Genomic DNA, 72089 nt, shown 5'->3' on the forward strand with positions numbered 1-72089 from the left:
CCTAAAAGGATCCCAACGGACTCCCCTGCTGCTAGCTCTGTCTTTTCCATGACGAAAAAGTTGGCTGGATACACGAACTTGTTCACCTTGACGATTTCGTCTTTCAGGATTCCCTTTGGATGAATGCAAGACCCGTTTGCTAGTTGTAACGTCATCTTAGTCTTGACAAGCTCGGGTTCTCCTAACTTCTCGTACACCGAATATGGCATGATATTGACGGAAGCTCCTAGGTCACATATCGCATGCTTCACCTGAATGTTTCTGATGGAGATTGGTAGTGTGAACGCCCCCGGGTCGGCTTCCTTTGATTGGAGATCACCCTTCTGGATTTCCACAGGTACATTTCTTGCCTTGACCTTCCTCTCCTCCTCGGCAACCTGCTCAAGGATATCAGCCTCTTTTTTTTCAACTTGATCAAGGGCTCTGAATCCAGCACCTTCTCAGAAGTGGCTCCTGTTATAGGTGCTGGAGAACTTGCAGAGGGGCTTTAATCAATCTCTTCTGATTTTAGAGAAACTGCGTTGACATTCTCTCGCCCAGCAGGCTGTTGTACTGTAGCTGGAATCTTCCATTCATTACCCCTCAGTTCGCCTAGTGATGTGGCAACTTGAGATAGCTGCTTTGTGAGCACTTCTAGTGCAGCCCTCTGCTCCCTCTGGGCTTCCTGGACTTCCCGCTTGAGGGCACTCATTTTTTACGCTGGGAAGAAACGATCCAAAAATATCATTCGGAATTCCGCCCAGGTTCTGATTGAGTTTTCTGGAAGTCTTGACAGCCACACTCCAGCATCTCCCTTCAAGACGAAGGGAATAGCCTTCAGCCTATAATCTTCCGACTCCCTTCAAGACGAAGGGAATAGCCTTCAGCCTATAATCTTCCGACGTGGATCCAGTCAGAACAGGTTGGATATCACAATATCGGCAGAATTCCTCCAGGAAGGCGTACGAACATTCCTTCGGGAGGTCGTAAAAGTGGGAAAAGACGGCCAGCACTCCTGATTTGATCGCGATAGAACGCATCGCAGGAGTAAAAGCGATGGCATGGGTGGGCTCCCTCTCGTCATGGGCGTGCAGAGATCCAATTCCAGAATCATTGTCGATGTGGGCCATCTCCTCTTCTGCTTGCTTAAGTGGTGGCTTTGGTGGTGTATTCTGCTCTACTTCTTCTCCGCCGATTTGTTGCTCAGCAGCTGCTGCTAAGGCGACTCTGTAACGGGTTGTTACAACAGCGTCCTCCTGAACTCTCCACTGAGCGTTCGTGTTTTTGAGCGTGAACGGGTTGGTCCAGTGTTTACCACGATAGTACCTGTTCATAAACGGAAGGAGAAACCAATTAAAAAGAAACAAAACTATTTATACCTATACGCTAAACACATCTGTGAAACAACACCATTTTTCCCCGGCAACGGCGCCATTTTTGTTGAGACTCGGAATGACGGATCGGATTAATCAAGGTTATATGGAAGATAACCGAACCCGGTGGATAAGTTAGCAAATTGTCGTTGCCACTTGATCAAGTCAATCCATAAACCGACTCACGCAAAGAAAATATTTATAACTCCCAAAGACTCACACTACTTTAACAGTAAAGTGGCAAGAATCGGAGTCGATCCCACAGAGAAAAATGTGCTGTGAGTGTGTGTTTAGTGAACAGGGGGTTTGGCTGCGGCCATGCTTTAACTTGGGAGTTTGTTTTAACTACTGGATTTATGCTAGGCAGAATTTAAACTAACTACTTGATTAAACCACGGAACAGTAAATCATTTAACATTCATTATAACTAGGCACATGGAACAATATTTAATAGCGAGAAATTAAACTGCGACAGTGAACTTGAAGATCTGAAAACAAAAGAACTTTGATTCCAGAATAGATCTCGTCCAAAACGAAAACTAGCTACGAAATTGAAAGAACATAAAGCGAGTAAAGGCCGAGCGATTCTCGGTTGGAAACTGGAAACAGCGCCGGACAGAACTGAAGCCTCTGTCGCACTGAATCACTTACGCTTCACTAACAGAAATTCTAAACTAAGCTAGCTAAGAACTGGAACGAAAGTTAACTAAACTAAGCTAAAACTAAGAACTAACTAGAAAGCGGATAAAGGATTCTCTATTGTGGTGTCGCAGCCTCTATTTATAGGCACGCCGCAGCGATCCTCCAGTAGGGATAACAACCTTGTCGGCGAATATTCGCTTTCTGCCAGGACCGCGCGTCTCTTTGGTCGACACGTATTCCTCCTTCTAGAAGACATTGGTCCCTTCATAGCAGTATGGTGTCCTTTGTATCGGCACGTATCGGCACGTGATCACTCCCCTTGATCAATCTCCCTGATTTCTTGGCCTTTTGCGTCCTTTGTGCCGACTTGATCAGTTTAGCCTTGATGCCTTGGTCAAGCTGCATTCCTGCACTTAACACTTGTTTTGCGCAATAAATAGATCAAGTGGCGTACTTTTTACCCTTTAAACCGATGCATGAAATGAGCCTTATCAGAGTTTCAAGACAATCACAACATTTTAATTAACTTGCTCAACACCGCCAACCGTTGGTCGCCGCTCAACCTGCACATAGGGAAAACACATACAAGACTGAGTTAGTACTCAGTGGACTTATGCCGAAAATAGTTTATCAAAGTATTATTTATCATGCCATTTTCAAGTGTCAATCGGGGTTTTATCTTTAGAAAGGGCCGATGCATCAAAATATTTCCTTCGTTCAAAAGTCACGGTCGCGCAACCATTTTTCTCATCGATGTTTACCGTATCCTCATTCTACATGACAAGGAATGCGGCCGCAAACCAGGTCACTAGACCGGCCAACCCGTACGCTGACACACGGTCTAACATTGGTGTACACTAATCCAAGTAGGGTTTGCTTCCCTACGAGGATCCGAATTCGATTTAATAATAGTGGCAAGGCCACAACGGATAGGCACGACAAAACAAATCACGGCATGATAAACACAGATTTCATTCTCAACGATAAAGATTTAGGACGTTGTCCTTATTTTAAAAGAAAGCCCACCTCGACTGCTTAGATCTCAAGTACTTTCTTCCCTTTGCTATCACGCTTTGAGCGCGAGTTATCACCTTTAAATAATATGTATCACAAATCAGTCTCGATTAACGACTCAAAATCATGCATGTCCCCAAACGTTTCCCTTTTCCCATTGATTTGTTTTATATTAATAATCACAATCAAGACATGTGCTTCATATCAATTTATTCATACTACAACACCAGATCTATCATCAAAACATGGTCACGCATGAGTGTTCTTCACACAACACACATCACACGCACACACACGCACACACGCGCGGTACATACACACGCACAACACTTCTAATTCACCAATTGTTTCCCCTTTTCGCTCGATCTATATGCATGAAGGTTCAAGAACACCAATTAATCGGTTAGATGAAAAAAGATAGGTCAAAAATATCTTTTCTTGATAGAAACGAACGGTAGAACAATGTATTAGCCTTGATTCTTCAACAATTCTTGAGTTTCAACTTCAATTCTTTGCAAAGAATGAAGAATTCTTGGAGAAAAGTAGAAGAAAAATTGAGAGTGAGAGGGAGAGTGGAGAGTGGAGTGAGGGAGAGAAGTAGGCGTGTATTTAGTGGGGGCTAGGGTTAGGTTTTCTCTCTTATTTATAGAGTGCAAGAATATATTCCCACAATTAATTAAATAAAGATTTGGGAAGATATGGGAGAGAGAAAGTGGCGTTAATTCTGGTAGAGAAATAAGGGATTTCGAATTCTACGTTGTTTAATCAGCATATGAATTAATTTCGAATTTACTTGGAATATCACAAAGTAGAATAAAATATCACGGAGCAGAATAAAAATAAAAATTTCCACTATTAAAATAGAGTAGTAGGCGATTTTTATTCCTCTCCCAAAAGGAATTAAATTCAAATCCTAATTTAAATAGGATATGACAAGATCTCCTTAGATATGGTAAGATTTGCTAGGATATTTATATTTATTCATGCAAGGGAATAAATAAGGGATCAAATAATATAATAAAATAATTCCTTCTCCCATAAATAGGAGATTTTCAAAATCTCCATAATATAAGCATAGGGGTCGAAAGTTTCATGGAGTAAATGGAGAATAATCGGACTTTGGTTTAATTTGGATGAATATCCCAAGCAAATAATTAAATCCAAGAAAATAGAATTCCTTTCCCATAAATCATAGTGGTCGAAAATTCCAAGAAAAATATGTATGATATTTATTGATGAACGAATTTAATCTCACTCGCCCTTAGGAAATAATTCACCACAATATATTTCACCCTGCATCATAATTCACACGGTCACGTCACATATTCAACGATATTGACCATTCAACGGCCACGTCATTTCTTCAATAGTATTGACTATTCAACTGCCACGTCATATACTAAACGGATTTGACTATTCAAACCAAATCTCAACTCCAAATCGCAATTAGGTCACAAAGAATTAATGCAATTACTTCACTCATCATTTAATCCACATACTTCACGGCATTAAAAGTATTTAATGCAAAAATTTTATGGTTCGAAAATTAGGGTTCAGAGAGTGGGGCGTTACAAGATCTCACTTGCATATGTTCCGACGACGTTCGGATGATGAAATTTGATGATTTTTTATCAACAAATACATAATAAAATCTCAATATAATGCATATAAAATATCAATATATTGCATGTAAAATTTCAATATAATACATGTGAAATATCAATAAAACTGTGTTGATATTTTGTCTACTATTTATTGAGAATCGTAAGATTTAATCTCATCCACTCATTTTAAAATCTAAGGGTGGAGATTTGGTCTTGATTTTGGATTATGATGCTATAAGCAATAGAAGAGGACCACATCCCTATAATAAATATATGTATGTATGTGAATGTAAATACAAAATATGGGGTGTTACAACAATTGATCTATGTCAGTAGGTGAAATAATTCCGCGACACGTTCTACCATCACACTAATAAAAATATGAAACATCTATGTCAAAAATAATTCCGTTGGTGGATAACTTCGACCTGAGCTCGATTAGGATGGTTCTGTCTGGGGCGGTGCCGCTGGGGAAGAAGCTGGAAGTCGCAGACGGTTTTGGACAGGTGAAAAGTGAAAAATAACTTATATTCCTCACTTCATTTTTCATGTCCTTTAAATGATCATTTAATACCGGAAACACTAAATTCAATTTAATTAGTCCCTATATTTGTGTAGAGATTATAAGAATTATACTACTAATTGATTTACTTTATTTTACTCTAAATTCAGTGTTAGGAAAATTAGTTGGGTAGGTGGAGGAATGTGAAGTTAAGTCGGATTAACTTGTCATTACTCCCTATTGATGTATTGCATATATAACTAATCGATTTGAATCCTTATTATGGTACCACTTGCATCTAATACTTTGTCAATTTTGATTTATAATATAACTAAATGCACAGTTCGTAGAGAGAGATATTGCACCGAATTTTTAACAAATTCAACATTTATTTATTGAACAATAGAATGGCATACTTAATTTAATTTCATTTTATTTAACCCTTTTTTTTATAGTGATGCTCCCATCTTAGTCTGATAATTTCAATAAATTGTTTAATTAATTATAGAATGGCTGCCAATATCTGCAGTTGCTACCACGTAACATGCATGTTAAAAATTTGTACAAGAAGTTATGTACTTAGCCATGTATGATAATAATAATAATAATATTATCATAATTTATATCCTTTTTTATTCTAGGTGGGTTAGATAGACCATGCGGAATTCAAAGATATTGGACAAAAATAATAAATTCATGGGCCGACAAGTAAACATAAATTTCCTAGCCCGTTTGTCCATTATTCTAGGTGGGTTAGGTAGAACACAAGGAATTCATGATATTGGACATAAATAATATATTCATGGGCTGACTAATAAACATAAATTTCCTAGCCTATTTGTCCATACTATATTTTTTCGTAAGTTAATTTAGTTATATTATAATTCAATATTGTCAAAGTATTAGATGCAAGTGGTACCATGATAAAGATTCGAATCGATTAGATATATATACATCACATCAATGAGGAGTAATGACAAATTAATCCGACCTAACTTCGCATTCCTCCACCTACCCGACTAATTTTCCTAACACTGAATTTAGAGTAAAACAAAGTAAATCAATTAGTAGTACAATTCTTATAATCTCAACACAAATATAGGGAGTAATTGAATTGAATTTAGTGTTTCTGGTATTAAATGATCATTTGAAGGACATGAAAAATGAAGTTAGGTATATCAGTTATTTTTCACTTTTCACCTGTCCAAAAACCGCATGCGACACGCGGCTCAGCATAGCCGCTTCCAGCTCCTTCCCCAGCGGCGCCGCCCCCGGCATAACCATCCTAATCGAGCTCAGGTCGAAGTTATCCACCAGATTATTAGTGACATAGATGTTTCATATTTTTATTAGTGTGATGGTTGAATTTGTCGCATAATTATTTCACCTTTGAAAATATATCAATTATGTCTTGAACTAGTTTTTTCAAGTGATGTTTAAAAGCTAATAAAGATGATTTTTATATTTCTACGGCCGAGGGCTATATTTGTAAATTCTATGTAATTTAAGATTGAAATAGTGTTGCACATATTATTATCACTGAATTTTTCATGTTAATAAAACAGTCATTTTCAGCCTTAATTCAACGGGCCCTTATTTTATAAATAATAACCCTCTCAATCTAAACTCCACTTTGTAGTGCATAGACATCACATCCGCCACAACCGGAAATCAGAGATGTACGGGACAATGTCCGCTGAGATGACGGTTGATGTACCGGCAACTGAAGCGTGGAAGCTCTACGGCACTCTACAGCTCCCCAAAGTGGCGGAGGAAGCCAACTCCGACTTTATCAGCCGGGTCGACGTCGTCCAAGGGGACGGCGGCGCCGGAACCATTCTCGAGGTCGCTTTCCGTCCAGGTACCATCCACATTCAGTTCAATCAACTTCCGCTATATTTATGTAATTATCCTAATTAATTTAATTGATTAATTGAGCAGGGATGGGAGGGGGAATGAAGTCGTTCAAGGAGAAATTCATGGTGGTGGATAACGAGAAGCATGTGAAGGAGGCAGAGGTTGTGGAAGGTGGATTTCTGGATCTAGGGTTCACGCTGTATCGTATGAGATTCAATGTGATAGAGGTGGAGGGAAACGAGAAGCAGTGTATAACTCGATCTACGATCGAGTACGAGCTCAAAGAAGAAGCTGCAGCTAATGTTGAAATCGCTTCCATTAAACCATTCACTGGCCCCATGCTACTTTGTGCTAAGTATTTGCTCCGCAACAATGACAATTGATCAACTATAGCCGCAACAATGACAATTGATCTACTATTAACTTGAGACTACGTGTTTTACTTTCATGTTTGCTAAAATAAATTTCTATCCTCCTACTATATATCTCTGTATTTCATTTTCTCTTTTTCCATGCTTTTAATAACAACAATCAATATGAATCTACATATTTTATCAACTCATAACTATGAAATCTTGAAAAAGCTGCCACAAGAAAATCCTACTCCCTACGTTAGCTATTAAAAGTCACACTTTATCCGCCACGAATTTTAAAAAATGTTAATAGAAAGTGAATTGAAAATATTAATGAAATGGGAGTCATACTCTTTGATACGCTCGGTTTTTGCACTATTTTAGGGCCTTTATTTGGTCCATTTTGAGTATCAATGTTGCATTACATGTCCAATAATTGCATATTTTATCTATTTTGGTATTTTGACGTGTTTTGTGAGAAATGTGCAAATTTGAGCCTAAAAAGATAGCTAAAACTCGAAGATGAAAATCTGGAGCATTCGACCCGCCCAGCGGACCGCTGGCGGCCAACGATTGTTAAACAAATAGCAGTCCGCTTTGAAAAAGTTGTGCTGAAAAGACTAGTTCAAGACATAATTGTAACACACCAAATGAGGGTTTAGTTGGAAAATTCCTTTCTACACAAATTTGTCAATTTAGGCTGAAATTCTTATAATTTGTGCACAACACTGAATGTTATTTTATATAGAATTGGGGTTACACAAGTATCACGTCAGTAAGATTGAGCAAGAAAATAGAAATAAATCAGAAATTATATAGCGTATTCAATAGAAGGGAGAAATGGACATTTTGCATAAAAGATGCTATGTATATTTTCATCGCCAAAACTCTTCGAGAGGCACGATTTTTTTAGGTTTGTAAAATTTTTTTTACTACAATCAAGACAATTATACATGGAATCATCTAGAAAAAATATGCATGATCAAAATAGTGCCATTTGTCATTTACTATTCATAATTAATTAAATAATGTGGCTCTTGCTATAAAATCAAATATAGCTACTAGCCTACTATTCACGCCACTTTAGAGAATCAACCGATTAGTAATCAAAGGAGGAAGAAGAAGTTGCAATCTATGAAAGTTTCACTTAATTTGTGTTGACGCTTTGAACCAGTCGAACCAACGTATGGTTATCAAGGTAGAGCTCTCTTTTATCCTATTTTTCTTTTATTTGAAACTAATGATAGGTTATGAGGTAAAAATTTTCTGACCTCGTTGGTTGTCAAATAAGGTGAACTAAATTGAGTTGAACTTATGTATGATTTTTCCGTAGACGTCGGAAACATAAGTTTTTCCATTGAACTAAATTGAGTTGAACCTATGTATGATTTTGTGTATGAACTGACTATCTTAGTGCATTAATCCATGAATCTTAATTGGTCAAATTGTTGTTGAAAATGAATAATATATCTTATTTAGTGACTAAAATAAATTTATTAGAATTTATAATGGTTATTTGATATATTTTGGAAAATTGATTGGAATATTGAAGTGAAAGATCATTTTTTGAGTAAGGAATTGAATATGGTAATGACTAATAACTAAGTGTGATTATGTGAGTGGATTAACCATAGAAATGAGACTAGAATTGATGATTGAAGCATATTCTAACGATTGCAAATAATTGAGATTAAAGAAATTTAGTTGATAAGGTTAATGAGTTTTATTTATAAGATTTGGTAAAAGAAATATGATTTAGAATGACTATGGATGTTAAACTAAATTTGAGGATTTACTAAGTAAGATTCGTAATTACGGAGTATAAAGTACCTAGTGGAAATAGTAACTTAGAATTTGATTAAGGGAATAAAAGACATGAAACAAACATGGAATGGATAGATAAAATGAGTAGTATATGGAATGCATTTAATTGATCTTGAAATTTATCTGTGATTATTAATATTTTTAAATTAGTATTAAATTGACGAACATAAAATTGTGAATAGTAATAGAATATTTGGAAGATTTAATTAGGAGTAATTACTGCAATCTATATATATATATTGTTAGGGTTTGTATGCTAGAAATCACCTTTCGAGTGATTGAATACTGTAAAACTCTAATTATTCTTTTCCAAGTAATGCAACAGATTATTTTTGTCATAATGTTGTTATGTTTTACATTTAATGGATGTTTATTGCATATTTAAATGTATAAGCGAACATAATAAAGTCTAAGTCTTTGTTTTAGTAGACCGGTTGTTGGCTGCGCACAATTTAAGGTACGCGGTCAGTTCTGAACAAAGAAAAATAATAATTTCACAACCTAGATAGGCCTAGACTACCTATCGTGAAAGGTTGCAATGTCAGTCCTATCATTTCTAAGCCTTATTGAAATAAGATGACGTTGGTGTGGTATAGCACTGAATGGATCTAACAGCAAGACGAGTCTTTATGCTATCTACTGAAAGACGAGGTCTTGATAAATAATTTCTTAATCAATGTACGTTGGCATTGAGCATACGATATTGAGTATCTACTACTTTGACTTACCAAAGGTGTGGGTTTTTCGTCACCCAATGATCCAGGTATATTGGGTAGTGGTGATCATTATCTAGCGGTGGTAGAATTGCTATTATGTTGAATCATGCGCGAGGAGAGTGTCGTTTGATAACATCCACAAGAGGAGCTCGAAACGAGGTTTTATTATTCGGAACCTAGCTAGTTGGAGTTTAATTACTATATGAATAATAAATAAGAGTTTCTTGCTAAGTCCACTCTTGGAGATTAAAAATATGTTAATTAATTAATCCCATAGCAGACATTAATTAATTAATGGATGTTTCTATTTTAAGCGCGGGAAATGAATTAAACAAATTAAGGGAAACCCGGAATACTTGTAATTCCGGATTGGGAAAGGCAGTGCAATATTACTTCTGTAGTGGCTGCTCGTAATATTCCAATATAAGCTTGTTTTAAATTGTGGGTTCAATTTAATTAGTAAAAAGCTAATTGGATGAGGTCACGTCCAAATTCTTCCTTAGATCCCTGACTGGGCCCAATATGCGACTTAATATAAATAAGAGAATAAAGGAGACAGAAGACAACTTTTTCATTATTGTTTTTACTCAAATTTTCGTCCCCCCTTATCCTAGAGGGAGTCGAAATTTTGCTCTCCTTCCATGAGCAGCATTCTGTCTGTCTTCTTTATTTAAGTCCTAGTATTCTGGTGAGATTTGCCCACACAAATATCAGTTTACAGTCCGGGACACCAGTCAGAAGATCCGAGGTCGAGTACTCAAGATCTTTACGTGGAGAAGACGCAAGCCATCTTCGACTCTCAAAAGAATCAACGAGGTAATTTGGCTAACTCCGTAGTAAGCATGTTTTAGGAATTATTTGTGCTAAAGCATGTTTAAATTCAAGTTATGAGCATGATACATGTGATAATTACGCAAATAGAATTTATCTAAATAATCTGCTAAATAGATCAGTTTATGTGATCCGGCACCACCCGACGGAAAGCCTAGCCGAGAGCGTCGCGCTTGTGCGCAAGACGCTGGCTTGGGCAGAGGGAGGAGATGGAGCGAGATGGACCGAGACGGGCGGTCGGAGCTGGCCGAGAGCAGGTGCGCCACCGCGCGCGCTGCTGGCCGAGAGCTCGCGCCGCCTGACGGATCATCAGACCGAGACGGGCGCTCGCTGCAGGCCGAGAGGAGCCGCGCCACCGCGCACGCTCCTGGCTGAGATGCCTGCGACACCCGACGAGCTATTGGCCGAGACGCTGGCGGGCCACCTGCACGCCGGTTGCTGTGACGCCGCGTGCGTCGTGGTCCGATGAAGAACTCGTCAGATCTTCATCGTTCATCGTTCATGCACATCTTTTTGGAAGATTATTTTAATGATTATTTAATTCATTAATTAAAAGATATCATTAAAATATTATTATTTAATGGAAATAAAATCTTTTTGGAAGATTTACCTAGATTTTAGGAATATTTTTATTATTATATATATCTATGGAAATAAATAATAATATTTTATTCCTAGATGATATGGATGAGAATAATTTAATAGTTTCCTAATATTTTCCTAATATTTATATATCTAGAATCCTAATTAGGATAGATATGTATGAATACATTAAATAATATAATTTCTCTTCCTAATCTTGAACATGGAAATAATTTGTATTTAATATTTCATGTCTAATTAAGAATTAAATATTTTGTTTATTTTAGATATATCTTATAGAAGACATGAACAAGAATAAAATTCTAGAATAATTATTTTCCTAAGATGAGATAATAAAATACATTATAAGATTTAATTATCCAGTCAATTAAATACTAATAGAATTTATTTAAGCCTTTTTCCTCCTTAAGGCTAAGGATAATTGAATAAAAACCATAACCCAAAATATCTATGCTATAATTACGAACTCAACGTTTGGATATGATCTCCATCAATTGGTCTGCAATTTATAAAGCTTTTTTCTAATATTATCGTCACCTGCTCTGTGGGGACAATAATCCTAAGAAAATAGCGAGTTCGTAAGGGCGGACTTCTCAAATATAAATAGTATGAACTAGAATGTGGTTTCTAATATTATCGCCACCTGCTTTGTGAGGACAATAATCCTAAGAAACTACGAGATTCAGAAGTTCACACAAAATTTATGAGATAGCTTGATCTTGTTAGCAGCACATAAGCATTGTTATGTGAGTGTGTTGTAGGAATGAGATTCTGTAATGCTAAATTCGGTGGTCTTGTTTAGGCAACATTAGGCGGCCATGCCACTCTGTGTCTCTGAACTATTCGTCGATGATTGTGATCAGTAAAATTGTAAGATTTTAATGCGTATTGACCTCCTCTGGAGGGTACAAAATTTTAATTTTGCAGTTGTAAGATTTTGAAAAGTTTTATGGTTAATCTAATCAAACTTCTTACATAAGTTTATGACAACTAAGTTAAAACTCTGTTTTGCAATGCAAATCAAATCGTCAAAATGTCATTCTATCCTCTTTCTGCAATTCTTAAAGAAAGTAACTCGAGGACCAAAATTACATAGAATGGAAACAAAATTTGGACATCGTTCTTACAGCTTAAGAGTACAACTTTGTGCTCACAACCCCGCGACCTCCAGTGCCGGCGGCTAACGCTGCGGCAGGAGTCAGAGATGCACACAAACGGTGGCATAAGGTGAATGAGATGGCTAAGTGCTACATGTTCGCTTCTATGTCTTCAGTACTCAAGCATCCGCATTCGGCCATAGAAACTGCCGCCGAGATCATGCAGAATCTCAAGAATCTTTTTGGTACTCAGAATCGAACGACCAAGTCTCAAGCCTTTCGGGGTATCATGTCGAAGACAATGAAGGAAGGCTCCTCTGTGAGGGACCATGTCCTCGAGATGATGGGCAACCTCAACCAAATTGAGGTTTTGGGAGGGACGATCGATCCCTAGTCCCAGGTAACAATTATCCTTCAAAGTCTTCCCCCTAGCTTCCAGCAGTTCAAACTCAATTTCGAGATGAACAAAAGGAATTACACCTTGGCACAACTATTGACTGAACTTCAGTCGGCAGAGGACCTTATGGTTCAGGCTAAGGCTGCCATGATGACTTCGGCGCCTCGTTCCTCTGGCTTCAAGCCTAGCAAAGGAAAAAGGCAGGCACCGAACTCAGAATCGGGCAAAGTGGCTAAGGGAAAGAAGAATAAGAGGGCTAACAAGAAGCCCACGGGGAAGTGTTTCAAGTGTGGAGAGAAGGGGCATTGGAAGCCAGACTGTCCTAAAAAGGGCAAGGCTACAGGTATGCACCAAGCTCTAGTAGTCGAGTCATGTTTGGCTTCGACATCTACATGCACTTGGGTTATTGACACAGGAGCAACTGATCATATTTGTTTTGATCCTGACTTAATGCAGGTGACAAGACGACTACATGATCGTGAGATCGAAGTCCAGCTGGGCGACGCTACAAAAGTGGCGGCCGTTGCAGTGGGAGACATTTATTTGCATTTTAGTAGTGATAGATTTTTTATTTTGAAGAATGTTTTGTTGATATCTACTTTTAGAAGATAGATATTCGATTTCTTTTAATGACAATTGCGTTATTAAGAAAGATGGTTCTTATATCTGTCGTGGTATCATGGAAAACGATCTGTACACAATCACATCTACACAATTTAATAATCGCAAATTAGAACTCAATACAACATCAAAAATTTCAAAGAAACGAAAAGAACCTTCAAGTTCAATGAACGAAACGTACTTATGGCACTTTAGACTTGGTCATGCCAATGAAAGGAGGATCCATTCTCTTGTTCAACAAGATCTTATTAAAGGTCTAGAGGAGGAACCCTTTCATAAGTGTGAGTCATGCTTAGAAGGCAAGATGACCAAGAGGCCTTTTCAGGCTAAGGGCAATAGGGCCAAGGAAGTACTTGAGCTCGTTCATTCCGATGTATGTGGACCAATGTCTACTGAAGCAAGAGGTGGTTTTCGATACTTCATCACATTCATTGATGACTTCTCGAAAATTGGATATGTAATTGATGACCCACAAGTCAGAGTCTTTTGACAAGTTCAAGGACTTTAAGGCTCAAGTGGAGAAGTATCATGGTAAGAGTATGAAATGCCTGCGATCTGATCGTGGAGGCGAATACCTCAGTGCTGAGTTTTTGGACTACTTATCGGAGTCGGGAATTCAATCCCAATTGACTGTGCCGGGCACGTCCCAGCAGAATGGCGTGACTGAAAGAAGGAACATGACCTTGTTAAACATGGTCCGATCGATGATGAGTTATGCACGGCTACCTACTTCATTTTGGGGACAAGTCTTGCTTTCTGCAAGCCATATATTAGACAACTTACCGTTAAAATCCGTACCTACTACTCCTTATGAGTTGTGGACTGGGCGCAAGCCCAATCTAGCACATCTCAAGATTTGGGGTTGCCCGGCTCATGTATTGGAAAAGGATCCAACTAAGCTATGATCAAGGACAGAGGTATGTTTGTTTATAGGATACCCCAAAGGAACGAAAGGTTATGAATTCTTTAGTCTCCGATATAAGAAAGTTATTGTGAGTACTCACGCAACATTCTTAGAGGAAGACTGTAATGAATCATAAACCCAGCTGTGAAGTGGCTCTTGAAGAGCTAACTTCTGTCACAAATTCCATTAACCAAGAACAAGTACCAAGTGTACAAACAATTCCCGAAACTTCAACTTCTACTCCAAGTATTGTAGTGCCGCGTCGCAGTGGGAGGGTCTCTAATGAGCCCGATAGATATATTGGTTTGGGGGAATCTATGGATCACTCCTCGGACAGCAATGTATTAGATCCTTGGAATTTTGCAGAGGCGCTGGAGGATATCGATCATTGCGAATGGGTGAAAGCAATGGATTCGGAACTACAATCTATGATAGACAAAGTCGTCTACGATTTATCCGTCCTACCCGAAGGTTGTACTGCCATTGGGAGTAAATGGATATATAAACGTAAACGTGGAACCGATGGACGAGTTAAAGTCTTTAAGGCAAGACTAGTGGCTAAGGGGTATACCCAAAAGGAAGGTGTCGATTACGATGAGACCTTCTCCCCGGTGGCCATGCTCAAATCGATCCGTATACTATTGTCTATAGCAGCTTATATAGATTGGGATGTATGGCAGATGGACGTTAAGATTGCGTTCTTGAACGGTAGTCTTGAGGAGACCATCTACATGGAACAACCCGAAGGATATGCCATAAAGGGCAAGTAACACGTGGTTTGGAAGCTTAAGAAGGCTATTTATGGCCTTAAGCAAGCATCTAGATCGTGGAACCAGTGTTTCGATCAAACTATTCAAAAGTTTAGATTCGAAAAGTGCCCAAATGAAAGCTTCGTTTATAAGAAGATTGAAAAGGGGAATGTGGTGTTCTTAGTTTTATATGTAGATGACATTCTTCTTATTAGACACAATAAAAAGATGTTGTCATCAGTACGAACTTGGTTATCAAACCAGTTCGAGATGAAGGATATGGGAGATGCGGGACACATCCTCGGGATCAAGGTTCTTCGGAATCGAGAAAAGAAGATGTTGTGCTTATTTCAAGAACCTTACATCAACACAGTATTTAGTCGTTTTAGCATGCAGGACGCCAAGAAAGGTTTCTTACCTTTGAGACATGGCATCCATTTATCTCAAGAGATGTGCCCTAAAACGCCGTCTGAGATAGAAGCAATGAGAAGGATTCCATATGCTTCGGCGGTTGGAAGTCTCATGTATGCTATGCTTTGTACAAGACCCGATATTTGCCTTGCCGTTGGCATGGTAGCAAGATATCAGTCCAATCCGGGCCAAGGACATTGGACTGCCGTAAAGAACATACTCAAGTACCTTAAACGGACTAAAGACTATGCTCTAGTTTACAATGCAGTCAAGCTCTGTCCTTTGGGATATACTGACTCAGATTTTCAAGCTGATTAGGACTCGAAAAAATCTACTTCAGGATTTGTGTTCACCTTATGAGATGGAGCCGTAATTTGGAAGAGTGTGAAGTAGAAATGCATCGTGGACTCAACCATGGAAGCCGAGTATGTGGCCTCTTCGGAGGCTGCAAAAGAGGCAGTATGGTTCAAGAACTTCCTTATGGATTTAGGTGTGGTTTCGAATCTGCCCAAGAGCATCACTATTTATTGTGACAACTCTGGTGCTGTGGCAAACTCGAAAGAACCAAGAGATCACAAAGCGAGCAAACACATGTTCTTGCATCCATTGGAGTTGGAATTTTCAAGAGTTCCCGACGAATCGCATCAATCCTTGCTTCTACCGTTTGATTTTTTATTCAAGAAGGTATAACTAAAATCTCTTCCTCATCTTCTCCATTGAAACCTTGTTCTTGATTCTCTCATGCATATAGTGAGTGTAGGAATCTTAGATCGCATAATTAATCGGTGGGAATTTGTATTTGTATGAGAACAATTGTGAATATGCGATTTTGAATGAATACGTGTGAAGTTTGAATGAATCATTGATGAATGATGTGTGATTATATGAGAACATGGTTGTGAGAACCTTTTTAAGAATGATTGTGTGTGGGAAACATAAAAAAATTGTGTTGGGATGAATGAGGAAGAAACCCTAATTTCGAAATTGTGAAGCCTGAAAACTGTGGTGTTCAGACGGTGGATTCCGACGTGTGTTTGACCAAGAAACCGATCGATTTTTGACACAAAATTTTAAATGAGTAAACTTCAAGGTGTTTTATGTGTTGTGTGTGAATTTCAGCCACTTTTGACGAAAGATGAATTTTTAATAAATATTTGAAGTTGACTGCGCAATTCTGCCAGAAACTTGTATTCTTTCCCAGAAAGTTTCGTTTTCTATTTGACCGACCAAATGGCCTCATTTTGATGTGAATTTTGAACTAGATGAAATTTAAAGTGTCTTCTGAGTTGTGTGAAAATTTCAGCCTCATTGGACATCGGATGAATTTTTGGTGAATTTTTCAATCGAACTGCACAGTGCTGCCAGAATTTTTGTGTTCCGACCAGAGAGTTGAATTATTGTTCTGACTGACCAAATGACGTGATTTTGGTGTGAAATTTTAACTGGATGAACTTGAATGTGTCTACTGTGTTGTGACTAAATTTTAGCTTCATATGAGGTTGGATGGATTTTTGGTGATTTTTACAAACCAACCGCGCAGTTCTGCCAGATTTGTTGTTATGTGGAAATATCACTTGTTGCCAAGTTTGAGTGAATTATATGATGCATGTATGATTTAGGAATGTATCCTATGACGTGATTATGTGTGACACGTTGAGAAATATTATGGCATGTTTTCCTTATGTTGATGAATGTTGGGATGGGTAATTTAAGAGAATGATAAAAGGAACGATAGGACATGCATGATAATGTGAATTGATGGAAGGCTGATTTGTATGGTGGTTTGGCAAGGGTTTTTGTGTGTACGTGAGCTCAAGGAACGAGGGTTGCCTTAAGTGGATATTGAATTGTTTAAGCAAACGAGGTGGGCTTTCTTTTTCAAATCTCTTTATTTTCCGAAAATATGTTGTGGTGTTATAAGGGTGGTTTAACTGTTATATCATGCCATGATGTTTTGTTTATGAGATTGTTGCATGATGCCTAGTTCGTCTGAGTTTGCTCATTTAGGCTATATGACTGTGTTGTGAAACGAATTCGGGTCTGAGTAGGGCCACAAACCCTATCAGGCTGTGTACACTGGTGGGATCGTGAGCCGTCCTTGCTAGTCGGCCGGTCTCATGGGCGAATAGTGTGGCCACACTTTCGTCGCACTGTGATATGATGATTGTGATTGATGGATCGATGAGAAAGTGGGGAGAATAATTGTCTAGCCAGACTTTGAAATATTTTTGTGTTCTCGTGATATTTCTTAACTACACATAGGCGTCATCCTTGACTATCATTGAAACCTTATTTCCGCTACTATATTTTTTAACTATGCCTCAAGACCTTACTTTATTTCGTACTGTTTTGAGTATGTCAATTTCTGTTAGACTTTAATCCGTTGTTTACTTCATTACTCTAAAATGGTTTTTCGTAAACTAAAACAAATGTTTTCTTTTAGAAGTTAATTGGATTTTTGATGTTTATTTTCCCCGCTGCTTCTTTGGAAAAATCGTTTGCTAAGTCTTTGCTAATTAATAATGAATTTTTGACATTAAGTTTCTTTAAACTAAAAACTTGCTGTTTAACAGTTGATGAGCTAATTTTTTTTTCTTTTAAGCTAATTGAGTCTTTCTTATGAACTGTTATCCTTATATGCTGCCCTTAATGTTTGTCCCTTGGTCACGATCGTCTCGTTTGTAGTACACCTAGTATGGGCGGTCGTGACATATATATATATATATATGTGTGTGTGTGTGTGTATGATAATGTAAATACAAAATATGGGGTGTTACAACAATTGATCTATGTCAGTAGGTGAAATAATTCTGCGACACGTTCTACCATCACACTAATAAAAATGTGAAACATCTATGTCAATAATAATTCTGTTGGTGGATAACTTCGACCTGAGCTAGATTAGGATGGTTCTGTCAGGGGCGGCGCCGCTAGAGAACGAGCAGGAAGTCGCAGACGGTTTTGGATAGGTGAAAAGTGAAAAATAACTTATATTCCTTACTTCATTTTTCATGTCCTTTAAATGATCATTTAATAGCGGAAACACTAAATTCAATCTAATTAGTCCCTATATTTGTGTAGAGATTATAAGAATTATACTACTAATTGATTTACTTTATTTTACTCTAAATTCAGTGTTAGGAAAATTAGTTGGGTAGGTGGAGGAATGTGAAGTTAAGTCGGGTTAACTTGTCGTTACTCCCTATTGATGTATTGCATATATAACTAATCGATTTAAATCCTTATTATGGTACCACTTGCATCTAATACTTTGTCAATTTTGATTTATAATATAACTAAATGCACGGTTCCTAGAGAAAGATATTGCACCGAATTTTCAACAAATTGAACATTTATTTATTGAACAATAGAATGGCATACTTAATTTGATTTCATTTTTTTAACCCTTTTTTTATAGTGATGCTTCCGTCTTTGTCGGGTAATTTCAATAAATTGTTTAATTAATTATAGAATGACTGCCAATCTCTGCAGTTGCTACCACGTAACATGCATGTTAAAAATTTGAACATGAAGTTATGTACTTAGCCATGTATGATAATAATAATATTATCATAATTTATATCCTTTTTTATTCTAGGTGGGATAGATAGACCACGAGGAATTCATGTAATTGGAAAAAAATAATAAATTCATGGGCTGACTAATAAACATAAATTTCCTAGCCTGTTTGTCCATACTATATTTTTTCGTAAGTAATATTTAGTTATATAATAATCCAAAATTGTCAAAGTATTAGATGCAAGTGGTACCATGATAAAGATTCGAATCGATTAGATATATATGCATCACATCAATGAGGAGTAATGACAAATTAATCCGACCTAACTTCATATTCCTCCACCTACCCAACTAATTTTCCTAACATTGAATTTAGAGTAAAACAAAGTAAATCAATTAGTAGTACAATTCTTATAATCTCAATACAAATATAGGGAGTAATTAAATTGAATTTAGTGTTTCTAGTATTAAATGATCACTTGAAGGACATGAAAAATAAAGTTAGGTATATCAGTTATTTTTCACTTTTCACCTGTCCAAAAACCGCATGCGGCTGAGCATAGCCGCTTCCAGCTCCTTCCCCAGTGGCGCCGCCCCCGGCATAACCTTCCTAATCGAGCTCAGGTCGAAGTTATCCACCAGATTATTAGTGACATAGATGTTTCATATTTTTATTAGTGTGATGGTTGAATTTGTCGCAGAATTATTTCACCTATGAAACATATATCAATTATGTCTTGAACTAGTCTTTTCAAGTGATGTTTCAAAGCTAATAGATATGATTTTTATATTTCTACGGCCGAGGGCTATATTTGTAAATTTTATGTAATTTAAGATTGAAATAGTGTTGCATATATTATTATCACTGAATTTTTCATGATAATAAAACAATCATTTTCAGCCTTAATTCAATGGGCCGTTGCCCATTAAACGAGTCACACAGAAAATTTAACCAACAAATCAAACACTATATTGGGCAATTAAATGCACTATGAATGCCCCTATTTACCAATTCAACCACGCCCTTATTTTATAAATAATAACCCTCTCAATCTCAACTCCTCTTTGTAGTGCATAGACATCACATCCGCCGCAACCGGAAATCAAAGATGTACGGAACAATGTCCGTTGAGATGACGGTTGATGTACCGGCAACCGAAGCGTGGAAGCTCTACGGCACTCTACAGCTCCCCAAAGTGGCGGAGGAAGCCAACTCCGACTTTATCAGCCGGGTCGACGTCGTCCAAGGGGACGGCGGCGCCGGAACCATTCTCGAGGTCGTTTTCCGTCCAGGTACCATCCACATTCAGTTCAATCAACTTCCGCTAGATTTATGTAATTATCCTTATTAATTTAATTGATTAATTGAGCAGGGATGGGAGGTGGAATGAAGTCGTTCAAGGAGAAAGTCATGGTGGTGGATAACGAGAAGCGTGTGAAGGAGGCAGAGGTTGTGGAAGGTGGATTTCTGGATCTAGGGTTCACGCTGTATCGTATGAGATTCAATGTGATAGAGGTGGAGGGAAACGAGAAGCAGTGTTTAACTCGATCTACGATCGAGTACGAGCTCAAAGAAGAAGCTGCAGCTAATGTTGAAATCGCTTCCATTAAACCATTCACTGGCCTCATGCTACTCTGTGCTAAGTATTTGCTCCGCAACAATGACAATTGATCAACTATAGCCGCAACAATGACAATTGACCTACTATTAACTTGCGACTGCGTGTTTTACTTTCATGTTTGCTAAAATAAATTTCTATCCTCCTACTATATATCTCTGTATTTCATTTTCTCTTTTCCATGCTTTTAATAACAACAATCAATATGAATCTACATATTTTATCAACTCATAACTATGAAATCTTGAAAAAGCTGCCACAAGAAAATCCTACTCCCTACGTTAGCTATTAAAAGTCACACTTTATCCGCCACGAATTTTAAAAAAGTTAATAGAAAGTGAATTGAAAATATAAACGAAATGGGAGTCATACTCTTTGATACGCTCGGTTTTTGCACTATTTTAGGGCCTTTATTTGGTCCATTTTGAGCATCAATGTTGCATTACATGTCCAATAATTACATATTTTATCTATTTTGGTATTTTGACGTGTTTTGTGAGAAATGTGCAAATTTGAGCCTAAAAAGATAGCTAAAACTCGAAGCTGAAAATCTGGAGCATTCGACCCGCCCAGCGGACCGCTGGCGGCCAACGATTGTTGAACAAATAGCAGTCCGCTTCGAAAAAGTTGTGCTGAAAAGACTAGTTCAAGATATAATTGTAACACCCCAAATCAGAGTTTAGTTGGAAAATTCCTTTCTACACAAATTTGTCAATTTAGGCTGAAATTTTTATAATTTGTGTACAACACTGAATGTTATTTTATATAGAATTGGAGTTACACAAGTATCACGTCAGTAAGATTGAGCAAGAAAATAGAATTAAATCGGAAATTATATAGCGTATACAATAGAAGGGAGAAATGGTCATTTTGCATAAAAGATACTATGTATATTTTTATCTCCAAAACTCTTCGAGAGGCACGAATTTTTTAGGTTTGTAATTTTTTTTTTTACTACAATCAAGACAATTATACATGGAATCATCTAGAAAGAATATGAATGATCAAAATAGTGTCATTTGTCATTTACTATTCATAATTAATTAAATAATGTGGCTCTTGCTATAAAATCAAATATAGCTACTAGCCTACTATTCACCCCACTTTAGAGAATCAACCGATTAGTAATCAATGGAGGAAGAAGAAGTTGCAATCTATGAAAGTTTCACTTAATTTTTGTTGACGCTTTGAACCAGTCGAACCAACGTATGGTTATCAAGGTAGGGCTCTCTTTTATCCTATTTTTCTTTTATTTGAAACTTATGATAGGTTATGAGGTAAAAATTTTCTGACCTCGTTGGTTATCAAATAAGGTGTGTGTTACATTTTGAGTTTATCTATCAATCCTTGTCCGTAGACGTCGGAAACATAAGTTTTTCCATTGAACTAAATTGAGTTGAACCGATGTATGATTTTGGGTATGAACTGACTATCTTAGTGCATTAATCCATGAATCTTAATTGGTCAAATTGTTGTTGAAAATGAATTATATATCTTATTAGTGACTAAAATAAATTTATTAGAATTTATAATGGTCATTTGATATATTTTGGAAAATTGATTGGAATATTGAAGTGAAAGATGTTTTTTTGAGTAAGGAATTGAATATGGTAATGACTAATAACTAAGTGTGATTATGTGAGTGGATTAACCATAGAAATGAGACTAGAATTGATGATTGAAGCATATTCTAACGATTGCAAATAATTGAGATTAAAGAAATTTAGTTGATAAGGTTAATGAGTTTTATTTATAAGATTTGGTAAAAGAAATATGATTTAGAATGACTATGGATGTTAAACTAAATTTGAGGATTTACTAAGTAAGATTAGTAATTACGGAGTATAAAGTAACTAGTGGAAATAGTAACTTAGAATTTGATTAAGGGAATAAAAGACATGAAACACACATGGAATGGATAGATAAAATGAGTAGTATATGGAATGCATTTAATTGATCTTGAAATTTATCTGTGATTATTAATATTTTTAAATTAGTATTAAGTTGACGAACATAAAACTGTGAATAGTAATAGAATATTTGGTGATTTTTTTTATTGGAGGATTTAAATAGGAGTAATTACTGCAATCTATATATATATACCTATATATAATGGGGTGTGCTAGGGTGCTTACAGCATCTTAGTGTAAAACACAACACAAATCACAACCCTTGGATCATTAGATTGGATGATTGTGATTAGTTACATTATCATACTAAAAATCTACATTATTAGCCGAGGTACATTAGACTAGAAATTTACATTATTAGACTAAAACTGTACATTTTTAAACAAAATGCTACATTATTAGCCGAGGTACATTATTAGGCTAAAAATCTACATTATTAGATGACACGTGACATTAATCAAACCGTTAGATCACAAAACCAATGGATTGCATGTGTTTTGTGTTTCACTTATACTTAGCTTTTGGATATGAATACATCCCTATAATATATATATATATATATATATATATATAGGGTTTTGATCTATGCAAAACCATATTTAAATACAGAAACGCAAAATAATATCATGCGTAGGGCATTTTTAGGTCATACTAACCAAGTATGACCTAAAATGATCTTAACATGACATAAACTCAAATCTTATAATATGACCTAAAAATGCTTAATTATGACCTTCCGTGTTTTTGGTTAATTATTGACCATTAGATCATCTAATCCTATGGCTAAGATTTGGAGATAAATGGCCACGATCTGGAATGACTCCTCATTTTTGTTCGGTCATAATAAGACCGATTTATGTCATGTGATGGGTAAATTAGGAATCAAAAAAATTAGGAACCGTCATTATCGTTTTTAGTGGGCGGATTTAATGGTAGTGTTTACTGCACATGCTAAAATCACTCATTTATTGAAATCACCCAAATCAAACGGCTTAAATCCAAAATCAGAAACCCAAAACCTAATCAACTTTATCTCTCGCTTCTCCAATCAATCAAAACACTCCTCGCCGACGATTCTTCAGCAATGGTGGATACATGCTCGGCCGGAGCAGCGAAGGATGACGGAAAAGGTTAGCAAGGGTTTCTAAATCCGTAGTTTTCGAGAATGTGCAATCTGAACTGACGCAGTGTTCTTTAAGTTGGTGAATGGATTTTTATAAATTAATTTAAAAGAGTAATTAAAAGACATTATGTTGTGATCCTGCGCTTCCAACGACATAACACCTAAATAGCTTAGCAAATTGGCCAACAAGCTAACCTACAACTCCTGATGCAGCCGATATAAAGACGAGTTCACCCTTTTTTGGAGAGCAAATCTCATAAAATCCAACATATGCAGTGATACCGGCCATACCTTCACAAAATGATCGTCAAAATATGCAGTGATAGACGCAGAAAATTTCATTTAAAGATAATTACTTAAGTCTAATACTTTTGTTAGCGATGTGTGTATGATGTGGTTATGTGTTATTATTGTTAACATTTTAAAACACGTATTTCACAATTGATTTATTCTGATTTTGCTTCCGATTAAGATTTAGAGTTTAAAATGGTTTTATATAATTCTATAACCATAATCCAACCAATGAATTATTTAACTATAAAATTTAACATTATTTTGGTTGATGTCACATTTAATAGTTAAAATGCAAAATCAAATCGAATCAGTAGTTTGGTTGCAAAATCAGAACAAATTAATAGTTTGATCGTTTACATGTGAATTTAATAGTTTGGTTGCAAAATAGAACAAATTAATAGTTTGATAATTTACATATGAATTGTAAAGTCTGTATGCAAAAACTATATTTTGATGAAAATTTATAAATTTATAGGCAAATTATCTTACAATAATATGCACTGATACGATACATACGGCTGCTAATTTGACAAACAAATTTACCAAGAATTCCAGTGTAATAGGAGAGAGGCACATCCATTGTTACGACCGCATTCTCTAAGGATAGAAAATACGGTTGATCGCGACTAGGGGAGGATGAAAGAAGCGGGGTAAAAAGGGGAAACTGTGGCACAACTGAAGCTTGAACCGAAATAACTCTCATAATATATATCAGAGTGCACGATACAAAGAGTGCAAACTCCACTTTTGCACTGCAGTGGAAGAGTCAAGAGCAGATAACGTCGTGTATGGAGACACGTCGCATCCGAGTACTATTCTAGCGAAGGATCTTCATCGTCTATGCTGAACATCGGCCGCCGTCATCACTGCTCAACCTGCACATTTTTAAAACATATGCAGGGCTGAGTACTTGGTGTACTCAGTGGACATATGCCGAAATATATTTTCATAACAACTGATTTTGACAAGCCACTCTTTGAGTGAACTCGGGGTTTTAGGAAAAGTCCGAGAACACTAAACATTTTTCTTTTCCTTTTTCAAAAGCGATTTTTCGATCTATTTTCCTGGAACATATGCCGTATCTGACAAACCCGATTTCACTATCTCTTGTTCATTCATCAATCCATTCATCATTCATCGTTCCTTTCATCATTCATCATATCCATTCCATTCAAGTGCCGGGGAAGTGGTTACCTCCCACGGTCACCCATCAATCCATTCCATTCAAGTGCCGGGGAAGTGGTTACCTCCCACGGTCACCCATCAATCCATTCCATTTAAGTGCCGGGGAAGTGGTTACCTCCCACGGTCACCCATCAATCCATTCCATTCATCGTTGCAGTCAGATAGGCATAGTTCCAAAACAAAATATGGCTTGACATAACCTTTTCAACTTTATTTTTTTTTCATAACACATTTTTGAAATGTAAATCATTTTTCTGTCATCAAAAGCCGAACACATAACTTTCAAACTCAACAAAAGCTACACTTCATAAGCACTCGTAAAGCAACACCTAACAACATATAATAACACCAAGCAAATAACACTTATCATAATACTTAACATTAAATAGCAAGCTCGCACTTAACATCATATCTTAATTAGAAAGCACATATAAATACTTTTCATAAAAACTGTAAACATACTTTAAAGAGAAAGTCTTAAAAATACTCAGTTCAAAAGCCCACCTCGTTTGCTTAAACAATTCAATATCCACTTAAGGCAAACCCTCGTTCCTTGTGCTCACGTACACACAATAACCCTTGCCAAACCACAATACAAATCAGCCTTCCATCAATTCACATTATCATGCATGTCCTATCGTTCCTTTTATCATTCTCTTAAATTACCCATCCCAACATTCATCAACATAAGGAAAACATGCCATAATATTTCTCAACGTGCCACACATAATCACGTCATAGGATACATTCCTAAAAAATACATGCATCATATAATTCACTCAACTTGGCAACAAGTGATATTTCCACATAACCACGAATCTGGCAGAACTGCGCAGTTGGTTTGTAAAATCACCAAAAATCCATCCGACCTCATATGAAGCTAAAATTTGGTCACAACACAGTAGACACATTCAAGTTCATCCAGTTAAAAGTTCACACCGAAATCATATCATTAGGTCAGTCAAAACAACAATGCAACCCTCTGGTCGGAACATAAAAATTCTGGCAGTACTGCGCGGTTCAATTGAAAAATTTACCAAAACTTCATCTGATGTTCAATGAGGCTGAAATTTTCACAAAACATAGAAGATACTTCAATTACATACAGTAAAAAATTCACGTCAAGATAAGGCCATTTGGTCGATCAAATAGAAAACGAAACTTTCTGGGCGAGATAACAAGTTTCTGGCAGAATTGCGCAGTCAACTTCACAAATTTGTTAAAAATTCATCTTTCGTCAAAAAGGTCTAAAATTCACACCAAAAACAGATAACAACTTGAAGTTTACTCAGTTAAAATTTCGTGTCAAAATTCGATCTTTTGATTGGTCAAACACACGTCGGAATCCACTGTCCGAACACCACAGTTTTCAGGCTTCAAAATTTCGAGATCAAGGTTTCTTCCTCATTCATCCAAACACAATTTTTCATGCTTCCAACACACAATCATGCTTCAAAAGGTTCTCACAATCATGTTCTCATATATTCACACATCATTCACCAAAGATTCATTCAAACTTCACACATATTCATTCAAAATCGCATATTCACAATTGTTCTCATACAAACACAAATTTCCACTGATTAATTATGTGATCTAAGATTCCTACACTCACTATATGCATGAAGGAATCAAGAACAAGGTTTCAATGGAGAAGATGAGGAAAAGATTCAATTATACCTTCTTGAATCGAAAACCAAGCGGTAGAAGCAAAGATTGATGCGATTCGTCGGGAACTCTTGAAAATCAAACTCCAATGGATGCAAGAAAAAGGATTGGAAGAAATTTTGGAGAGGATGAAGAGGGGGCGAAAATCTTGATGGTAGCTCTTTGTTGGTGAAGTAAAAGAATTTGGAGTGGATGAAAGTTATATATAGAGAGACAAAAGAGAAACAAAAGCATGGAATGAAAATTACATTTTTCACAAAAGACAAAAACTCCCATCTTGTCATTTCGAAACGACGACTAAAAAATGCGGCCGTCGTTTGGAAAACGTGAAATTTTGTTTGGAGTTGAACCGTCGTTCGTAGAACGCGAACCGTCATTTGGAAAACGTGAAATTTCGTTTGGAGTTGAACCATCGTTCGTAGAACGCGAACCGTCATTTGGAAAACGTGCTTGATGTGATGCGGTTCTTGTCAAACTTTTCATCTTGATTTGATTTCGAAAGTGGATTTGACACGTGGTCTATCCTTTCGTGTAGGTATCAGGAGTAAAAAAAATGTGGTGATCGAGCAAGACCCGGAGGACGGAAGACGGCTGTCCTGGGGCTGCCCGGCACTCGGCACGGCTGCCTGACGCGAGTCCATCCCGGCATGTTAGAAAATATAATGCGGAAAGTAAAAGACGGGGAGAACTCTAAAGACTACATTGTGAATGACTTTAATTATTTCTCTCAATGGTTACACAACTATTTATAGGCTCTAATTCTAGGTATACATGAAAAATATATTCTAATTCCATAAATATCGTCTTGATTTGACTTTCCATAATCTTCAGTTGATTTCCTTCATTATTCTTGCCATAACTTCATCTCTTTCCTTCTTGTTCTCCAATTAATAAATTTCGTCATTCCAACACTCCCCCTCAAGTTGAGTATCGAGTTTTTCGACACTTAACTTGCACGATCTTTAGTTTGATAAATAGTTTATACTCGTATTTAAGAGTTCTTCTGTTTCCATTGATAGTTTATGCTCGTATCATAGAGCTTCTTCAATTCATCATTGATAGTTTATACTCGTATCAAAGAGTTATTGAAAGTTTAGACTCGTTTCAAGGAGTTCTTCAATTTTCCGTTGACATTTTTAACTCATGTCAACGAGCCATTCTAGACAGTTTTAACTCTTGTCAAGGAGCTTCAATTTTTGGTTGACAGTTTTAACTCGTGTCAAGGATTCAATCTAGACAGTTTTAACTCGTGTCAGGGAGCTTGTTTAAACAGTTTTTACTCATATTTAGGAGTCATCTTAAATAGTTTTTACTCGTATCTAGGAGCCACTTAGATAGTTTTAACTCATATCTAGGAGTCATCTTAGACAGTTTTGACTCTTGTCGATGAGCTACTTCTGACAGTTTTGACTCTTGTCGAGGAGCTCATTTGGACAGTTTTGACTCGTGTCGAGGAGCTAATTCAGACAGTTTTGACTCTTGTCGAGGAGCTAATTCTGACAGTTTTGGCTCATGTCGAGGAGCTAATCTATACAGTTTTTGCTCTTGTCTAGGAGCCAATTCAGACCATTCTCGGTCCATTCCAGCTCAAACTATGAGGCCATTCATTTCTTTTATTTCTTGAGCCTAATAACCATTAGGCCCAAATTTATTTCTCCTTTTTGTAGACCCCATTCATTTCTTTTATTTCTTGAGCCTAATAACCATTAGGCCAAAATTTATTTCTCCTTTTTGGAGACCCTAACAATGAAGACGTGAAACCATCAGCCTCCTTTATGTTTTTTCATGGGTCTTTTCTCGGTGACATACACTCCAAACATGCCACCTCCAACGAGTAATCGCCGAACTATATGGAGTTTCTGCTTCGTATGTCATTCTTTTCTGACAATACTTTTAATCGTCCATCCGAAGTCTGCTCATTTCTCGACGGTGAGAATTCTCCAGTCACTCCTTCAATCCAGTTTCTAATTCTCAACCGCCGACTTCTTGCGTTTGCTGCTGCCTGCCGAAGCGGCTCCGGTCGGCCTTCTCGAGATGTGACGCGACGGCTTCACTGTTGTAGCTTTGGCCTTCTTCTCCAACATAAATTTGGAGAGGGATTGTTCGGTCGAATACTTCCTCTCCCCCTCGGCCGAACAAACCGATGAAGCTTGCGTAGTCTGAACTTGTAAAGTCACCTTTAGACGATCAAGAGGTGTAGTTGCAGTATGAGAAGCTGCTCCGGCAACTCCACCTGCAATTAAATATTTTGTTGCATGAACATGCCTGCTGATGCCTTCAGGAATCGCTGCCTATTCACCAATATCTACAAGATATACCCTTTTCCGATAGATGTTCTCTATGGTGCCTTCATGCGGATACAGAAGCAGAAAATCCCTCCATTCCTCAAATGTTATGATTCCATTGTTGTCTTTATCGACATGCTCAACAAAACTAGCAAGTTCATCATCATCAAGTTCTATCCCTGTTTTGACAAGAGCACCCCAGAGCTCCTTATCATCCATATACTTCCTAAACTCCTGGTAATCAACCCTCCCGTCCTGATTGGCATCGCAGACTAACAAGAGCTCCTTGGCGAACTTGTAATCCGCGGGGATTTGCATCGCAGAAAGCCCCTTCTCAATCACAGCGGAATCCAAATACCCTAGATTATCGGAGTCGAAGAAACTGAACAAACTCCGGATTCTGGAGTCCCACTCCTCCTTAGTGTCGCGCAGAGCGGAGAGCACGTGGTCAACGTGACAGTGCCCGACTTCTTAACCGGGTTGCAGCATCCAGATCAGTCCTTCGCTTCGGGCGCTATTGCAGGAGCTGCTGGTGCTGGGAAATTCGCATGCCTCTCTACTCCCATAGTCATAAATAATTGATCAGGATTGCGGAATTGGGGTATTTGATCTTCACGGCATGATGAGGAAACATGGGAATCTTAGGTTTTTTGTTAGATCCGAATACCAATGTTAATTTTTTTGTGTTTTTTTTTGGTTTTGAACAAACTAACGAAGGATCATTAGTTGCTCTGATACCATGTTAGAAAATATAATGCGGAAAGTAAAAGACGGGGAGAACTCTAAAGACTACATTGTGAATGACTTTAATTATTTCTCTCAATGGTTACACAACTATTTATAGGCTCTAATTCTAGCTATACATGAAAAATATATGATAATTCCATAAATATCTTCTTGATTTGATCTTCCATAATCTTCAGTTGATTTCCTTCATTATTCTTGCCATAACTTCATCTCTTTCCTTCTTGTTCTCCAATTAATAAATTTCCTCATTCCAACATGGCACGACTCTTGTGATGTCCGAAATCATGCTCTTATTTTATTCTAGCATCGAACTCGTTGTAAAAACACTTTTGGACTTTTATTTGTAGAAAGAACCTCTCAACTAGCTATTAGTTCTTCAATGCTAAAAGAACTTCATTCAGCTGACGACATGATACTTACTTTAAACATATCACTCGATCACAATGCGAGGTAAAAGAGATTAGATACGAATAACAACACTAAAGAGTTGATTTTCCACAAGTTAGAAAAAAAAGTGGGTGTTACATTCTATCCCCCTTGAAAACAATTTCGTCCCAAAATTTGCTTACATCCTTCGAATAAAAATATTTCTCCATGAACTTGTAATCCAATTTCCAAGCAACTTCCTCGTATCGCTTAATAATTAATAACTATGGCTGAAATTTTAACACCTCGTGTTCTTGGTTATATCGATGCCTCTAGTTGGTGTATCACTTTTACGCATGTCTGATTATAGAAACTTATTCCCCCGTGTGCATTCGAAATGCTCAACCTCACCCTTTCCTCCAAGTCTAGTATCGAGAACTCAAAAATTAATCAAGCAGTCTTACTTGGATATGAACTGATTTCAAAATTGTAGCAACACTGCTGAAAGTGTCTTAATAAAAAAGGTTGCAGAATTAATCAAGAAAACAGGAACAACATTTCTAGCTCGACTCTTCTTAATCTCATCACCAACTTGAGAAAATTGGTTTGAAAACGAAGCAAGAGCTAAGTTCCATTAGACTCAACATCTCCATTGAGAATTACGTGGTTTAAAAGGTTTTAGGTAAACTCATAGAGCTTGAGAATCACTTCTTGTAAGAGCTTGAAAGAACATGTAATAGGATGACACTGAATTATATCTCAATTTCCATTGTAGGCTGCCAAAAAAAATTTGTTCAATTGTCTGATCAAATTTGAAAGATCCAAATGCCAATAACTTATCATTCAAAATGTCAAAGCCTGAAATGATAAGTCGTAGGAGGATTTAGAAACGTAGGCAATTTCCATTAAGCAACATGGATCATGGTTCAATAATATCACCATATAGAATAATGAATTCACCTAAATGGATTCACGAGTTTGTTAAAGACAACTCAAAGTGAATGAAACTTTTCAGAAAAACAACTAGATCAAACCCGCTACAGAAGAAGAGAACATGATAGCCTTAATTTGGTGTTGCATAAAGAAAATGACTGAGCATGAAACAATATACGTTGTGAAACTGAGCTAAAAATAATTTCACCTCAACAAGAAAGAACTTGCCACAGACAAAGTTACGGAATAAAAAGGTGGACAAAAGTTGCAAGAAGAATATTTCATCCTTTGAAGAAACATGCATGGGAGATGTGATCATACTGAAGGTCATAACTGCAAACAACTTTAGGAATGAAGTTCGATGACGAAAACTCATAAGGTCAAAATTTATCCTTACGAAAGATGGATCAAAGAAGACTACTAATCAATATATCCAAAGTTACGAAGGCAAGCTCCAACGTTCAAGAACTGAAAGTGAGTCATGACTCGATATAGGAAAAGAAATAATGGGCATTACTTGCGAATTGTGAGTCGAACAAGGTCTTAAATAGACAAGGGCTCACAGTTAATTGAAAGGTTCCAAAAAAAAAATTCTTATAATCCAAGTAAGTACTGTTGATTAAAATCATTCATTCTAGCTACGAAGGTCACACTCTCTCGTTCATCCTTCTGAGGCCGAACATGGTAACATCGTTCTAAGAAACCGTGGATTCCAAGTTGACATTCATCCCGTCATCACAACAAAGTAATTGTAGTCAGTCAAAAGCCATATTTTCATAATATTCTTGCATATTATAACAATCATTCTCTTAAAACATTTTAATCATCCATGTGCTTCTCTGCCTCCAATAAAGGTAGTCTCCATCGTGTCGCCACTTTTAACGAAATTACGCGAGATAATGCTATATTGATTTGCCTCGCGAGTATGATCTCTTGTCATTGCATAGCTACATCACTTAGCATCAGTTGTTCTTGTTTCGCTCCTTTTTTTTGTTTTTTTTTGAAGCTTCATTTCATCTTCTCTATCATCATCTTCTTGAAATCTTCCTCGTATTTCTTTTGTCCTTATCATTCACGAAAAACGATAGAAAATAGTAAAATGGTTCACACACTAAGCTTGCTTCAACGTTTCGCGCCATTCCAAAGAATAGAAAAAGTTTCATGATTCACCGGCCTCCATTCGCACTCTCGATCTCCTTGTCTCGTATCTTGGTAATCTAGGAATTTTGCCCCCCTTCCCTTTCTCGTTCGTTTTCATCGCTCGGGAAAGCGATAGATAAATTGTCAACTTACAACTATGGTTCGCGCACATTCCATCTAGCTTAGTCTTAGGCACTCTAAGTTCACAACACATTTCACCACCTCAAAGATCAACAAATATCACATTTAAAGTCATTCATACTTAGAATATCAACTTTCATCTTTCATTGATAAGGCCTATTTCATGCATTGGTTTATGGGCAAAATGTATACTGCTTGATCGGTTTATCGCGCAAAATGAGTGTTAATTGTGCAGAAATGCCGCTTGAACAAGGCAACAAGGCCAAACTGATCAAGCAAGTACAATCGGCGAAAAAGGCCAAAAAATCGGGGGAGTTGAGCAAGGGGAGGACTCAAGCAGTTAGGCGGGGGCCACTGGCTGCCAGAAGAAGGACATATGAGGAATGAGCTGGATGTGGCGCACCATTCTGTTATCAAGGACAACGTTCTAGAAGGGGACACGTGCTAAAATATGAGACGCAAAGACGAAGCTGAGTCACAAAGTTGTTACTGAAAAGCATCGTCATTCTAGAAGAACAGCACGTAGCAATCAATGAGTCGTTCATTCTCTGCATGAGCGATCCCTGTCAAGATCGTTATCCAGCTGGGAGTCGAAGACGAGCCTATAAATAGAGGACATGCCACCACAAGAAAATCATCCGCTCCTTTACTTTCTGTCTAGTTTAGCTTAGTTATCTAGCTTAGTTTAGTTTAGCTCTCTAGTTTAGTTAAGTTCTCTAGCTTAGTTAAAATCTCTAGATAGCTTAGTTAGAAGGGCGACCGAAGGGAGCGCTGCAGAATACTTCATTTCTGTTAGCGTAATCTTAAGTCTCCCGCCGAGATTCTTCTCGGTTTTTACCGCTTTCTTAGTTTTCGAAGTGTTAGTTTAGATTAATTTCCAGTAGTTAGCTTAGTTTAAATTTCACGCTTTGTTGTACTTTCCAAGTTTTAGTTTAATCGAAGTGCTTTCATTTTCATCCTCGCATTTACTATTTCGTTTCGCCTGCAACTCACTTGATCAAGTAGTTAAATTTACCTTGTGCAAGTTAGATAGTTTAAATTCTGCCTAGAGTAAAATCAGTAGTTAAAACTCCCAAGTTAAAGCGTGGTAGCAGCCAAAACCCCCCTGTTCACTACTCACACACTCGACATACCAACTTCTCTGTGGGATCGACCCCGAACTTGCCGCTTTACTGTTAAAGTTGTGCGAAATTGGGAGTTATGTATTACTTTGGTAGGAAAAACGAGCGAAAGCAAAGTCAACTCGATCAAGTGGCAACGACATTTGCTAACTGATCCAACCGGTTCAGTTATCTCTCCATATAACTTGGTCCGAATATTTGCACATTTCGATTCGTTTCAAAACCCTATCAAAATGGCGCCGTTGCCGGGGAAGCATGGTGTTATTTCACATTTGTGCATAGTGCGTAGGAGTAAATAGTTTTATTTCTTTCTTTTCTTATTTGTTTTTACTGCTGTTAATGAGAAGGTACCAACACGGTGGACACTGGAATCATCCCTTTCTATACAAAAACTCTAACGTTCAGTGGAGAGTCCAGGAAGCCGGCGTCGTTACCACTCGTTACAGAGCCGCATTAGAAGCAGCAGCAGCCGCTGATCAACTGACCAGCGAAGAAGAAGGAGAGCAGAATACACAACCACCATCACCTAAACAAGAAGAAGCAGAAATTGCCCTCGCCGACAACGATTCTGGAATCGGCTCTCTGCACGCTTATGATGAGAGGGAGCCCACACATGCCATTGCCGCTACACCCGGGATGCGGACCATCACATTCAAATCAGGAGTACTGGCCGTTTTGTCCCACTTTTACGGTCTCTCAAAAGAATGTTCGTACGCTTTCCTGGAGGAGTTCTGCCGATACTGTGATATTCAGCCCGTTCCGGCTGGATCCACATCCAAATATTATAGGATCAAAGCTATTCCCTTCGTTTTGAAGGGCGACGCGGGTGTCTGGTTGTCTAGACTGCCAGAAGGATCCATCAGAACCTGGGCCGAATTCCGCATGATATTTCTTGATCGCTTCTTTCCAGCATCGAAAACAAGTGCCCTTAAGCGAGAGATTACGGAAGCCAGACAGGAGTACGATGAGCCCCTCGGCCAATAGTGGGATAGATTCCAAGGGCTGCTTCAAGCATGCCGTAATCACAAACTAGGGGAGCGGGAGATCTACTCAATTTTTTATGGCGGACTTACGGTGGACAGCAAGAACGACCTCAACCTCGCAGCTCAAGGGGATTTCTCTAAAACTCCTTTTAGCCAAGCCAAAAATATTCTGGAGAGGCTGATTGAGGCCAAACGGTCGTACGAAACATCTCGAGGGCAGTACAGGAGAGGAGCAGTGCATGCAGCAGAGGTGCGCAACGATGAAAAGCTAGATGCTCGTTTCGAGCAAATGGAGAAAAGGCTGCTGGAAGCAGTGGAGAAAGCCAGGCCGCCTCCACCACCTGCACCGAAAGAACCACAGTTCACGCCGTATCCATCGCCCCAAAAGAACATCATTATTACTACTGTGAATTCCCCCCCTGAAATAGAGCAAGTATATGCCGTAGGTCATTGGAATGCAAATGGCAACTGGATTCAGGGAAAGCAAAGAGACGCTCCCTGGAGGGATCACCCCAACTTCAGATGGACTGATCAGAATCAAAGCCAACCACCCCCACCCTCGACACAGCAGGTGCAACCCTCCGACGGGTAGCCCAACTAGCCTGCTCGAATCCAGGAGAGACCGAACACTGGAGGGAACAGAATGTAGGGAGGTCAGGCAGGATGGTCAAGTGGACCTCAAGGAAATTGGTCAAGTGGAGGACAGCCTAACTGGTCAAGCCGACAACAGGAAGGAGATTGGGGATACCAACACCAGATCCCTCAGTATGGTAACCAAGGAAGGCAGCCAAGCACTCAAATGGTGAATTATGTTCCACCGTATCCAAGAGGAAACCAGCAAGGGAACCAACAGAACTACTTCCCCCAGAACCAGTCAGAGCAGTATGGACCTTCCGGCTACTATCAGCAAGGTCATGGAGGAGGTCGTTTTAATCAAAGATACAACAAGCAGCCAAATGAGGTCCCAGCGATGCGAGGATCCCTCATCAGCCCCAAAATGCAATACGAGAAATTCAAGAAGTTCACAAAGAACAAAGGGCTGCACTCGAAATGCTCACTAAGCAGCTATCTCAGGTTGCCATGTCACTAGGCGAGTTGAGAGGCAACGAAGGTCAATTTCCAGCTACTGTGCAGCAACCTGCTGGGAGAGAGAGTGTCAATACAGTCTCTCTAAAATCAGAAACAGTTTGGCAAACTTCATCCGAAAGTCCTCCAGTGTCCAAACTCACTCATAACAGAGGTATCGAGTCCAGCACCCTTGATCAAGTCGTACAGGCAGAAGAGTCTAACGCTCGTGAACGAGTTGCTAAGAAAGGGAGAATGGTCAAAACAGAAAAGATGGCCGAACTAATTCAACCTAAAGATCTTCCACCATAGAGAACTGACCCTGGGGTGTTTACACTTCCAATCTCCGTCAGAGACGTTCCAATGGAGCGCGCCATGTGTGACCTAGGGGCCTCCATCAACATCATGCCACATACTGTGTAAAAGAAACTGGGAGAACCTACACTTGTTGAAACAGACCTAGAAATACAATTAGCAGATGGGTCTTGTATTTACCCTGAGGGAGTTCTGGAAAATGAAATCGTCAAGGTTAACAAATTTATGTACCTCGCCGATTTTTTTTGTCATAAAGATGACGGAGCCAGAGGCGGAAGAGTCTGTCGGAATTCTTTTGGGAAGACCATTCCTATCCACTACCGGCACAGTCATCGATGTCCGCCATGGGATAATAAACCTAGAGTTTAACGAAGAACGACTCACGGTCGACATCCACAAAGTTGCGATGAAACCTCAGGGCAGAGAGAGCATTCAATCGGCAGAAGCTGTCAGATCTCTGAAGCAAGAGGATCTGGAGAAGAAAATCCCCGTTGATTCCACTAATGACGAAGAGCTTAAGAGAGAAGCAGCTTACTGGTTTGAAGCAACAATGACTGTGGAAATGGACGAACAAGCCATTGAAAGAGCAATTATGGAATTCTGCCAACCATCACGACCAGCCAGGTCAAAAGAGATTATTCAATCGAAGTAGATCGCAAAACCGCTTGACCAAGCTGCCTCATCAAGTATACAGCTGAGGAAGAATCCCTCACCTACAGAGCAATTATTGCCCTTATCTGGGTCACCAGTTACCATCAAGAGCCTGACCAGCCAGACGTATCACGAACACGTCAAACCAAATCTGCTTGGACAAAAAGGGCAATCAAGGAAAAAACTGAGGCCTGGTGAAGAAGGAGTCAAGTGGAAAACAGCAGACCTGATGGAGATAAATCCAAAACTGCACATGCCTCCAGCCACTGTAAAAAAAGGAATGACCAACCCCACTTTGAGAAGGGAAGATTTCATGATGGGCCAGGAGGAACTGCTCTTCCAGTGTCAACTCAAACTGATACCCAAGAAGCGAAATTCAAACTGGGCAGACCTTCGAACAGCCACAGCAAAGCGCACACAGGTGGCAAAACTTCCGTACTCCACCAACCAGGAGGGAATCAGAGCCTTGTTGGGGCGCGTTGGAGTTTATGGAGAATTCTTCAAAGATTTCGCAAAAATAGCCCAGCCGCTGACAAGACTTCTCCAAAATGATGTGGAGTTCAAATTTTCGGATGACTGCAAGGCCGCGTTTCAATTTCTGAAGAACTGATTGATAAGCTCTCCGATAATACGTGCCCCCGACTGGAATCACCCCTTTGAGGTGATGTGTGATGCTAGTGACTACGCTGTAGGGGCGGTATTGGGTCAAAAAATCGAACGAAAAAGTTATGTCATATTCTACGCATCAAAGATGTTGAATCAGGCACAGAAGAATTATGACGTGACCGAAAAAGAGATGCTATCGGTAGTCTTCGCATTAGAGAAGTTCAGACCATACCTGCTGGGGTCTAAGGTGATAGTGTATACACACCATACGGCCATCAAATACCTTTTGGCAAAGAAAGAGTCAAAGCCGCGGTTGATCAGGTGGGTGCTTCTTCTACAGGAGTTTGATTGGGAAGCAGTAGATAAAAAGGGATGCGAGAACAAAGTGGCAGATCACTTAAGTCGAATTCTGCAAAAAGATAACGGCGAAGCCATTCCGGATGCTTTCCCTGAGGAACATCTGAACCTGATCAAGTCAACAGCTGGGTACCAGTGGATCAACCAAGCAGAAGGAATTGATCAAGCCAACCAAGGGAACAAGGGACAGAATGCGAGGAAGGAACCATGGTTTGCGGACATGGCTAACTATTTGGTAACAAGCGAGTTACCCGGAAGCGATGAGATTACAAGGGCACAAAAGCTAAAGCTTAAAAGCGATTCTCGATACTTTTATTGGGACGACCCTTACCTATGGAAAATGGGGGCAGATCAAGTAATCAGACGCTGTATACCAGAATGGGAGCAGGAAGATGTGATGATCCACTGCCATGCACTTGCTTGTGGAGGCCACTTTGGACCAAAGAAAACAGCAAGGAAGATACTTGACAGTGGGTTCTACTGGCCTTCAATCCATAGAGATGCGCACGAATTTTGCAAAAAGGGCCCTCGATGCCAGCTTACTGGGGGGATATCTGCTAAAGACGAGATGCCTCAGATCCACATTATTGTCTGTGAAATATTTGATTTGTGGGGAATGGACTTCATGGGACCCTTTCCCGCATCTGAGGGTAATCTCTACATACTGGTGGCGGTGGACTATGTATCAAAATGGATCGAGGCAAAGGCAACTAAGACGTGTGAGTCCAGAGAAGTGGTGAAGTTCTTGAAATCGAACATATTTACCCGATATGGGGTACCACGGGCTATCATCTCTGACCAAGGAACTCATTTCGTCAACAGAACTATTGAAGCCTTGCTGCGAAAGTATGGGGTCCACCACCGCCTAACCACACCTTACCACCAATGGTCAAGCTGAGGTTTCTAATAGAGAAATCAAGGCAATTTTAGAAAAAACGGTAAATCCTACGAGGAAAGACTGGAGCCATCGTCTGGAGGACGCACTCTGGGCATACAGGACCGCTTTCAAAACTCCTATAGGAATGTCCCCATACCGGCCGATATTTGGAAAGATGTGCCATCTGCCGGTAGGAGTAGAGCATCAAGCTTACTTGGCCATCAAGGAAATGAATATGAATACCGACGCAGGAGCGGCAGAAAGGAGAATGCAGCTACAGGAGCTTGAGGAGCTCCGTCTGGATGCCTATGACTTTGCCATGTGGTACAAAGAAAAGACGAAGATGTGGCATGATAAGAACCTCCGCAAAAAGGAACTCGTGGTAGGCCAGAAAGTGTTACTGTTTCAGTCCAGACTGAAATTGATGCCAGGAAGCTCAAATCAAGGTGGATAGGTCCTTATACCATTGTCGCCATCCGAGCGAATGGAGCAATTGAACTACGAGGAGGTGATCCAGATTCACCCTCCTTCATGGTGAATGGTCATAGGGTGAAGCCATACAGAGAAGGAATGGAGTCATTTGTAGTGGACGACATTCCACTACTCATGCCTAACTCTTCCCAGTAATCAGGTAAAGGGGGTGATCAGGTACTCATGGGTAGTCTGCTTGATCAAGCGAAAAAGTCTTAATCTAAACTGATCAAGTGACATCCTAGGGGAACCAGGTCAAAACCCTTAGTAATTAGTGTAAATAGCTTTTAGTAAGTTTTTATTTTAATTAAAATTAAAAGATGGAAGAAAAGAAAGGAACTGATCAAGTAGGGCTAATTGAGTTTTATCGGAATTTATTGTCCACTTGATCAGTGCAATTTGAATTTAATGGTGGTACAATGATTAAGTTGAGCACGGCAGGGGATGGAAGGACGTGCACAGTCACTTAAAAGGTGTCAGGAAGGGCCAACCGTCACAGTGAAAGGACACCCTGGAGAGAGGGACGAAGCGTATCGGAGAAGCTAAGCCAGTACTTGAAGAGTCGCACAAATCTAAACCGCCGCAGGGATCTCAACAGTAGAAAATCCCAACAGACGCGATATCATTATAAAAGGCAGATTTCAGATCCACAGACCATCTTTACACAAGCTGCCTAATTCTCATTCCTCGTGCTCTCTTCAAAAAAAATCCCAAGATTAAATCTTCTTCCAGAACATCATCTTTTTCACTAATACATACCCACATTCCCAGCGACAATGTTGCTTAAACAACTCTCAACTTCATCTTCATCCTTCGGTTCCCGCGCTGACAGTGATGGCCAAGAAACCTCTTCTCAAGCCCACATAGAAAACCCTAGCCCACCTACACCAACCACCGCTCCACCAAGAGCCGCCGCTCCACTACCAGAAGTAGATGAAGAGGCTCAGCGGTGCCTGAACAGAATTCTCCAGAGTCTCCCATCCGATTTGGATCCCGCAATTGCTTATGTCACCCTGAAAGCTCGATTGGGGGTTTCCTTGTCAAAAGAGAGAGCCACGACCTCCACACCACAAAACCCTCTACCTCCTCAAACACAAGCCCCCTTTCGCATCCCTGAACCTAAACCCTTCATCCCATTGGTACCGTACGGAGGGGACGATTTTGAAGAAGAAGGAAAGGAGCAACCCGCCACCGCACCGACCGAAGAAACAACCTCCGTGCCGCCGCTACATGCAGAAGGCGCGACTGTTTTTAGTACTCCGACACCATCCAAGGGCGGAGGCTCCAACTCCCCTACTCTCCTCGAGCCAACTCAATCCATTGAGGTTATAAATGTTGATGACGAGTCTACGGAGGACCTTCCGCCTCTTCCTAGCGAAATGTTACAACAAAGGGAGGCGGGATGGAACTTCATTCCTCAAGCAGAGGATGAATCGGTCCCGGAAGAGGAGGAGGAGGAGCTGCTGCACCGCCGGGCGCGCAGGGTGGAAGTCAACAGATCGGTGGAGGAGGTGGAGGCCAGAATGGCCAGCATACAGCGGGCAGAAGTAGGAAAGGAGGAAAGACTCAGGGTAGCACGGCAGCTGTTGAGCGAGCCAGATGAGTCGGAGAACCAAGGAGCCGTTGGGGCAATAAACCACGATGCTGGAGAGGCTGAGGAAGAAGGAAGGGCTGTTGAGGGCAGCCGTAAAAAAGCTAAGAGGAAAAGAAAGGGGAAGGAGACTGCTGCTCCCCCTCAGAAGAAGATGCGCCCCGCAACTCAGCGCATTGTTATTACTGACCAACCTGCCCCTCCAAGAGAAGGAGATGGGGGCAGTGACACTGAGGAGAGGGAACTCCGGTGTGCCCGGACATCCCGCAGGCAACGGGGAAGATCTAAATCACCCCCCATCACCGATTATGCCAAGCAAACGGTGGTATTGACCACGGATCTCCTCCGAAAGATGCTGGTTTTTGAAAACCCTAAGTGGAATGAGGAGGTCCGTCAGAGGGTGACGGATGTAAAGCTGATGAAGGCAGGAAAGAAACTCCATCAACCATCCCTGGCCACAATCCGGGTTGAGGAAAGATTTACCCAGTATATTACTGGGATTGGTTTTGAATGGCTGTTAGAGATCGAGGATACTTTCGTGCCCACGGATCTGGCTAAAGAGTTCTTCACATCCTTCCGGTTTGCCGGAAGTACAAACTTGGAGGCCAAGAGCGTTTCCTTTCGGGTATTCGGGCAAAAGCAGAAGATGACCCTAAATGAATTCTCTGTGAGGATGGGGCTCTATACAGCGGCCCAGGTCGCCAATGGAGTTTGGGTTGGGAACGATATCGGCCTTCCCCAGAAGAAGCCCGAATTCGTTCAGCAGGCCGTCTGGAAAGACATATGCGGTGGATGTGCTCCTACTTTCAGAGCCTCTAAATCCAGAGGACACCTTATTGCTGATCCAGCCCTTCGCCTAGCCCAAGTCTACCTGGCCTGTAATCTCCTCGGACAAGCTAATACGCTGGAAATCCTCACTTTAGCTGAGCTCTACTTCATGTGGAGCATGAGAGAACAACGGAAAGTCCATCTTGGATTCTGGTTGGCTTATTCAATAAATCAAATGGCTACTCACGCTGCCCGCCACTTAAATGTCTGCCACCTCCTCGGGGCCTATGTGAGGAGAAACTGGACTGTAAAAAATGTCGGATGCCCCATCCTTTGCCCCAGCCCTGAATTGTTTGACCTTGACTTCTTTGTTAGAATTCAGGTTTTAGAGAAAACGCAAGGAGGGAATTTCCAGTTTTACGCAGCAGGTCAGCGGGAGCAGCAAAGGAGTCAACCCCAGAAGAGGAGAAGGCTGGAAGAGACCTCAGAAGCCCTTGCCATTGGAGAAGAGGAGAATACACACCAAGTGCCTATAGCAAGAAGGGAGCAAGAGGAGGCTGTTAGGAACCACACAGGATCTGACCCCTACTAGACGACCAACACTTCACTCTACAAGCTCTCCCATATCTCAGCGCCCGTCATCCTCCAGGCCACTTTCAGCATCTCCCAGTATCGCCCCCAGGCAACCCTAAGTACACCCCCCCCAAATCTCAGCTCAGTTTTAGTTTTTAGTTGTTTTTGGATATGTATAACTGATATTCCTTTATGTTCTATCACACTTAGACCTGTTTTGAGTCTAAGTGTGAGAAGTATGCATATCCGTTTTGTTATGTTTTTGCCTGCTTTTGTCTGTTTTTCTGTTTTTTTGTTTTTCTGTTCTTGTTAGCATGTTTTGATTGTTGGCACTATCTCACACTTAGCCCAGTGTCTGGTCTAAGTGTGAGAAGTTTACCTTGTTTGTTGTTGTGCCGTTGCCTGTGCCTAACCCTTCTTTCCACTGCATCCAGTCCCTCGAGGACGAGTTCATATGCAGTGGGGAGGGGGGACGGGTTAGTTACAGTAGAATCATACATGCCCAAAATTTTTCAAAAATTAAAAATTTTAGTTAAGTAATAAATAGGCAATATGCATGAAATTGGATAAATGAAAGATTTGATTACTTTTTGGAAGAGTTAGAAAAAGGAGTCAATATGCTTACATGTAAAAACTTGATTGCAAAAACTTGATCAGTTTGAACGACACAAGTATGATGGAAACGCTCAATTTTTAAACCAACTGTGAAGCCTCTCTATATGTGAGTTATAAGCCAAAAGTAGAACACTTTCTACTATGTTACACAGAAAAAGATTTTACGAAAGGCTGACTTTTAGTATTGAGATGAAAATTGCACAAAGTAGTAATGACTAAAGGCATTAGGACTGAGCCAGTTGAGCCGTTTCTTCCTTTATTCCACGAACCGGCTCATTAATCAAGGCACCCCTTAGTTAGCCACGTTGAGCCCAAACACTCCCGTTCTTTGAAGCCTTAGAACCAAAATTCAAGTTTCATATCACATGGGAAAAAGGGTCAAGGAAATGAAGTTTTTCAAGGGAAACAGAAAGGGAATAACAATAAAATAGTCAAAACAAAAGGGTGATCGGGTTGATCAAGTCAGACAGTCAAGTAAAAAAAAAAAATTTGGGAAAAAGAAGGGGCAGGAAAAAGTTGTAACCTGACCCTGAAAATCGAAAGCCAAAAGTTTGAAAAGGCTAAAGGTCGAAAAATTGACCAAGTAAAGTATCCAGTAGGAAAATAACTATCCCATCTTGACCCAGCTAGTTCAGTCAAATCCTTGGTCCTTGACTCATGTGATTCCTTTTACAGTTTAAACTTTTATTTTTAAAACTTAGAACCCCTAGGACCCTACCCTAATACGTTACTACCCCTTAAGCCCCGTTACGACCAAAACAAAGACCTTAAGGAACTATCTTGTGCAGTTCGATTCGAAGTATTAAATTTGTGGCAATACCGAGTGAACAGTCCTAACATCTCTGGTGAGAAATGAGTGATTGAGTGAATCCAACAGTGGTTTGAAATTGAGCAATCTTGACAAGCTGACACCTTGATCAAGCCAACGCGAAAGAGAAGAAACATAAGCTACTGGCAAATGGATTGACCTCGACCTCGGGTATGATTGTTGGAAATTTATTCGGTCTAATGCATATGTATGTTTTTGTTTAGAGTCTTGTTTTTCTTTTCGTCTTTTTACCTTCTTGAAATGAGCAAACCATGCCTGAAATTTGCCTTATCTTTTCTTTTCTTTTCTTTTTTCTTTTATACTTGAGGACAAGTATGTTTTAAGTGTAAGCAGTTTGATAAGGCCTATTTCATGCATTGGTTTATGGGTAAAATGTATACTACTTGATCGGTTTATCGCGCAAAATGAGTGTTAATTGTGCAGAAATGCCGCTTGACCAAGGCAACAAGGCCAAACTGATCAAGCAAGTACAATCGGCGAAAAAGGCCAAAAAATCGGGGGAGTTGAGCAATGGGAGGACTCAAGCAGTTAGGCGGGGACCACTGGCTGCCAAAAGAAGGACATATGAGGAATGAGCTGGATGTGGCGCACCATTCTGTTATCAAGGACAACGTTCTAGAAGGGGACACGTGCTGGAATATGAGATGCAAAGACGAAGCTGAGTCACGAAGTTGTTACTGAAAAGCGTCGTCATTCTAGAAGAACAACACGTAGCAATCAATGAGTCGTTCATTCTCTGCATGAGCGAATATTCCCTGTCAAGATCGTTATCCAGCTGGGAGTCGAAGACGAGCATATAAATAGAGGACATGCCACCACAAGAAAATCATCCGCTCCTTTACTTTCTGTCTAGTTTAGCTTAGTTATCTAGCTTAGTTTAGTTTAGCTCTCTAGTTTAGTTCAGTTCTCTAGCTTAGTTAAAATCTCTAGATAGCTTAGTTAGAAGGGCGACCGAAGGGAGCGCTGCAGAATACTTAATTTCTGTTAGCGTAATCTTAAGTCTCCCGCCGAGATTCTTCTCGGTTTTTACCGCTTTCTTAGTTTAGTTTAATTTCCAGTAGTTAGCTTAGTTTAAATTTCACACTTTGATGTACTTTCCAAGTTTTAGTTTAATCGAAGTGCTTTCGTTTTCATTCTCGCATTTACTATTTCGTTTCGCCTACAACTCACTTGATCAAGTAGTTAAATTTACCTTGTGCAAGTTAGATAGTTTAAATTCTGCCTAGAGTAAAATCAGTAGTTAAATCTCCCAAGTTAAAGCGTGGCAGCAGCCAAAACCCCCCTGTTCACTACTCACACACTCGACATACCAACTTCTCTGTGGGATCGACCACGAACTTGCCGCTTTACTGTTAAAGTTGTGCAAAATTGGGAGTTATAAATTACTTTGGTAGGAAAAATGAGCGAAAGCAAAGTCGACTCGATCAAGTGGCAACGACATTTGCTAACTGATCCAACCGGTTCAGTTATCTCTCCATATAACTTGGTCCGAATATTTTCACATTTCGATTCGTTTCAAAACCTTATCATTCATGTAAAAACAAACAATCCATCGTCCCTCATCAAAACTCGTTCTTTTCTCAAACATTAGCAAATACTCTTCTCAACTCCAAATCAATCCCTCACAGAAAGATTCTACTTCCTCATTCGTATAAAAATTTTCTCCTCTTTCTTTCTCAAAAATTTTCTCATCATCCTTTCTCCGAAACTTTCTCATAAAAATTTTCACATAAAAAAAATATTACCTCTTTCTTGGTTGAGCGTGGCGAAGCGGGATGTTGAGCCTTCCAAATTTAATCTTATTTTAGTCTTGCGAATCGAATCTAGACTAAGAATGAAAAAGACTCTCGGGTCTAGAGCGGAAAGAAAAATTGCTCTGATACCACTCTGTCACGACCGCATTTTCTAATGATAGAAAATACGGTTAATCGCGACTAGGGGAGGATGAAAGAAGCGGGGAAGAAAGGGGAAACTGTGGCACAACTGAAGCTTGATGCGATTCTTCGGTGAACCTTGAAGTTTCAACTCCAATTGATGCAAGAACAAGGATGAATGGAGGATTTTTGGAGAGAATGAAGAGAGGGAGGAGAGAGGCGTGTGAGGAGAGAATGAGGGAGAGGGAGGCGTGTGAAAATAGTGGCTAGGGTTAGGGTTTAGTCTATTTTATGTACTAGGTTTAATTCACACCCAATTAAAATAATTAAATTGTGGAAGGAATAAAATAAAATCCCACAATATGGAGGAAATAAAAATAGGCGTGTGAATGGGGGAGGATTTCGAAATTTGCTGATTTAATTAGCAAGGAAAAATAGCTATATTTACTTGGAGAGAAATATATTCACAACTTAGGAAATAAAATAGTGGGTATTTCACAATTAAGGGAACAAAATAATTTAAATCTCCAAGTAGAAAAAATAAGGGAGGGGGCGTGTATTTTGAAGGCATGGAAGGAATAATATTTAAATCCTCAATTAAATGGGAATATGATTTAAATTTGGTAATTTTTTTTATAGGAAAAGACTCCAATAAAATAGGTAACAAATAAATAAATTTCCACAAGGAAAATAGAAGCATATGGGGCGTGTGGGATGGAGACAAAATAGGAGGAAAATATTCACATCCCCAATTTATTAGGCATAGGTATTAATTTGGCATTTATTTGAATAAAAAAAATAAAAGGATTCCACAACAATAGGAAACAAATACAATTTCTCCACAAATAGGGAAGGGGCGAAAATTTGGCTTTAATTGCCACAAGGAAATATTTCAAATATCAATTTAATTAGGGTGAGGAAATAAAATGTGGTATGAGTTAATTGGATTTAAAATAAAAGAAGGGAATCAATAAGACACCAATTAAATCAAAAGAAATAATTCATCCTCCTATTGAATAGGGGATGTTTCGAAAACTCCCGAAAGAAGTAGGCTAGGGTTCGAATTTCATGTAACACAATTTAGGGATAATTTGGTTTGGATTTAATTTGGATAAATATCCCAAAACAATTAACTAAATCCAAGAAGAGAATATTAGTTCCAATAATTGAAGGGGCAGAAAATATCTCATTAAATTGACTAGAATAAAAATGCATGATCTCACTTAATTAATTCCCCACATTGAAAAATATAAAAATATACAACACTTCATTCCACATCACTCATGGCAATTATTTCACATAATCAACTCAATCACATAGAAACCAATAAAATTTCATAAAAGAAGTTTTCACTTGACATCCGCATTAAAAAAAATAAAAGTCACAAAATTTTTGGGATGCCACACTTTAAAACTATTAAAACAATTTAAACAGTGTCTTGGAGTTAAATTCATCCTAGTTTAATAAAACGAGCCATGACGCTCTTATTAAACCCTTAGAATTTAATTATTTCTTAAGAGAAGCTCCCACTATTTTAATTATCATTTTCAGAATAAAATAAATAAAACAATAACTATTCAAATAGTCAACTCTTGGCTTGGAACATTAAAATAAAGTTAATGTGCATACTATATTTACTATACAAGAACTTCTAGTATTTAAAACAAATACTTGTCTTGTGACTAGTTGAATTTAATTTACTTGTCTTGTAATCAATTATTGTGATTATTTTTCTTACACCTTCATTTGAACAAACACGATCATAAGATCATTTTATTTTGTATTGAATCCATGTCGAACATAAATGTTCTATTGACTCATCGACAAAATAATGGTTCAAAGGACTTAAGGATTAAAGAAACTTAATAACCAACATTACTAGAAGTAAACTTCTTAATAATTGAATCAACAAATATATCCACGAGTAAACATTTTGATATTAAAACCATATTACACTTGATGTCATAAATATTCGGATAGTCAAAACTTCATTTATCTAATAATGCAAGCATTATAAAATGATATTGATAATCCAAAAACACAATTGATAATCCAGGAATATAATTCCATATCAAAAATCCATATGATATCAAAACCAAACAATGTATAAATATCAAAAACCTCAAAAATTCAACAATGTAAATAAAGCAAAATAAGACTCTCATTGTTCAAAACATAAATGTCATAGCTAAATTGAGATCACGTCTTCCTCCTAATCACATTGGGTTGGGTCGAACTCTCTGCCATGTCAGACTTGCGTCTTAAGTCAGTGGAGTTATTGACCATCCCACCCTCCATCTTCCTTATCTGGACTTGTGCCTCAATGAGCTTGCTAGAAGAGATGTTGGCCAAAACTTGTCCATTATCTCTTTCCTTACTCTCTCATAGCTCTTTGGAAGTCCGTCGAGGATCATGAGTTGTTGGGTTTCTGGGCCTATTTTCCCACCAACGCCTCGAGTCTATCAAAACCGTCAACCATTTCCACGACGTAGTCGTTAATGTTTTGGTTCTCCTTCAAGACAGTTCTCCTCAAAATGTTCACCACTGATCTCATGAGACACTTGGTGGACATTTCATCAAATCATTTAGGTTCTTCAATCCACCTGTCGGGCTTGTGACGCTTGTCAATCCAGCCAAGAGCATTGCCGACCAAAGCCAACAAAAACTTCTTGACATGACCGCTAGCGGTATCCCATCGATCATAAGCATCCTTTTCCTTGTCTGATATGTAATAAGCAGAGGGGCGATTCTTACTGAGGACTAATTTCAAATCACGAGCCAACTGATCAAAATCAAGTCTCCTTTTCCAGTCCAAATAAGAATCAGAATCGCGTTCCTTTTATTTAAAGATCGCTCTATAAACATCCCAAGTAGTAAACATCTTTCGTTCAAGCTGAGAACAAAAGACCAATAATATAAACATGTAAAATTTCAAAGAATTGCAAATAACCACAAAACAATTTATCCATTTTACATCAACAAAAATCAAGCACAAACGTTCTTCAACGAGGAAGCTGTGTCATATTCATGCAAGAAATCCATAATTTTTACTGGCCACAATGTCGGCAGATAGTCCAGAGACCATAAGAATGGCATAGCTGACTAACACTGCTAAAGCGTATAACCATAAAATTAAGCACTAAGGATTCTTTACTTGTGCGTGAACTCCTCTAAAGAAAGGTCGGACCGGACAAGCACCTCCTCCTATAGTTCCCTCTAAGCATTATTAAAATACAATCCTTATAAATTTGCAGCAATATTGCTCCGGTAAAGACCAGTCGCGATATTACTGAAAACTAATTTTACGATTTTAATAACCTTTATCTAGAGAAATCTAAACATACAAACTGGTATTGTTCCTCCCGTAAAGACAGACCGGTCACTACTTCGTACTTAGATCAATTTTATGGAGGCTATATACAAACGTGTTGTAATTATCGCTTCATATTTTTGTGTTGGTGGTTTTAATAGTTTAATTATCACTTAAGTAGATTAGGTAGGCATCCACATTCAAAGCATAATTAAATATGTACTATCTATGCATGCAAAGCAATAAGTACATAGGCGATGCATGAGTTAAAGCTAGATTTTAACAAATAAAATCATAACTCCAATTAAATATCCATCAATCATCATTAAAAACATGTAACCACACTTATAAAAGGTTCACATTACCATAATGACGAAACTTGATTATTTAATTAAGCATCTTAAATAAATATAGATAGAAACAAAATTCTACCTTCACATAAACAAGATTATCTAGACTTTAAGTCCAATCTTAAACAATCATACATTATTAGTTAAAATAACGTATCTTGATTATTAGAATTACCTTTTATTACTATTAGGATTTACCTAGATAGAATTAATCAATCATTATCCTAAAAATTAATATCTAGGTGTATATCATAAAAGATTAGCTAAGTCTTAATTTAAAATGCCCACTTGGATACATAAATCCGCACTTATCCAATTAAGACTAAATCCATTTAAAACACACCACTTAAATTCGAGAATTAAAGTTCTCTTAGCTTTCATGATTAGAAGAAATTTATTACATCTTTAACTTATAACGATGTTTTCTAGATGAAACAAATTTCACCTTCATCAAAGATTAAAGACAACTTTCAACTTTGTGGATTACTAAGAATTTTAATAGGAAGATTAATGCGCTATGAATTTTTCATATCTTTAAGACAATTCGATGTTATCTAGATGAAACAAAATTCACCTACATCAAAATTAAAGATAAAAATTCAAATTTTAAACTAGGAATTGAATTCCAATTAAAATCCAATTAATCACTTCACACATTAATAATATAGGATTTTAGTAGCATGATAATGCTAAATTAATTTCTAACTTCTTTTACTAAATTGACGTTGTCTAGATGAAACAAAATTCACCTTCATCAAAATTAAAGATAAAATTCAAACTAGGAATTAAATTCCAATTAAAATCTATCTAATTATTATTAGTGTAATTTTCGAAAAATTTTAAGGGATCGTATAATTGAAAAACTTATGTCTTTTACTTAGGTATATATCTAGGAAATAATTCCATAACATACCAATTAAAATGTAGACATTTTTTCAATTAAATCTTAAAATAAAACATGAAAGCATCTAGAGATAATATTCTTTAAATTTCCGTCTTATTATGGAGAAGCCAAAAATTAGATAAATTAAAATTGAATTTCCTTATGTTAATTACCATGATATTGTCTAGATGGAAATAATCCATCAAAATCAACTTATTAAAAAATTAAATCAATTATTTACCTAATTATTCAATTGGCAATTTTAAAGAAGGCAATTATTCTCTTTTAAATTAGAATCTTGATTTAATTAGAGAATCATTCTAATTTTCACAAGTTATTGAATTATTCTAGGTTTAGGATTTTAAACCACAATTATAAATTACTTGTGAGTTAAGAAATGAATCAACGAGACGAGACGAAACGCGCGCTCAAACCCTAGCTAAGGTTTCGGCACTTGCGTCCGCAGGGGCCACCGCCTCCCCTGGTCGGGAACTGCTCCCTCCGACGACCGGTGTCTGGAGTCGCCCCTGCCATCGCTGTCACAGACGAAGGTCAGCCGCCGCAGAGAGTTGCCGACAGCCTACGCCGCCAGATCCACCGAGACAGACCCGACGAGCCGCTAACACCTCCACCTGCCTGAACCGCCACCTTCAACACCTCCTGGAGCCACCACGTACATCGACCAGCCGCCGTAGCAGCCGCCAGTGACCCACGTCATCGGATCTCTTGATAGATCCGACGCGTCGCCAACAGCCGCGCCGCCTGCCGCCACCGCCGTCCACCGCTGCTCCCACTGGACCAGAGCTACCCACTAGACGACGACCAGCGCCGGCCGCTGCCCCCAACCGCTCCTCCATTGCGATTCACGGTGGGTGATCAACTAGGGTTTTTCGAAACCCTAGTTTCGAATTTTTTTTTTGTTTTTTGATTTCGATTTCAATTTCAAAACCCTAATTCTCCCACGTGCTAGGCATGAAAACCGAGACAAGTGAATGAGAGGGAGGAGGCGCCGATTTTGATAAATTGCTTGTATATTTGTAAACTCTCCTCATTTAATGAGAATAATAAATGTTTTCTTCACACTGTGTATTTTACTTTAATGGTTATTGACCGTATTTAATTATATATTAAATTATATAATTAAAGCGCCGGAGAGTAAAATCAGTCTAAGTCTTCTACATTGAAGGTTGGGTCGTGGAACAGGTCATCACAGTAGGTGGCCCAGCCGGTACCTTGTAGAAGTAAAACTTTTTCTCAACCTAGATAGGCTTTGGATACCTATCGCGAAAGGTTGCAGTGTCCATCCGAAAGTCGTCTTTACCTTGAGAATGACTAGTGACACTGGTGTGGTATAGCATTGAAAGTATCTAAATAATAGACACGTCTTTATTGCTATCTACTGTAAGACGATGTCTTGGAGATTTAGCATTTCTTAATCTTTGTAATAATATAGGACACACGTTATTCGATCATACACTGCTTTGACTTATCAGTAGGTGCAGGTTTTTCGAAACCCAATATTCCTGATATCTTGGGTAGTAGTAATTGATAAGTAGTATGGTGTCAGTTTTATTATTACAATGAATCGTGTGCCCGCGTGGTATGACTATATCCCCAAGAGGTGTTCGAGAAAAGTTCTATTATTCTGAAACTCGGACGGTTTGGATTTTATCCAAGAATAATAGAAAAGGCAAAGTATATTTTAATATACTTCTCGTACTAGACAAACACTTGGAAATAAAAGATATTGATTAATTTAAAGTCCATAGCAGACTACAAATTAATTAATGGATATAGAAAGTCTTAGACACGGGAAATAATATATTAAAGAGGTTAACTCGGATTGCTTGTAATCACGGATTGGATAAACAGTCAATATTTCTTCGATAGTGGAACAAGAAATATTCCATTGGCCTTATATTGAATTATGGGTTATTATTTTATTAGTAAAGAAGGTCCAATGAGGGAGGCCCAATCTAAGCCCCATAGATCCCTAACCTAGCCCACACAAACTCTATATAAAGGGATGAAGGAGGCTTGACAAAAACACACATCACAAGAGTGAAACCCTAGCCTCCCCACATCATATTTTTGGCCCCCTCTCTCTATAGGGAAGTCAAAAATTGTCTTTTGTGTGTTCTTGGCGTTCTTGTCTTCTTCGAGATCCCTACATTTCTAAGAGATTGCTCCCACAAGGAATTTTGATCTAGAGTTGGGTCATAGGTTAGAAGATCCTTGGTCTTGCAATTATATTGAAGTATCAATATCTACACGTGGAGAAGTAGTGAGCCACTTTGATTCTTTGGAGAATCATTATTGTAAGTATTCAACGACATAATTTAATTCAAAGTTATGTGATTAATTGCGCAATAATATGTCTATACATAAGCATGAAATTGAATCTGTCCACATAATCTCCTAAATAGATTCTTTTGTGGATTTATTTAATTTGCAATTTCCGCTGCGATTTCCACAACAATTGGTATCAGAGCCATGCTTTTAGGCTCTGATTATGTGGATTTAATCTTGTTTTTTCAAAATTACATGGATCAATGAAGATTATTTTAGATCTATAAGTGAATACTCTAGATCGGCTAAAGAACATTCTAGATCTATGAATTTTATTCAAAATTGATGAGGAATGTCTTGATCTACAATAGAGTATTCTGAGATCTATAGAACATATTCTAGATCTATATTATATAGTAATTAAATGGAATATTATAGATCTATAAGAATATTCTTGATTAAGAATATTGTAGATCTATGATAGTTTATTCTAGATCTATGTCTACTGTGTTCCACTCGTGTAGATCTACATATTTGAAAAAAGTGATGGATGATTGTTTTTATGCTTGTGATATTGCGTGATTGTTGAATCTTGATGTTCTTCGTTTTATTGTAAACCCACGGGGGTTGACCGTGGTAGATTAGATTTGTTTTTCCTTGTATTGTAAACATATGTAATAGTTAAAATACAAAGAAATGTAATACAATGGATAAAACAAGACGAAGATGAAGCCGACGAGATGGAGGCCCTAGCGGGCTCGGCCGCGCGCAGATCTAGGCGACGGCGGCGGTGGTGGGAGGCTGGCTGGGCGGCGGACGGCTACTGCACTCGAAGCAGCGGCAGCCGCGGCGCTTCGGCGGATGGCTGGGCAACGGCAGCCGCTGGCCCTCGCGGCAGCGGTGGCAGCAGTTCTCCCGACAACTCCCTACTGGCGGCGAACAGGTGACTGGGCGACTGCGCCAAGGCGCACAGCCTTGGCGGCGGTCGAGACCCCTACAGTTTGACTGCACGCAGATCGAGGCAGCGGGCGGCGGTTGGCGGTGCTCGGCGGCCAGGTGAAGACGACGGCGGCGTGCGTTCCGATGAAGACCATGGCGGCTAGTTGTTTTATTTTAAGGCGAAACCCTAATTAGGGTTTTAGGAAGCCCGATTAATAGGCATGGCCCAATGTGTGGTCTTGACCTAATTTCTATGCCGTAGATATTTGATTAAGTCAAATAGGGCATATATTTTATTTAATCCCTTTTATCCGGAGTACCATGGTTCATGGAAAGGATAAAATGTGATTTGTTTTAATTATTTGGTTTTAGACACTTAGTGGTTTAAAATCAAATGATTTGTTTGATTATGTGTGATGTGTCAAAGTGTGCAAATTTATTTGCCTATGTGATTTACATCTTATGTGAGTTAAATGATTATTTGCTTGCATGATAATCAAATGAAAACCATTTTATTAAAAATGACTAAGCGATGATTACGAACAGTCATGTTGTATATGGTTTCCATAGATGGTATTCAAATGTGAAGTGACATCTCGACCTTTCTTTAGAGGAGTTATGTTGTCAGTGATGTTTACATATTTCGCGGATATTTGAATAACTAAAATGGTTCTTTTAAATGAAAGGCATACTTCTGAAGTAATATCGTGTCCAGTGGGAGTAATATTATCAAGAAGTGAGCATTGTTTAAAAGATGTTAACCATGGTCTTAGAATCTCGTTGAGTGGCGTGCGACCTTTCTTTAGAGGAGTATTCAAAGCAAGATAAGATTCTTGAGGACTAGAATTATGGTACTAGCTTAGGCAATATTAGGCAGCCATGCCATTCTTATGGTCTCTGGACTATCTGTCGGTATTGTGACCAAGAAAAATATTTTAAAATCTAAATAATCCATGGCATCCTTTGGTGCTTGTTTATTTAGCGTTTTAATAACATTTGTGATTCTCGAATGTTTTATGGTTTTACATTCTTTTATCATGTATGGTTGTGTGATGAATACCTTTTATTTTTCTCAGTCAATATCAATTATGTCTCTCAATCCATTATCTGTGATCTTGAAAGAAAACAAACTCGAGGGGCCAAATTATGTAGACTGGAAACGTAATTTGGATATTGTTCTCATCGCTGATGATTATAAGTTTGTGCTTGACACCGATTGTCCCGCTAAACCCGCTGAAAATGCTACTGAGGAAGAGAAGGCCGTGTATAAGAAATGGATGAAAGGAAATGAGATGGCGAAGTGTTACATTTTGGCTTCTATGTCAAATGTGCTTCAACATCAGTATCATTCCTATCAGTTCGCTTATGAGATCATGGAGAACCTTCAATCCCTCTTTGGGACTCAGAGTCGATCTGCTAGATCACTAGCGATCAGGAGTCTCATGAATAAGACTATGAAGGAGGGCACACCAGTCAGGGACCATGTTCTTGAGATGATGCGCCACCTCAATCAAATTGAGGTTTTGGGAGGATCAATTGATTCGGATTCCCAAGTGGACATAATACTCCAGAGTCTACAGCAAGCTTTCAGCAGTTCAAAGTAAACTATGAGATGACTAAGCAAGACCTCAACTTGGCTGAGCTTCTAACTGAGCTTCAGAATGCTGAAAACATTTATGCTCAAGCTAAGCAAGCTATGTTAGTTGACTGCCCCTCCGGTTTCAAGGTCAATAGACCAATAAAGGATGGGAAGGCGGAGCAAGTCGCCAAAGGGTTGAAGGCAAAGAAGGGCAAGAAAAAGGTTAAAGCAAAGAAAATTGGCAAGTGTTTCAAGTGTGGTGAAAAGGGACATTAGAAGCCTGATTGCCCCAAAAAGGGTAAAGGTCCAACTGGTAAAGGTATACATCAAGCTCTTGTTCTTGAAACTCACTTAGCAACTGTTTCTACCCATCAATGGGTAGTGGATACGGGAGCAACTGATCATGTATGTTTTGATTCTGCCTTATTGCAGGAATCAAGGAAACTAAGTGAAGGCAAGATCATTGTCCATCTGGGGGATGCTACTAGAGTGGGATCGATTGCAGTGGGAGCTGTTTATATTCGCTTCTCTAGTAGTAAAGTTTTAGTATTGGACAATGTTTTATTGATACCTTTGTTTAGAAGGAACCTGATTTCGGTTTCTAAACTTTTTTTGACGGATATTCTATTTCTTTCAATGATGCTTGCATTATAAGGAGAGATGATTATTTTATCGGTCAAGGTATCATGGATAATAACTTGTATACTATACGCTCTACGCATCATCTTGTTGAGTCGAATAACATATCAGCTTCTCGCAATAGAAAAACTTCTTCACATGATGTGAATGATATGTACTTATGGCATCTAAGGCTTGGGCATGCCAATCTGAGAAGGATCCAAAAGTTGGCGAGCCTTGGCTCAACTGAGGGACTAAACACAGACCCGTTTCCAACTTACGAATCCTGCTTGGAAGGCAAGATGACCAAAAGATCTTTTAAGATCAAAGGAAATAGAGCCAAGAAAGTACTAGATCTCATTCACTCAGACGTGTGTGGTCCTTTCCAATTTCAAGCTAGGGGAGGCTATGTATATTTCATCACCTTTATTTATGATTATTCAAGATTAGCCCAAGTCTATTTGATGCAACGCAAATCAGAATCCTTTGAAAAATTCAAAGAGTTTAAAGCATTTGCAGAAACGCATCATAGTGAGACTATAAAAGCCTTACGATCTGATCGAGGAGGCGAATACCTTAGTTATGAGTTTTTGGGCTACTTGGCAGAAGCTGGGATTGAATCCCAATTCACTGCTCCCGGCACACCACAACAAAATGGGGTTGCAGAAAGGAGGAATCGAACATTTTTTGAAATGGTTCGGTCAATCATGTGTTATGCTCAGTTGCCAAAATTCCTTTGGGGCTTTGCACTTGAAACAGCGTGCTATACCCACAACAACTTATCTACAAAGTCAGCACCTAAGACACCTCATGAGTTATGGACTGGACGCAAGTCTAACCTAGAACATCTCAAGATATGGGGTTGTCCAGCACATGTGCTAGTTAATGATCCAAGTAAGTTGGATCCTCGTACTGAGGTATGCTTGTTTGTGGGATATGCCAAAGGAACTAAAGGCTATGAATTCTATAGTCCTCAAGATAACAAAGTGTTTGTAAGCACAAATGCAAAGTTCTTGGAAGAGGAATATATAAGGAATCAGAAACCCAGAAGTACAATCACTCTTGATGAAATAAGAGGTGATAACGTTCCAAATACACAAGAACAAACTCCGCAAGAAAATATTGCATCAACTGTTACAACTTCTACACCTGTGATTGTTGAGCCCCGCCGTAGTGGGAGGGTTTCAAAGGAACCAGAAAGGTGGATTGGTCTGGGAGAGTCTTCTGACTCTGTTTCCGGTTATCTAGAACCTGAACCTTGGAACTACAAAGAGGCAGTGGATGATTTGGATGGCCTCAACTGGATTGAGGCAATGGATTCCGAATTACAATCAATGGAGGGTAAGGACATTTACGACCTTGAAAACCTGCCCGAAGGCTGCATTGCCATTGGGAGTAAGTGGGTATTCAAACGTAAACGAGGTCCGGATGAAAAGGTGAAATTGTTTAAAGCTAGATTAGTGGCAAAAGGTTATACCCAGAGAGAAGGCATCGATTATGATGAGACCTTCTCACCCGTCGCTATGCTTAAGTCAATTCGAATCCTTCTATTCATCGCAGCCTACGTGGACTGGGAAGTATGGCAAATGGATGTCAAGACCGCTTTCTTGCATGGCAGTCTTGAGGAAACCATTTACATGAAACAACCCGAGGGCTATGAGGTTAAGGGCAAGTAGCACATGGTTTAAAAGCTTAAGAAATCCATTTATGGACTCAAGCAAGCATCCAGAGCATGGAACATGTGCTTCGATAAAACTGTTAAATCATTTGGTTTTGATCAGTGCCCAGAAGAGAGCTGCGTGTATAAGAAAGTTGAAGTTGCAAATGTGGTATTCTTAGTACTTTACGTGAATGACATTTTGCTAATTGGAAACAATAACAAGATGTTGTCGTCCGTAAGAAACTGGTTGTCTATCCAGTTTGAGATGAAAGACTTGGGAGATGCGGGACACATTCTAGGAATCAAAGTGATCATAGATCGCAAGAAAATAATGTTGTGCTTATCCCAAGAGTCCTACATCGACACCGTACTACAACGCTTTAGCATGGAAAATTCCAAGAAGGGCTTTGTTCCCTTTAGACATGGAATTCATCTATCTAAGGAGATGTTTCCTGAGACACCCGCAGAGATAGAGGACATGAAAAGGGTTCCATATGCTTCGGCAGTCGGAAGTCTCATGTATACTATGTTGTGTACGCGACCTGATATATGATTTGCCGTAGGCATGGTGGCTAGGTATCAGTCAAACCCTGGCCAAGGACATTGGACTGCAGTAAAGAATATACTCAAGTACCTGAAAAGGACTAAAGAGTTTGTTCTAGTTTACAAGGCATCTGATCTATGTCCTATGGGGTACACGGATTCAGATTTTCAATCTGATCGTGATTCGAGGAAGTCTACTTCTGGTTATGTGTTCACCTTGGGAGGTGGAGCCATTATATGGAAGAGTACAAAGCAGAAATGCATTGCAGACTCAACCATGGAAGCCGAATATGCAGCTGCTTCTGAAGCTGCAAAAGAGGATGTATGGCTCAAGAACTTTCTCCAGTAGTTGGGAGTGATTCAGAGTTTGCCAAAGAGCATCACGGTCTATTGTGATAACTTTGGAGTTGTTGCGAACTCAAAGGAACCACGGTCCCATAAGGCAAGTAAACACATAGAAAGGAAGTATCATATCATTCGGGAGATTGTACAGAGAGGTGACATACAATTAGTCAAGATTGCAACAGAAAACAACCTTGCTGATCCTTTCACGAAAGCCCTATCGCGTGGGACGTTCAATCGTCATATGGAAGGCATAGGTGTTAGATGCATTAAAGACTCAGACCTACTTTCTCTATAAGTGGGAGAAATTGAAGAAAATTGACAGTAGTATACTCGAAAGCATGTTTTGAGTATAAGTGGGAGATTGTTGGAACATATATACTAAAAAGCATTTTTCGAGTTTATTATGAATTTGATAAATTGCTTGTATATTGTAAACTCTCCTCATTTAATTAGAATAATAAATGTTTTCTTCACACTGTGTATTTTACTTTAATGGGTATTGACCGTATTTAATTATATATTAAATTATATAATTAAAGCGTCAGTCTAAGTCTTCTACATTGAAGGTTGGGTCGTGGAACAGGTCATCACAATAGGTGGCCCAGTCGGTACCTTGTAGAAGTAAAACTTTTTCACAACCTAGATAGGCTTTGGCTACCTATCGCGAAAGGTTGCAGTGTCCATCCGAAAGTTGTCTTTACCTTGAGAATGACTAGAGACACTGGTGTGGTATAGCATTGAAATGATCTAAATAATAGACACGTCTTTATTGCTATCTACTGTAAGACAATGTCTTGGAGATTTAATATTTCTTAATCTTTGTAATAATATAGGACACACGTTATTCGATCATACGCTGCTTTGACTTATCAGTAGGTGCGGGTTTTTCATAACCCAATATTCCTGATATCTTGGGTAGTAGTAACTGATAACTAGTATGGTGTCAGTTTTATTATTACAATGAATCGTGTGCCCGCGTGATATGACTATATCCCCAAGAGGTGTTCGAGAAAAGTTCTATTATTCGGAAACCCGACCGGTTTGGATTTTATTCAAGAATAATGGAAAAGGCAAAGTATATTTTAATATACTTCTCGTACTAGACAAACTCTTGGAAATAAAAGATATTGATTAATTTAAAGTCCATAGCAGACTACAAATTAATTAATGGACCTAGAAAGTCTTAGACATGGGAAATAATATATTAAAGAGGTTAACCCGGATTGCTTGTAATCACGGATTGGATGGGCGGTCAATATTTCTTCGATAGTGGCACAAGAAATATTTCATTGGCCTTATATTGAATTATGGTTATAATTTAATTAGTAAAGAAGGTCCAATGAGGGAGGCCCAATCCAAGCCCCATAGATCCTTAACCTAGCCCACACAAACTCTATATAAAGGGATGAAGGAGGCTTGACAAAAACACACATCACAAGAGTGAAACCCTAGCCTCCACACATCATATTTTCGGCCTCTCCCCCTCTCTCTATATGGAAGTCGAAAATTGTCTTTTGTGTGTTCTTGGCGTTCTTGTCTTCTTCTTCGAGATCCCTACATTTCTAAGAGATTCCTCCCACAAGGAATTTAGATCTAGAGTTGGGTCATAGGTTAGAAGATCCTTGGTCTTGCAATCATATTGAAGTATCAAGATCTACACGTGGAGAACTAGGGAGCCACTTCGATTCTTTGGAGAATCATTATTGTAAGTATTCAACGACATAATTTAATTCAAAGTTATGTGATTAATTGCGCAATAATATGTCTCTACATAAGCACGATGTTGAATTGGTCCACATAATCTCCTAAATAGATTCTTTTGTGGATTTATTTAATTTGCAATTTTCGCTGTGATTTCCCCAACAGTTGTCACAACTATGATTTCGGGACTGTCACAACGTCGACGAGATGGCCTTGACATCTCTGTCTGTGTACTCCTGCCGAGAGAATTAATATGGACAAGACTGATCATAACGCTGGTGTACGTGGAGTCGATTCACATCAGCGGCCAGAGAGCGCTGCGACGGCACTGAAATACATTGGAGAGAACCGGTACGCAACGATGAAACCACATGTACGTACTAGAATGATGTAAAAACCTACTAAAATGAAGTAACATATTTTGGAAAGAAGTTAAATTCTCCTAATATGTTACCTCCTCTGTCCGCGAATATGAATCCTGTTTTTCCGTTTTAGTCCATCCGCGAATAGGAGTCCCGGTTCACTTTTACCATAAATGATAATAGGGTCTCACATTCCACTAACTCATTTCACTCACAATTCATTTAAAACTAATATATACAAGTGGGACTCATGTTTCACTAACTCTTTTCCACCCACTTTTTTTAACATTTCTTAAAACTCATGCCGAATATGACTTATGAATTATTGTCGTGGTCGGCCAAAGTAAAATAGCTTTGTGATGAAGGCATAAATAATTTATACATCAGTAGTCATCTCATCCATCAAAAACTAATCTGAGAACCCTAATGTAGTTTTTAATTTTGCACTTCTGCAATAAGAAGTAGATTTGAATATAATGAGACTCGATCCATATATCTATATAGGGATGTGATCAAATGGAAACTCTAAATATTTTACAAACTTCAAACTATGATCTGGACCGTTAAAAAATGTCAACAAATGACAAAATATCAGCAATAAAAAATGTCAACACAATATCAACGGTTGAGGCTGTGTTGACATTGTGTTGACATTTTTTATTGCTATTATTTGTTATCTGTTGACATTTTCAAACGATCCACATCATAGTTTGGAGTTTGTACAATATTTAGAGTTTGCAGTTTAACACTACCCTATCCATATTTATATATATATAGAGAGAGAGCGAGCTCAATTTGATCAATAAATCTGAAAATTAAAGATCCAGATTCAATCCAGATTTTATATCATCTTCATGTATAATATGTATCATTTTCATGTATAAAATGGTCTAACACACTCCATCCGTCCCTGAAATTTTATCATATTTTTCCGTTTCTGTCCGTCCCACAAAATTTGTACATTTCACTTTTTACCATATTTGGTATTTGACCCCACATTCTACTAACTTATTCTCACTAACATTTTATTATAAAACTAATACTTTAAAAGTAGGGTACACATCCTACCAACTTTTTCAACTCACTTCCCATTACATTTCTTAAAATCCGTACCCGATCATACTGTGATTATATTTAAGGGACGGAGGGAGTAATTTTGTAAATATTTTATTGCGACTTGAAATGTAGATTAGACGATAAACAAATGTTATTAGGATAATGGGAAATTGTTGAACGTGTTAAGCAAAAAAGTGTTATTAATGAAAAATAAAATTAAGCCTTCCCATATTATATATTTACAAATATGTGATTTATGTAAAAATAAATAAATAGATCAAACAAACACAACCTAATTAAAAATCGATAAACCAAATAATAATACGAAAAATTACTATCTAAATTATATTTTACCCCTTTTCATATAAAAAAATTAATTACAAGAATTTCAAGAATTTCTTAAAAAGTCAATTCTTGTAATACTATAAAATTTTGGGAAATTTTGGTATATCGATACATAATACTCCCTTCGTACCACAATAGGAGCCATATTTGGTGTGGCATGAATTTTAAGAAATGTAAAGAATAGTGGGTTGGAAAAATTAGAGGAATATGGGGTCCACTTTTTTATATTGGTTTTATAATAGAATATGAGTGAAGTGAGTTAGTGGAATGTGAGACCTACTTACTATTTATGGTAAAAGTGAAATAAAAGTGGAATGTGAGACCTACTTACACGTTTCGCATTGATGAGACTATGAAAAAGCCTTTAGATGTTGAGAATTTGCATGCTATCGATGTAATTAACCCCCTGGTCCAGGAATATCTTGAGACTGAATTAATACAGGAGCAGATTGACAATTCAGAGTTGAGACACAACATCGACAGAGAAGTTGTAGGATGGTGTGAAGCCATGAACATTTTCAAGCTGACCGATGAGGAATTGGCCGAGGCAATTGTGAAATTTTGTACGAATTCCGATTCTGCCAGGTCCAGGGAATCAGCTCAGGTGGCCAGCATGGAAAGTGCTCCGGGGTCTGAAGGCTTGGTGATAGGAGCCGTAGGAAAGAATCCCCTGCCCCAGGAAACAAGTACACCCAAGAAGGAATTGAAGACGCTCCCACCGGGTCTCAAGTATGCATATCTGGAAAAGAACGAGACATTCTCAGTCATTGTGAACAACAACTTGACCCAGGAGCAGGAGGGATGGTTATTGGAAGTAATCTGGAGAAACAAGAAAGCCATTGGATGGACTCTCTCGGATCTAGTGGGAATCAGTCCTGATCTCTGCATGCATCACATTAGGCTGGAGGAAGGTGCGAAGGCCCACATGGATTCTCAGAGGAAGTTAAATCCGAATATGAGAGAATAGGTCTTAAAAGAGGTGCTGAAATTACTGTCCTTGGGCATCATTTATTCTATCCCAGACAGTGAGTGGGTTAGTCCAGTCCCCATGGTGCCGAAGAAGTCAGGGATCCAGGTGGTGAAGAATGATAAAAACGAACTTGTCCCCACGCGACTTGTCACGGGGTGGAGAATGTGCATCGACTACAGGAAATTGAATGAGGCCACCCGAAAGGATCACTTTCCATTGCCTTTCATAGACCAATTGTTGGAAAGAATGGTAGACAAACAGTTTTTCTGCTTCCTGGATGGGTATAGCGGGTATTTTCAAATTTACGTAGACACGGAAGATCAAGAGAAAACCACATTTACGTGCCCCTTCGGGACGTACGCCTATAGGAGGATGCCATTCGGCTTATGTAATGCCCCGGACACTTTTCAGCAATGCATGATGAGCATCTTCTCAGACCTGCTGGAGGTATGTATTGAGATATTTATGGACGATTTTACCGTGTATGGGGACTCTTTCGACTCTTGCTTAGCCAGCTTGGACCTGGTGTTGAGAAGGTGCCAGGAGAAGAATCTGGTCCTAAATTTCGAGAAGTGCCACTTAATGGTGCCATAAGGGATTGTCCTCGGTCACGTAGTTTCGGAGAAAAGAATACAAGTGGACATAGCGAATCCCACAGAGATGATGCGTTTCAGTAATTGTGGTGATATTCTGGAAGGGTTTGGTTTGCTACCACGCGTGGGCTGAGTATCTACCTAGACAAGAATTAAAGGGGGTACTCTACTGACTAGTGGCGTGAACGGGATCGGCATGTAGCTGTGTACGTGAATGTGGGGAACAAGATGTTTCTGAGACATGTGGAATGTAGAATGGTTACTATAAAAAGCTAAACAGAAAATTAGGGAATATTTGGCAGTTAGGTTGTTGCACTGTCAGATCTGGAGGGTACCACAGAAAAAAGTAAAGGACAAAGCAAAAAGTAACCTAAAAGCTAAGTGGTCCCAAAAACTAGGAAGTGGACGTTATCTTCTTCAACTAATATGCACAACAATCAAATAGAACCAGACTCCATGATCACAGCTTCAGATTCACGAACTCACAAATTAGATCCACTGATTAAAATGCTTAAACACGAAGATTAACGCATGAAATCAAGAGATATGCATACTGGACGACATGCAAGGTGACAGAAATCACGTAAACTCGGATTTTGTACTCAAACACTTCAGAAAACTAAATCCAACCAACAATGAAACCAACAAGTTTAGATCTAGAAACTCTAGGTGAAATCATGATTCAAACACTTAGAAAATTACTGCAAAGACTAGATCTACGCTACCTAGGCAGAATGAACAAAATTAACCGAGCAGATGCATAAAATAAAACAACTTCATATCATAGAACGTTTGGATCTCCAGCAAAATACTTCCAAAACGAAACAAGTACTGAATATTCCACAGATCCAACGGAAACAAACGAGAAACGAATAACTACGAAAGCAAATAAGATTGTTTTTGCTACTCCGGGCGATAAACTGTTCTGACTACGAAAACACTAGCTGGAATGACGGAGACTGATGAACCGGCGGACTTCAGGAACTCAGGTGACCATAGCTATGGCGAGGAATGAGAATACTTGTACGATGCTGAAGGAACGGTAACTCCCGAGAGAACTCTAACTGCATACTGCCCTAATTATTACTATCTGTTTGTTTGAAATTTTTTATAAGTTGACATGAATGATTTCAATTAGGCTAACCCTCCCCCCTCCCACTTCATAGTAGCTCTCCTTCGAGTGGCTTGATGCAGTGGAAAAAGGGTTAGGCAACGGCACAGGTAGAACAAACCAAGGAAAACTTCTAACACTTAGACCAGACACTGGGCTAAGTGGGAGATAGTGCCAAAAATCAAAGCATGCCGAAAAACAGAAAAACAAGAACAAAAGACACATAGGAGATTAAAAAGCAGACAAGATCCATAAACTTCTCACACTTAGCCCAGGCACTGGACTAAGTGTGAAAATGGATAAAATATATGTATATGGCCTGGTCGGAGTAGAGGTGCGCCGTCCTTGAGGAGAGCTTGTAGAGGGAGGTGGTGGGCGCCTTGCGCTGGGCTGTTGCGCCAAGGGGCTAGCTGGATCGCGGACTGCTTCCAGCATCCTCTCCATCACAGTCCCAACCCTGGTCATCAGGACCATTTGGGTGTGGGAGTTTTCCACGAGCTGCTTCATCATTTACTCCATGCCGAGCTTCCATTCGTTGTCGCCTTGAGCAGCCTCCTCTTGCTTTGTCCTCTGGGTAGGCACCAATGCCAGCCTGGGCCTCTGCTGGTTGCTAGGGCTGACTGGGCGTTCAGCTGGCCTCAGCCTCTCCTCTTGCTGGCCCTTTGATTGTTCCCTCTGGTCGGTAGCGTAGAAGCGAAACTTCCCTCCTCGCGTTTTTTCAAGTACCTGTATTCTAAAAAAGAAATCCAGGTCAAACAATTCAGGTCTAGGGCATCGGCGGGGGCGCTCCACACTTTCCTGGATCTCCTGGATCCAGTGTCTCCTCAAGTAGTCTCCCAGGAGATGCAGATGTTCAAGTGGCGGGCAGGTCGGGTAGCAATCTAGTTAATGGAGTAGGCCAGTCAAAAGCCCAGGTGGACTTTGCTCTGTTCTCTCATGCTCCACATGAAGTAGAGCTCCGCTAGGGTGATGATAGCCATGGTATTGGCCTGACCCAGAAGGTTGCAGCCTAGGTAGACCTGGGCGAGGCGAAGGGCTGGGTCAGCGATATGATTTCCCCTGGACTCAGAGGCTTTGAAGGCTGGAGCTCTATCATGGCTAAGGGCCTTCCAGACAGCTTGCTGGTCGAAGTCGGGCTTCCTGTGCGGGAGGCCGATATCTCGCCCAAACTACTCCCCATTGGCCACTTGGGCTTCTGTATAGAGTCTCATGCGGATCGAGAACTCATTTAAACTCATCTTTTGGCCACTGCCAAACACCCTGAAAGTGACACCCCTGGCCTCCAAGTCTGTGTCTCCGGTAAATCGGAAGGAAGTAAAGAATTCCTTTGCCAAGACCTCAGGCACAGGGGTCTCATCCACCTCCAGGAGCCACTCAAACCCAATGCCGGTTATGTACTCGGCTCCTAGACTTGTATTTTTTCTAGGGATAGTTGGTGGAGCTTCTTCCCTGCCTTCAGCCACTTCTGCCTGATCACCCGCTGGTTGACCTCTTCCTGCCATTTAGGATTGTCGAACTCGAGCATCTGTTGGAGGAGGTTTGCGGTCAAGGCCACAGTTTGTTTAGAGTAGGCTGCGGCAGGGGCTGTTGCAGGCCTTCCTTGTTGTCTCCTGGACGTCCGGGTCCAGCGCAGCTCATGCCCCTCAGTGTCACTGCCTTCGTCTCCTTTCTGCGGCAGTGAGGAGGCTGGCTGGTCGGCTTCTCTGATAACTATTCCCTGATTGGCAGGGCGTATTTTCTTAAGAGGAGGGTGAGCAAGCTCCTTCCCCTTCCTCTTCATTTCTCTCCTCTCAGGGCTGTCCTCAACAGCCTCTTCCTCATCCACTAGGCGCCGCACGACGCGGGGCCTCTGGTCCATCGGCTCATCCTCCCTCCTTGGTTGATTGGCCCTCATGGCCTCTGCTTCCTCTAAAAGCTGGTTCATGCTCATACGACGCGTTCGGCGGCATAGCGGCTCCAACTCCTTGTCGCGTGCTGGTTCATCTTCAACATTTGGTAGAATATTCCAGTCGGCCTCCCTTCGCTAAAGTAATATATCGCTGGGAGGAGGCAGAAAGTCCTCCAGATCATCGTCGTCGATTTCCACCACCTCTATCGGTTGTGGCCCTTGGAGAGGGGCAGAGTTAGAACCACCGCCACTCACAGGTGACGGGATGTTTAGGGCAGAGGTGCCCTCTTCTGGCCTAGGGCGATCCCTAGGAGGATCTCTGATATGTGGCTCTAACTGAGCTTCACCCCGCTGTGGGGTAGATATGCCCTGGGTGTGACCGGAGATGGGCTGCTCTAAAGCCTCCTCCCCCTCTTCATCGTCTGAGTCGTCCCCACTGTACAATACCAGCAGGATGATGGGGGGTAAGTTTAGGAGAGTGAGGCGGAGATTGTGTTATGGGAGGAGGTTTTGCTTTGGGAGGTGAAGATGGGGGAATTTGGGATTCGGGAGTCGGAGCGGGACTCTGGGATTTCGGGATTCCCAGTTGTGCTTTTAGGGTTGCGTAGACCGCCGCGGCATCCGTGCCGGCGGGTACGCTTCCAAGGAGGCGCTCTAATCACCTCATGAAAGCCGAGTCCACTGTAGGGAGTGGAGAGGAGGTGCTAGGTTGTGAAGGTGGGGGCCGTCGCGGCTTGTGTGGAAGGTCCTCGGCCGCTACTGCTGGCACGGGGAACATCCTTGCTGGATGAGGTGGTGATTTCAGTGATCTTCATTTTGTGATATTTGTGGGATTTTCTTTTCTGTGAACGTGGTGTCATTTTGGGCTAGGGTTCTGCAACTTTGAGAGAAATGATGAGAGCAAACAAAGTGTACTGTAGGCGGTTGGGAGAAAAAGTGAAGTACAGTTCAGAAAACTGCCTTTTATAGCCAATGTGGACTTTTGGTGTCCATGTGACTCTTCAAGTATCGGCGTGCTTTTTCAGAACGAGAGCTGGCTTGGCTTCCCTAATATGCTTCTTCCTCCAGTACGACAGTTCAATGCAACAATTGGTGCTCTCTGACGTTCCGTTTTTCAACGCTTTTTCAATGAGTGAGCGCGTCTTTTCATCACCCTGCCTTGATCAATCAAACCACTGTAACCCATCAACTAAATCCAGATTCCAACCACTTGAGTGATTCCAGATGAATACTCAATTAATAACCACTTGATCAGTTTCTTCTTTTTAATTTTAAATTTCCTAAGTGTTTAAAATTAATAATACGAAAAATATTTACACTAAACTACCAAGGAATTGACTGAGTGCCCTTAGGACATCATTTGATCAGTTTGTAGGTTTAGAAATCAGTTGTTTGATCAAGCAGACTACCCAAGAATACTCAGTCACTCCTTATACCTGCTTTCACTGGAGAAAGTTAGCCATGAGCAGTGGAATGTCGTCCACCACGCAAACCTCAGTTCCATCTCTATAAGGTTTCACTCCATGGCCATTCACCTAAAAGGAAGCAGGGTCGTTTTCCTTGGATCGATTGCTCCATTTGCTCGTATGGCGATGATGGTATAGGGGCCTATCCACCTTGACCTTAACTTTCCAGGCATCAACTTGAGTCTTGATTGGAAAAGCAACACCTTCTGTCCCACCTTGAGCTCCTTCCTGCAGAGGTTCTTGTCATGCCACATTTTTGTCCTTTCTTTATACCACATGGCAGAGTCGTAAGCGTCAAGGCGGAGCTCTTCAAGCTCTTGCAGCTGCAATTTCCTTTCTTCAGCACAGGACTCAGCATTCAAATTCATTTCTTTGATTGCCCAGAAGGCCTGATGCTCGATTCCCACAGGCAAATGGCACATTTTCCCGAATACAAGACGGTAAGGGGACATTCCGATCGGCGTCTTGAAGGCGGTCCTGTACGCCCAGAGCGCGTCCTCCAATCGACGGCTCCAATCCTTCCTTATGGGGTTCACCGTCTTCTCCAAGATCGCCTTGATCTCCTGGTTAGACACTTCAGCTTGGCCATTTGATTGGGGGTGGTAAGGCGTGGTTAGTCGGTGGTGGACGCCGTATCTTCTCATTAAAGCCTCAATGGTTCGGTTGACGAAGTGAGTTCCTTGATTAGAGATGATGGCACATGGTACCCCGTATCGGGTAAAGATATTTGATTTTAAAAACCTTGCCACCTCCTTGGACTCACACGTCCTTGTCGCCTTAGCCTCTATCCACTTGGACACGTAGTCTACTGCCACCAGAATATAGAGATTCCCTTCCGACGCTGGGATGGGTCCCATGAAATCCATCCCCCATACATCAAAGATTTCACACACTATTATGGGAATCTGTGGCATTTCATCTCTAGCAGAAATCCCTCTAGTCAGCTGGCATCGGGGGCATCTCTTGCAAAACTCATAGGCGTCTCTATGAAGGGAGGGCCAATAGAACCCGCTGTCAAGCACCTTCCTCGTTGTCTTCTTCGGACCGAAATGACCGCAACAAGCTAGTGCGTGGCAGTGGACCAATACGTCCTCTTGTTCCCAATCTAATATGCAGCGTTGGATGACTTGATCAGCCCCCATCTTCTACAAATAAGGATCATCCCAATAGAAGTATCGAGAATTCGCTTTTGAGTTTCTGCTTCTGTGCTCTCGTGGCTTCGTCATTTCCGGGCAACTCGCCCGTCACCAGATAGTTGGCCATATCAGCAAACCATGGCTCCTTCTGCGTGTGGATCTCTCTCCCTTGCTCAGCTTGATTCATCCTCTCAACTTGGTTGATAGACTGTAGACTGGTCGTTGACTTGATCAAGTATAAATGCTCTTCAGGGAAGGCATCAGAGATGGCTTCCCCATTATCTTCTTGCATGATTCGGCTTATGTGATCAGCCACTCTATTCTCACTGCCCTTCTTGTCACCGGCTCCCAGTCAAACTCTTGTAGCAGGAGTACCCATCTGATCAGACGCGGTTTTGACTCTTTCTTCGCCAGAAGGTACTTGATAGCCGCATGATCGGTATAGACAATCACTTTCGAGCCCAGGGGTCTGAACTTCTCTAAGGCATAGACTACTGACAACATCTCCTTCTCGGTGGTATCATAATTCTTCTGTGCTTGATTGAGAGTCTTTGAAGCGTAGAAGATAACATAGCTTTTCCCATCGATCTTTTGACCCAGGACCGCACCTACTGCATAATTACTTGCATCGCACATCACCTCGAAGGGGTGACTCCAGTCGGGGGCGCGGATAATCGGAGAACTGATCAGTCTGTCCTTCAATAGCTGGAAAGCGGCCTTGCAATCAATGGAAAACTCGAACCCCATATCATTCTGCAGTAGCCTCGTCAAGGGTTGGGCTATCTTCGCAAAATCCTTGAAAAATCGTCTGTAAAAGCCCGGATGACCCAAGAAGGCCCGGATCTCCTTTTGATTTGTCAGGTACGGGAGCTTCGCTATGACTGCCACCTTAGCTTGATCCACTTCTATCCCCCTGCTTGACACCACATGGCCTAGGACAATTCCCTCAGTGACCATGAAATGGCACTTCTCAAAATTTAAAACCAAGTCCTTCTGCCGGCACCTCTCCAGCACTCTGTTTAGGCTATGTAGCCCTTGATCAAATGTGTCCCCATAGACGGTAAAATCGTCCATGGAGATTTCTATGCAATCCTCCAACAAATCAGAGAAGATGCTCATCATGCATCTTTGGAAAGTGCATGGGGCGTTGCAGAGGCCAAACGACATCCTTCTGTAGGCATAGGTGCCAAAAGGGCAGGTGAAAGTGGTCTTCTCTTGATCCTATGGATTCACCACGATCTGGAAGTAGCCACTGTACCCATCGAGGAAACTGAAGTATTGCTTCCCAGCCAATTTCTCAAGCATCTGGTCAATGAACGGCAACGGGAAGTGATCTTTCTTTGTGGCCGCATTCACCTTCCTGTAATAAATACACATCCTCCACCCAGTGACTGGTCGTGTCGGAATCAGCTCATTCTTCTCGTTCTTTACAACTTGGATTCCGCCCTTCTTCGTCACCATATGTACCGGACTGACCCAGTTGCTATCAGGGATGGAGTAGATGATTCCTACGGAGACCAACTTGACTATCTCCTTGAGTACCTCTTCCCTCATGTTGGTGTTGAATTTGCGTTGCTGGTCACGATGCGGCTTAGCTCCTTCCTCTAGCCTGATATGGTGCATGCATAAATCTGGGCTGATGCCTACCAGATCTGTCAACTTCCACCCGATGGCCTTCTGATTTCACCTCAACACTTCTAGCAATTTGTCTTCCTGCCCCTGGGTCAACTGACTGTTGATGATAACTGGCACTGTCTCATTCTCCCCCAGGTAGGCGTACTTCAAATGTGCGGGAAGTGGCTTCAATTCCTTAGCGGGTATGGGTACTTCGGTAGGCAGGGGGTTCTCTTCCGCTTCTCTTCTCAGCTGACCGCCTTGATCAGGCAGCTTCTCGAGGCTAAACACTTAAGCGTCCCCGCTTGACCCGACCGGCCGCGGTCGCTCGCAGAAATCCATCACCGCTTTCGCGATGGCCTGGTCATCCATTTCAGCGACGTTCATGGCTTCATACCATTCGGCGACTTCTCTCTCAACTTCCTCGCCCGCGGCGGAGTCTGTGAACTGCCTTTGTAAGAACTTCTCCTCCAGATACTCCTGCACCAGCGGCTCGGTTACGTCCACCGAGTACACGTTCTCACTGTCTGCTTGCCTCTTCATTGCTTCGTCAATGTTGAACGTGAATTGCTCTCCGTTGAAATCCAAACTGATCGTCCCATTACGGACGTCGATTATAGTACTTGTCGTGGACAGGAATGGCCTTCCCAACAGAACTCCGCTGGACTCCCTCACTGCTGGCTCTGTCATCTTGATGACGAAGAAGTCGGTTGGGTATATAAAATTATTCACCTTCACTATTACATCTTCTAGGATTCCCTCCGGGTGAATGCAAGATCTGTCGGCCAGCTATATCATTATGTCGGTATCGACGAGTTTGGCTTCTCCCAGCTTCTTGTAAATGGAGTACGGCAGAACATTGATAGACGCCCCCAAATCACACATTGCTTGCTCCACTTGAATATCTCCGATTGAAATTGGGAGTGTGAATATCCCTGGGTCGGTCTTCTTTGATGGGAGGTCGTTCTGTTGGATCACTGCAGAGACATTTCCCTCTGTAATCATTCTCCCTTCTTCATTGACCTTTACCGCCAGGTAGTCCTTGATGAATTTGCTGACTGGGTGCATCTTCAATGCCGTCAAGAGTAGCACCTTGACTTCTACGTCTTTAAACAGCCTGGCCACATCGATTGTGGCGTCTCTCTTCCTGGTAACCATTCTGCGGTATGGGTAAGGCTTGACCTTCTCAGTTTCTTCTCCTAGACTTCTCCTGAGGTCTCGCCGCACACTTTCGCCTTGCCTTTATCTCTTCCTCTAGAGGCTTGATCAACTCCACTGGACTCTCCTTCTTCTTAGTGGCTCTGTCCAGGCGTAGACACTGGGGACACCGCAGGTGGGCTGGGGCTCTGGTATACCTTCCCTGACCTCAGGGAGACTTCGCTTATGTTATCCAGTCCAGGCGGCTGCATCGTGGCAGGGATCTTCCCTTCGTTCCCTCTCAGCACTCCCAGCGACATGGCGACTTGAGATAATTGCTTTGTAAACATGTCCAACGCTGCCCTTTGTTCCTTCTAAGCCTCCTGTATCTCACGCATCGCATCATTAGGGTGGTGTGGAGCCATTCCCTCCCCTGGGCCTTCATTGGGGTTTCTGTTATATCGTTGATTTGAAGGCCCTCCACCGTGGTTGGCCTGCAGGAAGTCGGACGGCCCATAGTGCTCTGGCTGGTACGGGGGCTGATGGTAAGGTTGATTCCCTTGGGAGTATTGTTGGTTCCCCTGGTTCTGTTGGTTGCTTCTTTGATGCGGAAGAACATAACTCACCACTTGAGTGTTAGGTTGCCTCCCGGTGTTGCTCGACTGAGGGACTTGATGTCGGTATCCCTAGTTCCCCTCTTGCTGCCTACTTGACCAGTTTGGTTGAGGTCCACCTGACCATTTTCCTTTGACCACCTTGCATCCACTTTCCTCCATTATGTGGTCCCTCTTAATTTCGAGCGGGCCACTTGTGTTGCCCCTTGGAGGTTTGTATATGTTGTGTCGATGGTTGAGGCGGTTGGTTTTGGTTCTGATCACTCCACCTGAAATTGGAATGATCACTCCACGGAGCATCCCTCTGCTTCCCCAGGATCCAGTTGCCATTTGGGTTCCAATGACCGACCGCATTCACCTGAGTTTGCGGCTCCACTTCTGGAGGAAACTCGTAATAGTAATAATGGTGCTCCTCCGGCGGTGGTGGCACATATGGCTTCTCCTTGGGAGCAGGAGGTAGAGGCGCTCTGGATTTTT

At 40.1% G+C, this 72089-nt stretch overlaps 2 protein-coding genes and 1 pseudogene across 2 annotated transcripts; all 3 read left to right on the forward strand.

Moving 5' to 3' along the window:
• Positions 1–6753: 6753 nt before the first annotated feature.
• On the forward strand, positions 6754–7469 carry LOC121766465 (norbelladine synthase-like). The gene is made up of 2 exons (XM_042162747.1): positions 6754–6975; positions 7056–7469. The coding sequence occupies exons 1-2, from the start codon at positions 6792–6794 to the stop codon at positions 7352–7354; spliced, it is 483 nt and encodes a 160-aa protein (XP_042018681.1). The 5' UTR covers positions 6754–6791; the 3' UTR covers positions 7355–7469.
• A 12586-nt stretch (positions 7470–20055) lies between these two features.
• Positions 20056–20786, forward strand: LOC121766463 (norbelladine synthase-like). Its single transcript, XM_042162744.1, has 2 exons — positions 20056–20289; positions 20370–20786. Exons 1-2 carry the CDS (start codon positions 20106–20108, stop codon positions 20666–20668), a joined length of 483 nt encoding a protein of 160 aa, XP_042018678.1. The 5' UTR covers positions 20056–20105; the 3' UTR covers positions 20669–20786.
• A 33176-nt stretch (positions 20787–53962) lies between these two features.
• LOC121767051 lies at positions 53963–54729 on the forward strand (annotated as a pseudogene).
• Positions 54730–72089: the final 17360 nt, after the last annotated feature.

This window comes from Salvia splendens, chromosome 15, assembly GCF_004379255.2.
Source record: "Salvia splendens isolate huo1 chromosome 15, SspV2, whole genome shotgun sequence".
NCBI lineage: Eukaryota > Viridiplantae > Streptophyta > Magnoliopsida > Lamiales > Lamiaceae > Salvia > Salvia splendens.

Bases quoted from the DNA above. Each gene is read 5' to 3' on its own strand.
- LOC121766465 (XM_042162747.1), top strand. From the start codon at position 6,792: ATGTACGGGACAATGTCCGCTGAGATGACGGTTGATGTACCGGCAACT. The intron at 6,976-7,055 runs GTACCATCCACA...TTAATTGAGCAG, and splicing joins CGAGGTCGCTTTCCGTCCAG to GGATGGGAGGGGGAATGAAG.
- LOC121766463 (XM_042162744.1), top strand. From the start codon at position 20,106: ATGTACGGAACAATGTCCGTTGAGATGACGGTTGATGTACCGGCAACC. The intron at 20,290-20,369 runs GTACCATCCACA...TTAATTGAGCAG, and splicing joins CGAGGTCGTTTTCCGTCCAG to GGATGGGAGGTGGAATGAAG.